We start from the raw sequence: 65,418 nt of genomic DNA, 5'->3' as shown, positions 1-65,418 counted from the left end.
ATGAGGGGTGTAACGGATATACCGGAAGTGTCATTTTTTTTAACTTTATTGTTATAGTGCTATTTAATTAAGATTTTACATCAGCTTTCATTGATATCAGAGTAGAGATGCAAAATGCTTTCTCATACATATATTTATATTATAGTTAGAAAATCCTCAAAGCCATTGACAACAGATAAACGCTTAAAAACTATGCGCTAGATATAGGAGCATACAACATTTACCCATCATACCTATATTTACCCAGCATACCTATATTTACCCAGCATACCTATATTTACCCAGCATACCTATATTTACCCAGCATACCTATATTCACCAACATTTACCCAGCATACCTATATTTACCCAGCATACCTATATTTACCCAGCATACCTATATTTACCCAGCATACCTATATTTACCCAGCATACCTATATTTACCCAGCATACCTATATTTACCCAGCATACCTATATTTACCCAGCATACCTATATTCACCAACATTTACCCAGCATACCTATATTTACCCAGCATACCTATATTTACCCAGCATACCTATATTTACCCAGCATACCTATATTTACCCAGCATACCTATATTTACCCAGCATACCTATATTTACCCAGCATACCTATATTTACCCAGCATACAACATTTACCCAGCATACCTATATTTACCCAGCATACCTATATTCACCAACAGATCAAACAGCTATTATTCACTATTTATGTTTTAATAAGTAGATTGTAGTTTAGTTGTTTATTCACATCTTAATAAGTTTCTTATGTTTAGTGTATTATAAAGCACAATATCCAGTGAGTTACCTCTGACGTTGCGTTAAATTTCTAATTTCCTGTTTAATGTTGAAAACCCATCATGATCCTCTGATATTCGTGATACTATTTTATGTTGGTAATAAAAACACGACTGGCATTACTATCTTGTTTGCTCAGTGTAATTGCCTTTAAAATGCAATTTCTGGAAATATTGGCAAAATGTTGCATTATAAGGTTGTTACCATCTTCGATACGATCAACACATTATGTAAACCAATCATAGTGTTTATGCGTTATCAGTCATTTGCAACACGATTGTCTGATTATATGATGTGCAGATCGTGATATAAAACCTCAAATACTGATACAAAACAATTATCATTATCTTTCTTAGTTGTATTGCGGAAAAATGTAGAACACTCTGTTATTATTTGGCGTTATGCTCAAAAGAAAAATGATTGGGCCTTAAAAATCATAATTACATAGGAGCATTCCTTTAGTAGTTAGTAGTAATTAGTAAAATCCTATCAAAAATTCATAACAATCGATCAACCATAACTATTAAGTTATTGCACGGAAACCAAGTGAATATGGACGACGACGACACGGACGACACCAATATACGACTGCATTTTTTTGCGGTGACACTATTATATTAAATATTTACATATATATATATATATATATATATATATATATATATATATATATATAGATATATATATATAGATATATATATATAGGCAAGTTTGGGGTTTGGGCATGCTTCATTTGCAATTCCCTAAAAAGCCTGTCAATTATCCTTCCTTAGGACGAAATTAGTAGTGTTTGGTTTGCTAAGAATTTACATCTAAGTGGTATTAGTTTTAATATTAGTCCTAATTAAACAGTTCTCTAGTAAAGAAAATAAAACTGCAGAATGGACATATTTCCGACTTACAGTCATGCACTAAACAGAAAACATTCGAAATTCTTATGAACCATAATTACAATACCAGTATATGAAGGACTTTAAGGCTAATCCATCGATACTGGCTCACAGTTAAAAATCAATATTTAAACTAAATCTTATATCAAACAATTTTATCAACTTCTAAATAATTATATATATTTGTAGCCTGAAAATGAAAAATATAATCTATATCGAAAATGAAAGAAATCGATTTAATCCTAGAGTAGAGAAGGCAATTTTCATATGTTTCAAAACATATTGAAACTTGTGTTTAGAACCAATATGAAAATATATGTTTTTTTCCATAAAATCACACGTGAACAACAGTTTTCCTTAATTATATGAAAACCATACACTTTTCATACACTAATTCCTGCGCAAGATATAGGATTTATATTTACCTGTTTTTCATTAATTTATTTATTGTTTCAGACATATGCTTTTCATTGTCCTAAACATGTGAAAAACAAAGAAACATATGTTCTTCAGCCGCTTTCAACACATGAAAAATATATGTTGCAATTTTTCCTGTGCAGTCAAAGACCTTGGCAACAATCATGATCATTTCAACAAGGCAACATCATCTTTAATTTTATGTTCAAAAAACCAAAACAAACCCTATATGCATGTGAATTAATACTCTTTGCATACTTCTAATGCATTGTAACACTTACTAGCCGAATTACCGCGCCTGTAAAATAAAAACGTAGTTTTAATAGTTCAACAGATTTTAACGCGGTAACATTCCACGTAACAGAAATTTATCGTTCCTTTATGCAGAGAAAAAATATTGTACCTATAAATTGGTAAAATTATGTTCAAACTAAATTCATGTGATGGAAAAAAATATATTAAAGAAATCATATTCAAAGATAGGTACATTTAAAGAGTACCTCAAACTCAAACGATTACAAAACCAAAAATAATAAAGATGACAATCAAAAAAAAAAATAAAATAAAATAAAAAAAAGCAAGCAAAGAAAACAAAACAAAACAACAAACAAAATAACAAAAACAAACAAAAACAAATAAAACAAAACAAAAACAACGAAAAAACATTAAAAAAACCAAACAAACAAACAAACAAACAAAAACATCCAAACAATTATTTTACGATACTTTTACTAGATGAATTCGAAAGACATTTATATCCCTAGCATGTTTTGTTGAATTATTAACAACTGCGTGTGCACGATTAATGGAGTCATGGCATTGTTTTGAATGAATAATGACATCAATAACACTATGACTAATTCGATGTGGCGGTTTAAGGGAATGGTGAGGTGAATATTGAGTGTTAACACATTTTCTAGCATTTCTTAGACGTTGAATGTAGACCAATATATTCCACACCTATATATGTAAATACTAGGCAGCTAAGGTTTTTGGTCAATTTAAGATTATATAACCGAAAACAAATATTAAGTACTGTCAACCTGAAGAATCCGGCCACTGAGTACATCGGAATACTGTCAAAATGGGCCGATTTTTATAGTCCCGATATTTTCTCATATTTTCTGTAGATAAATACCCCTTATAGACCGGCCCTGCTCTTTCCGAATTCCTGTCATCAACTCCGCAATACACAAAATCCCGTTTATACCTACTTGAATGACAGATTTCCGCAGTTCTGGTGGCCTATGAAGTCCATGGCAGAGGACACCATTGTACGTTCGAACCGAATGGTGAAAAACAGGATCAGTTCTTTTAACTTGATACTATGAATTTAAATACATGTATATTTTATTTATTTGAATTTGTTTTTCATTACATATTTCCTTATTTTTTTGTTTTTAATCATTGATCATGCATAAAAAAACGATATCTAAATGTATATCTTGGCTATCATCTGTCATCCTTTTTCAAACTTTTTTGGGAACCCCAACTAAAACATAATCAAGTTAATAGAGGTAGTCAATAGAATGTAATCCAGGGACAAAGGACAGATATGGAAAACAGACATACACAACAAAGAAAATAAAGTAACTAAAATCATACATACAAAGTAACAAAAGGAAATGAACAACTCGGACTCCACTAAAAACCGGGAGCAAGGACCAGGTAGGGTAAGCGTCCTCTGCTTTTCTAGAAATACCCGCCGAGTTGCTCATAAAAAGTCAAGTCCAGGGTAGACAAACGAGGAAAGGAAAACCATGACTCGTTGAATAAATCAGTTTTCATGGTGCCGATGGACACACCATAACGATCCACGAGTTCATGATGACGACCATAAAACTTCTGTAGTGATGACTTCAATCTTGTCCTTGTTCCAGAAGCATATCCGCCAGAGTTCCAGCGCGACACAAAAAGTCTGCGCAGTTTCGGCAAGCTCTGGCATAACGTATGAGTTGTGATATGAACACCCCATACGCAGGAGCTGAAGGAATGCTGCCACAGATGAAAGGAAAGTTGACAATTCTGATTGAAAAGTCATCACGTTTGTCTTAATGTTTGGTCAATAGTTTACCTTTACCATCGATTTCTAAGTGGAATTCATCCTCAATATTTTAGTCATAGTAGGGCCAATGGATGTTAGCAGCAATAACACCCTCTTTTAATACAAATATTATAAGTGTTACTATGAATAAGTATCAAAGTTAGCACTTATAGATTTATAAATTAAAGAAAAAAAGATAAGTTATAGTGGAAAGAAAATACAATCAATGCTTTTAATAGGAAATCTATACTTGTAAACCCCATTTCATATCACACCAACATTTTTAGTGTTGTAGCACCAGACAGCTATCTTTGTCTTTCAAAGAATCTATTTATAGCTATTCGTATCATTTATCTAATATGACAAGTGTCTTTCTCAAAGTAGGACCATAATTTACTTATTCCTCCGAAATCAGTCAATTACTAAGTCTATACCACTGCTAACTGCTGTTCTGGACATTTCCATTATAGCGATAATATGGCTTTCATTTCTCATTAGACGTCATCGGACTTAAACGATCAAGTTGGTGAGTATATTTCCGCTACATTTGACTCTGTCAATCTATGAGAACAAGAATATCCTTTATATAAGTGCACAATTTTGCAAAATAATGAGCTAAACTAGATATGATTTATCAAATAGAGCATTCATTGTGATATGACTGGAGTAAGATTAACGTTAACAGATATACTGTGACTGAAAATAATAGACATTCCAAACCTTTTAGAAGAATGCATCTCGTTACATTAAAGCTTTTAAGAAAAAGTACTGTATACTACATACTCCAAATAAGATAACATTAACATATAACAGACATATAATACAATGAAGATAATTCTCATCACTCTTCAAACTATAAATTCATTCAAAGTTCAGCAGCGCTCAGAAGTAAATTGTAGTTTTTCTTTAAGTTGTGCTATTTAATACGGTTCTATTTCTCAAGTTCAGATTTACATGAAAAATAAGGAATTTATTGGTAATACAGAAAAAAAAATGTTTGAAAGAGTAATCAAGGTAACCAAGGTTATAGCGGTAATCAAAAGAATGCAATCCAGGGACAAAGACCAGACATGGAAAACAGACATACACAACAAAGAACATAAGTAACTGAAATCATACATACAAAGTAACAAAAGCAAATGAGCACCTCGGACTCCACTAAAAACTGGGAGCATGGACCAGGTGCACTGGTAGGGTAAGCGTCCTCTGCTTTTCTAGAAATACCCGCCGAGTTGCTCATAAAAAGTCAATTCCGGGGTAGACAAACTACCAGTATTCCGAAGAACACAATATAATTTAGTTACAAATATACATTAGCATCAGGACCTTAAAAATATCATGCTTTTAGTGGCATTTTGCACAACACAGACATTAAATGCAAAAACAAAATAAAAATCTCTGTGATCTCCTGATAATACTTAAACTAAATACTCTACAAGACGTCTGTGTTATATTTTTTCCCCAATGGAAACACATTATACTACCTCCTAATGACCCGTGTCTTTATGTTTTAAACACTAACTGTAGCACAGATATTTGGAGACAAACATTAAGTTAGGTATAGATAACACGTTGACATCTTCAGCGCATCTTTCCAATTAAATTTATTATTAGGACATTACACAAGAATATAGTCCAAGGGTAAACAATTGATAGGAGAAGTAGACACACACAACAAAAACTTAAAATAACGTCATCGATTTTTTTCTATTGCTTGTCATGAATTTTCTTTTACCATTGATGTTTAAGTGTAGGTCCATATATGGGGCTGACTTCATAGTGTCTTTTATCTCAAGTTCTTTGGGGTAGATGCGATATATAAAATACCTTCAACTATGACAATACGTAATTTATATAGCGGAAATTGAAATGAGGTGTAACCTGTAATAGGACAAAGTTGATATTTTTAAAGATAAAAACGCCTGTTACAGTTTTTCATCAATTGTATTTACTTTTTTTTCAAAACTAAAGAAATCTTTAAGACGCAAGCTATAATAATTTATCGTTTATTAAAGAAACAAAACTTATAAAGATCCTTGCTTTGTATTATCCTTGGTTAACTTCCTGTAAGACTAAAATCAGGTTCTCGGTGCTTCTAAGGCCGATGGTTAAATTCGCATTGATTATCTTTATGAGGAAGAGTAATCAAGGGAACCAAGCCCACAGCGGCAACCAGAAGAATGTAATCCAGGGACAAAGACCAGACATGGAAAACAGACAAACACAACAAAGAATATAAAATAACTAAAATAATACATACAAAGTAAGAAAAGTAAATTAGCAACTCGGACTCCACTAAAATCTGAGGGCATGGACCAAGTGTAACGGTAGGGTAAGTTTCAACTGCCTTTTACAAACACCGAAAACTCATAAAAAGTCATGTCCGGGGTAGACAAAAGAGGAAAGGAAAACTATGACTCGTTGAACAAATCAGTTTTCATGTTGAAGATGGATAGACCGTAACGATCCACTTTTGTTGTGATGACTTCAATCTTGGATCAACATAACCCTGTTCCATGGGGCCTAATTGTAGGAAATCTAGCGCGGCACAAAAAGTGTGTGTAGTTCTGGGAAGCTCTGGCATAATGTATGAGTTATGTTATCATTCGCATGGGCTGAAGGGATGCTACCACTGGTGAAAGGGAAGTTGAAAGTTACAATAACAACGTAATTGTCATGTATAGTAGATAAAGTTTTGGCTACTTTGAAAACTAATGTAGCATTGACACTTGTTCACCTACTTAAAACTCACATGCATTTCAATATTAAAGACCTCGCAGCTTTAATCCATTCTGACAACGAATTAAGGTCTTCTTGTTTTCGCTTCAACCATTGTCTGGCAAATGTTCTCAGCAACATCCATGATTAGAGTAATTCGGTGGATCTTTCTAGAAGAGGGAATGGCTATTGTATGACCAATTCACCTGGTCAGAAAAGCTGTTTGTTGTGACTTGTCTCGGGAATTATTGCTTTGCTACTTTACATCCGCATAATATGTTACCGTTCAGTCCTTGATTTTACTTCAGAAAATTAGAATCACTCTTTGTCCAATTTGTATACGCATTTCGAATGTAGCCAGTTATTTATTATATATATCATTATTAATCTGGATTTAGTTTTGTGTCTGTGTACATTGAATGTTTGGTGTATGAAAAATGCAGAAATTAAGATTTGCCATTAGACATTTCATAAATAAGTCCTGGTATTCTTCATTATCAACATTCTACTTATTGTCCTTTTTCAGTAAGACCACAATAATGGTGCAATATGGTAGAGAATTAATCTTCACTCAATTTAAATGAAAAGCTAAATCTATGGGTTTTCTACCACATCAAATCTCGTTATTTGGTTTCAAATTTTGGTCCTTGTTTTCAGATTTTGTTTTGTATCATCTAGGTGTTTTCGAAAGGTTGCTGGCTCAAACTTTGTATTCGTGTTGTATTCTTATATTTCCAGTCCGATTTTCCTTTCATGACTGCTAAAACTTCACATACATTATACTGTTACATTGATCCCAAGGACCATTGTCGACATTACCGGAGTTACGTCAGTTGATCCGTTTGATTAGTCTGACAGTTTAAAATACTCCTCATATATTAACCTAGCTCATTTAAACTAGTAAGTATATAAGTGATATTACTTCTTCTTCTAAGTACCCAGAGTATGGTAAATTGAAATGTAGACTGGGTGCAACATAGCTTTTTACTTGTTCACTTTAACTAGCCATTCATGTGGATACGTGCAGTTTTTGTAAGCTTTTTACATTCACTAGATGTCAATAGTTGAATATTTATAACTGTTTGCATTTACCTATTTATTCTGTTTGAATTATTGAATACGCTCTTTAGGAAATCCAATCAGTCTAAATCTGATAACTGGGTTGAAAGAATAATCAAGGGAACCAAGGTTATAGCGCTAATCAACAGAATGTAATCCAAAGACAAAGACCAGACATGAAAAACAGACACACACAACAAAGAACATAAAATAACCTAAAATAACCAAAATAATACATACAAAGTAACAAAAGTAAATGAGCAACTCGGACTTCACTAAAACTGGGAGCATGAACCAGGTGCATCGGTAGGGTAAGTGTCCTCTGCTTTTCTAGAAACAGTCCAGTTGCTCATAAAAAGTCAAGAGTAGGGTAGGCGAAAGAGGAATGGAAAACGATAACGCGTTAAATAGATCTGTTTTCATAGTGCAGATGAATACACCATAACGATCCACGTTGAACCATTGTTACCCAAGATTTAGGACAAACTATAATATTCAGATGGATTGAAAAAGGACGGACTAATATTCTTTAGAAGGTCACTTATCATAAGCTGGATGAGATCCCAGATCCTAGCAGAATTTGGACAACTCATCTAAAGACAGAGTAGTCTCATATTTTAAACTTTCATATTTATAACACGTGCTTGGTACAATAGATTTCCTCCAGACTGATAAAAAGAACCTGAGTATTTCTTGGGGTCACTGACATTAGGACTTGTTCAAAACAGGATATGTTATATTGATCAACATAAATTTTGTTTTCAACGTAAATGTTTTCAAAGAAACAGGTACAATAAGTACGCTTTTCATATTAGCCTTAAATACCATTAAGATACCATATTTTAGTTGTAAAATATTTTTCCATTTCCATTCTATTTCAATGCATATTGATTATAAATATAACCAGCTGCTAATATTTGTATTTAAATCCGTATGATGTCTAATGGGTAATTCGAAAAAAAAAAACGTATAGGCGCAATGTAAGTCATTTACGAGAAAAAGGTAAGGATTGTATAGAAAAATCTTCACTCCAGTCTTTCAATTTGAGATCTAAAGCCTGAACAATTAAGTACCATTTCATATAAATTCAAAGTTGAATGGCACGTTGTAGGAATCGATTTCCTGTTATTGTTTGTTTTTGTATTTAATTTTAGCATTCTTTTCAGAAATATTCAGATATCTGATTTTGGTACTTTTCTTTACTGAAATATATTTTACGTAACTGCACAATGGGTAGAAGAAATAAGTCATATTAGGATAAAAATATATGCATATTTTTGAATTCTTTTTGTTTTAGAGAGAAAGACTTTGACAAACACACCATCATTATTGTGGAATTTTCTTGAGTTTGTCTTGTTACACTAAATGCTGTTCTCTTAAGACTTTATCTATCTGCTCTTTAAGTTCAAAGAAAGCAGAAGAGAACAATTTTTTCAAAGGGAGATAATTCATACATATTTACACTACAATTTTAAAGGGTTACAGAAGATTACCTAGTGGTATATTTCATCGATGTTCGGTATAATTAAATCCTTAATATGAACAACGATTTGAAAGCCATAATGAGCTATCCACCCCTACATACTTGTTTTCATTTTTATATGGAACCGTCCTAATTTCTAAAGTCAAACAGGTATGCCATGTAAAGACATATATATAATAAATATTGCCCACAAGAACATGCATTGTACGTTTACGGTAGAAGGAATCAATGTAAAAATAGAATGATTATCATATGGTTAAAATGTATTAGTTTCACTCGACTTATTCATATTCTGACAAGTTAAAAAATACCACTCATATCCATATAACAAATTGCGTTACACGTGTGTGAAGAAATAACCTTACATTAGAGGTATTATAACAAAATATTTACTTACAGTGAAAACTGGAAAGTAAAAAGTTATAATGCCGAGTTTTGTTTTTCCGATGTTGAACATAGTCATCACATTATATATAGATTATGAACAACATTTACCCTTCAACAGATATGTATTATACAAATTTAATCTGATAAGAAATGAAATATTGTTATATCAACATTAGACCCGCGCATCATAAGTCATTACTGTATATATTAATATAGACATGTTGCAGATAATATTGTCAAACTACCATAAATTGATTTTTTATACTTCGTTTTCGGGATATTTATCTAAATATATACTGTGTACAACTTGATATATGATGTTTCTAAGCAAATGGACGATCCATCAGTTCAAGACTATTATCAGAATATAATAGCATTATAACTTATGATTTTTTCGACAAACAGTCGGCATTCCAATAGAAACAGATCGTGCTCCTCTACATGGTGGCCTATTCCTTCACTCTTATGAGGCTGACTTTATAGCTGATCTGACCCGGAAGAATAAATATCGTTTAGCTTGATCCTTTAATCTCAGTTTATAGATGACGTATTATCTTTAAACAATCCTACTTTCGGGGATTTGATACATTGAATCTACCCCAAAGAACTTGAGATAAAGGATACTACAGACACTGTGAAGTCAGACTCATATCTTGACCTACACATATAAATCGATTGTAAATAAAAACTATTGACTAAACTTTAAGACAAACGTAATGACTTTTCATTCAGATTTGCAACTTTCCTTTCGTCTGTGGCAGCATCCCTTCAGCACCTGCGTATGAAGTGTTTATATCGCAACATACATTATGCCAGAACTTGCCGTAACTATGCAGAATTTTTGTATCGTGCTTGGCTTTACCGGTCCATGCTCCCAGTGTTTTGTGGAGTCCGAGTTGATCATTTGCTTTTGTTTCATTGTCTGTATTATTTTAGTTACTTTATGTTCTTTGTTGTGTATGTCTGGTCTTTGTCCCTTGATTACATTCTTTTGATTACTGCTAGAATCTTGGTTCCCTTGATTACTCTGGAAGTTCAAATCTATGAAGTCAAGGATCACAGAGGAGAATGAAGTAATTCAAAAATAAAGTAGTCCTAGATAAAGTAGAATTTTTTCTCTATCCCTGTCTTAGGCAAAGTGTCTCAGTTGAAAGTTAAACCCAATGGGAACACGGAAAAGACAAGAGGATGCAATAAACTATACACAACTTAATAAAACCAATTATCATGCACAAAAACCTTCGAAACGAATGACAGAGGACCCCGAGATAAACGTAAGTGTTACGGACATTTAAGCATTTTTTCCTCTAGCAAAACACCCGTCATGCCGGCTTTTCGAGGTCAGGTCTTGGGAAAGTGAATCAACAGATATGACGGAAAAACTGAAAATGTATCATACTTCAATTTTTATGATATCTTAAACTATTTGTTTGTTTGTTTGTTTCTTTCTTTGTTGTTTGGGTTTTTTGTTTGTTTGGTTTTATTTTCATTTCACTTCGTTTATTCTTATTATCTTGAACTAAAATGGGTAATACATAATCGAAGCAATGAAGCACATACAATACGTGAAAAACATTCTGATTAAAGAATTTTCAAATATGCAAACCTAGAATTTATCCAACTTTAAATGTTTTTCAAAACAAATTTTATTTTGAACAAATTTCATCATTCTTGTACCGTGAATTTGCTGTCAGGGCCTTTCAGATTATAAAGACTCAATGAATAACTGGGGGCATCGACCAGGTGCACCGGTAGAGTTATTGTCCTCTTTGTTTCTAGTAATATGAACTTTGCGACCGGACAATGTATGTTTTCATATTGCATGTTTGTTTTTTTTACGTTTCTTACTAGTTATGTCTGTTCAACGCAAACCTCTCATCAGCAGCATAAGAATTAAATGCATATGAATATCTGACTTCAAATATCAACTATACAAAAAGTACTCAACTCAAAACTATCGAAATAAGAAACCAACTCCATCACCGAGAGGTTCAAAGGTTCTACCATGTGTAGTACAAGGAATGAGGCATAAGTGTTTTAGGTATTTTGAAATTTGAAATACTCCAAATATTAATAAAAATAATAAATAAAAACTGATATTATTCGGGGTCAAACAAGACTGACTACTGGTTTGATAAATAATTTGGGGGACCTTTGGTCCATAATCCGTGACATTGGACCAGTGGTTATTAAACACAAAAATACCAAACATATATATTTTGAAATATTTCGATATGCTGTATGCGTGATTCAAGGAGTAAACAATGATACAGGAAGATCTAAATCCAAAATAAAAAAAAATGTGAACATTGGACACACTTCCTGAGTTATTATTCATCAAATTTTGGAGATTTGACTTAAATAACATATGCTTTCTGTAGAATATACTAATTAGTTTTTAATGATATTATTTAGTGCAGTTTATTCAATACATAAAAATGAGGGCACAACTCGCGTTGGTTTTTCATCATGGAGATGAACTAAATCTTGCAATCGTATTTCAGTCAGTCATATAATTTGTAGCTGTTTTATGTTAAAATGTAGCTGATTGCCATATATTCACTTAACAAAAACAAATTTAAAGTTACATTCAATGTGCTGTTATAGTACCGGGATGGAATGAAAAAAGAGACTCCTCCTTCGTCAGATTCACCTAAAAAAAGCTTCACAACAAGTTCTTGCAAGAAGAAGGAACTGCTTACTGTCCTGGAGCATTTTGATTTACATAGATTTTAATATTGTTTGAGCTGTTTGTTTATTTTGCTGCTGTTCTTGTGTTTTGTTCATGGACTTTCCTGGTTATCTGTATTTCCATTTTTTCTCATTTATAAAAGGGAAAAGGTATAATAAGCAGGACATTTGAAGTATCACACTAAAAGAAATATGTGATGAAAGGGAAAAGAAAAATAACAGACGAGAAACATAAGAGGTCGTTACTTATTTACACAGTGAATTAGTTATTGAAAGTCCGTGTTGTTGTAGCATAATTTCGTGTACTACCTTTCGCTTGTACTTTGTCATACGTTTTTCATATTTCCTTTATTTCTATAATTTTTTAGCATTTGATAAAAATGTCATACAATATTCTCAATCTCTTACACGTTGTAACTAAAACACCTATTAAAAAATCAAAATTTTAAAGTGCAGTCAAAGAAGTTTGTAATTAACCGAGAGTAAATGTTAAAGTTTGACTATTCTATACGCGTCTACACTCAAGATGATAGTTCCATCAATAATTAAAGACACAGACTAGAAACATACGAGAAAAAAGCCGATATATAATTCTCTTAATCCCTTAGCTCAGGTTGTACTCTATACATTTGCTGAATAGTCTTCTAGAAAAAATTGAACGTTATTTAAATTTACTTTAATCGTTAAAATTTATATACATTGTAACCTTGACACGGATATTACTGCATAGTGAAATAGATAAATGTCATGTTAAATTTAACTGTAAATAAAACCCTTGTCATTCTGTTGTTTCTTATTCAGAATTAAATGGAAAATGTGTTAAATGTATCGCCAAGAGAAAAGAAACAAAAAAAAAAAAAAAAAAAAAAAAAAAAAAAAAAAAAAAAAAAAAAAAAAACAAACAAAAATACTTTATGGAAAATTCAAATAAACAAAATAAAATATATACCTCTTTAATATAATGATAGGAGAGCGTTATCTCAATTTGACGTTTACTTTTGTTGACATCGAAAGAATATTTGTCGGTTATGAAAATATAATTTGCAATTGACACATTTTAGGGGGCATTGTTTCATTAAGGTACGTTTCACTGCTTTTTGACAGTTTCCAAATTGTCAAATCTTTAAAGATGCCTTTTCCAGAATGAGAATAAAAATTACCACACAGCTGACTAACTTATTTCTCAAGTCTCGAAAGTTAAATATCTTGGAATATCTTTGAAATTTAGAAGTTTAACTTTGTCGATTGTAAAATCAACGATTAATTCTATCGAAAGTAGTTTCGTTGCAACACATCGCCATCTTAACATGACTTCTTAAGCATGCATGCAAACTCACTGACCGAATTGATCAGAGTCATAATATGGAATAGTCATTGCCTATAAGCGAGCAAACAATATCTTTCCGATCAGTATCAGTTTTCACTGTAAATGGTAAATAGTTGTAGGCACATGCATGAGCGGTACTTCGTCAGCAGAGAACGTTGTCTTCATATTTTTTACTAAACAGTATATAGTATTTTTTCGGATCCCTCTATAAGTTTACATTATCTTCCCTGTATCAATTTGATCCGATAGAAAAGTGTAGCGAATAGAGTCGTCACATTCTGGGACGTTTTTATAATATTGATTTGTAGTTACGTGCATCATTAATTTGATCCTCTATCCTACATTATAACACCCAGATGAACTGTCAAGTACTAAGTTACAGTCCTAGATTAATCCTACGAGGGGGAATGACACGGCCAGCAAAATCTATATTTTATATAGCCTAGCTGGCCGAGTGGTCTACGGCACTTAAGTTTGTGCAGGCAGTCGCAGAGGAACGACCAAAAAAATTTTGCATCGCACATTTGACAGTTATAACATCGTTGGGAATTTTTCATATATATATATATCTGTGTGTGTAAGATATGAACCGCCAGAGCAGTTGTTCGCCTTCTTAAAAATTCTTGCATTTTAATATTGTTTGTCTTCGCAACTGAGTTTGGGACGAAAGTAAAAGGGACGATATTGATCATAATGTGGCGTTCTTGTACTTACTTCCATTGACAATCCTCTTCTGACATACAATTAGAGTTTTAGACGATCAAGAAATCGTTTTAGTTTTTAAAATAATTATTTAGAACACTTTTGGTTATTTTACATTCTCTTCGCGAAATATCACTTCCGGACGATGAGTTTTGTTCTCAGAGACACCATTCTACTTCCTGCTAACTTGCATTTGCATGTGGCGGCAGAGCTCTCCAATCTCGCTATAAGTATGGTACATATAAAGACTTTAACAATCTTAAGAATATATAATCATGCTTACCGATAATTCATTATTTTTACATAGTCTTTTTCAGGTGCTTGTTTTTTGTTTAAAGTATATGACATTTGCGTCTAAGTTTATTTAATAATCGGACTAACAAAGACGCATTTTTCTGAACAACACTTGATCTTTCAGAAAACAAATAAAATTTGATATAAGGTGTGGGGAGAAATAAAAAAAACAGATATAAGTTTATGTCCTCAATTTTGTTAACTATAAATTAACGTGTCGACTGTTCCTTCCACATTCCAAACCATCTTCATTACTTTTATACGGTTCCCAGATCACTAATATCATATGGCAAATACAATTACACTTTTAAACAAGCTCACAAAAATATGGATCTAACACCCTCTGCATGATTCTTTGGTGGAACTGTACGTAACAAACTCTTACTCACTTTAGCACAAAAACATATTATTGAATCACCCTTAATCATTCGCACAGATGTTCTTTTGTACCATTTTATGCAACAATACTCTTTAATACATATGCAAAATACTGCATCCCTTGAGAAAATCACTTTAAATACATATATCAAAATTAATTTATTCGCAAAGGTTATTTTATTGGACAGAGCCATGTCAGAGTACAATTTTATGATTTGAATGGATCATTTTAATATAAGTTTTCACGAGTAATGCTAAAAAAAACTGATTGAATGTTTCTACTTTCTGAATCTTTCAGTATCTAAATATATATCAAAAGAATATAAGCTGTCTGCTTATAGGTCAGGGCTAATCCAATAAGAGGTAAATTCACTGCTCCGATCATTAATTTCTGTTCTTTTATACCATAAAGGTAAAGCATATTTTGAAAAAAAAACAACATTTTTTTTACATTAACAATACTATAATGAGAAAAAAAAGCAACACTAAACTCTCACGAACTATATTTAATGATATAACCATTTTTAGAATAATGACATTCTCATTAGATTTAACAATGAAACGATGATTTCAAGCAGAAAATTAAAATGGGGTTAGAATTTAAATGTTGAATACACAAGAAAAAGGATAGTTGGTATAAAAACTAGACATGGACAGCCTTCAAATACCTGAAATACCAGTCATTGTAAGAAAAATTCAATCATAACAAGCCAAAATTCAAACGAGCATAAATCAATTTTGACATCTTGTCTATTCCGCATTGTTTTTTCCGCAGGTCTCCTTTAGATATGACATCTCTGAAATATGCTCTAACAGCATGTGTATAACTCGTAGAAGAAGCAATATATAAATAAACTTTATATTTAGCGATTTACAGTCATGGAAACAATTGCATGTAATATACTTCTGCAACTTTTTCCCCCTCCCGCAGGCTTAAGGTCCAGTAGATTTGTCAAGTTTATACAAAGTATGACTACTTGAAACATTTTTTAAACCTTAATTAAAAGTAAAACGAAAAACAAATATGCAGTAATATTGATAACGGAACAAAAATAATTGTTATTATTCGATAACATTATATGATTAAGGAATAATAAAAATTGAAAAATAGTATTGTTTTGGGGGTAAATTGCAGTAGCTTTATACCATTTTCAAATCATTGAATGTAAGCGAATACCAATATAGTATGATTTGTATATTTTTATATTTCACTTTTTTGTATTTGTTATAATATATATTACATGTTGCAATATTTCTAATTTTGTAAAAAAAAAAGTAAAATAAAATAAACAAAACAAAACAAAACAACCTTAAAATAAAGTTGTACTTCACTACGGTCAGAACTTAATAACACAGAGAAAATTTGGATTACAAGTACCCGTTGAACACCCTTTTTACTTCATCTTAAATACTGTTGATACAGTTCAGTAGGTGTTAAGTTGAGGGAATATACCGCTTGTATATGAAAGGGAATCATATGATTTTATCCATGGTATTAGTAGGTTGTACGGTATCACCTCTGTAATAAAATAACAACTGCAATGTACATTCTGACGAATTTCGAATCCATCACACTTTCCGTTATTGAAATCGTCGTTAGCTTGATAAAGATTCCTTACATATTTTCTTGTTAACAAAAACCTCGAACCCTACATATGATTTTTAGTATTTATATGTGATAGAAAACCAGATGTTTTGTTTGATTGGATATTAATTAGCTTTTAAGAGAATGGTATAAAAATAATAAGTGATATTACAGGAATAAGAATTGTGTAAGTTATTGACACGATGATGAAGAAAGCCAGGTGTATGCAAGATATCCAATATATTGACCCATAATTTTTCAGTACTTTTTACTACTATTTCTCACAGACAGTTGAAATCCCGCCTCAAAAACATTATACATAGTTGTTACTAAAAATAAGGTACACCTAGATACCAATACGTAGTACTTTATAAAAAAAATCGAAATAAGCTTCTCCAAATATACCGAAAAAGATGTTTTCAAAATGCTGAAATTCAAGTTTCCTTTCATTTAGGGCAACATCCCTTAAGCACTAATAGAGTTCATATATCACAACTCATATATGAGTTCTGCCAGAGCTTTCCTTAACTAAGCGAGTTTTTTTATATCGTGCTAGACTTCTTACAATTAGGCCTCTGGAACAGGGTTATGTCGCTACGAATTTGAAGTCACCACAACAAACGTTTTATGGTCATCAACATGAACTCGTTGATCGTTCTGGTGTATAATGAGAATCGATTTGTTCACTGTGTCATTTCTTTCATCTATGTACACCGAACTTGACGTTTTAGAGATTCTGGAAAATCAGAGGACACCTGCCTAACCGGTGCACAAGGTCACTGAGTTGTTTATTCAATCTTGTTTCTTTGTACTTGGTATTTATGTTCTTTGTTGTGTATGTCTTTTGTGTGTGTCCCACCATTGGTTCCTTTGATTTCTTTTTACAGTTAGCATGTTTCTTCATTTCTGGACGGACATATTTGAGTTGGTATTTAATATTCACTCAAGCATCTTGTTATTCCAATGCTGTTTGTGGATAAAAAGCTACGGTCAAATTTATTACTTGATCAATAGTTGTAGCATATTCTTTACCAGTTGACTACCGGAGACGTCCAATTCTGAAGACAGGCAGTGTACTACGATTACTGTTATAATGCATTAAGCATGCTGATAGTCATACATTTTCCTTACAAAGGAATTTTACCATTTCCCACAAATTTTTTCATGACTATAAGAATCATTAATGTTAATTTAAAAAGTGAAATATGACATAATTCAAACTGAATAGGTAATATGGAACATCACTGAAGCTTAGATAAAATGATATATTAACAAAAAACTTGTTGTGTCATCCATTTGTCTACACAAAGCATTTAATCAAAGATTCATAAGAAATAACATGAACGAATACTTCACTTTTGTGATGGAATTGATTATTGACGATGATCTGCATCGAATGAACACCGAAATATGATGTAATTGGAGGCATAAAAGATTTTAACTCTTAGAAAGCAATGAGCTGTTAAATTTTATAAATAATCATGAAATTTATCGAACTCATTTAAGGAAACGATAAGTTTCCATTGAAATAGTTACCACGGATGACGAATTTTAAATAAGTGTTGTTTTAACCATCATACTTAAATTTGTTCACAGCCTTTGTATTCATTTTATGAATAATTTTAAAGTGTTAATTTTAAATATCTTTGCTCATATGAATTCACCCCTCATGTTGAATGTTAAAAAACAAAATATAATACAATTTTGACTTTGCATGTAGGCACTATAGAAAATGAATATTTACATTAGTCATTAGTTAAACAAGGGGGATCTTTGTAAAGCAGTGGTTATAATATTTTCACTGTCATTAAAACTATGAAAGTTGGAGGCATGCAATCGACAACATTACAACATACATCGCTAGAAAAAGATAAACAAAAATACAACTTGGGATTACTTAAAAAACGTTCATGATTGTTTGACTACGCAGACTAAAAAGACTTAGAATTCTAACTAATAGGCTTCTGGAGCAGGGTTATGTTGCTACAAGATTGAAGTAATCAAAAAAGTTTTATGGCCGTCATCATGAACTCGTGGATCGTTATGGTGTATCCATCTGCGTCATGAAAACTGATTTGTTCAGCGTGTCATAGTTTTCCTTTCCTCTTTCGTCTACCTCGGACTTGAATTTTCATGAGCAACTCGTTGGGTGTTTCTAGAAAAGCAGAGGACGCTTACCCTACCGGTGCACCTGGTCCATGCTCCCAGTTTTTAGTGGAGTCCGAGTTGTTCATTTACTTTTGTTACTTTGTATGTACGATTTTAGTCACTTTATGTTCTTTGTTGTGTGTGTCTGTTTTGCATGTCTGGTCTTTTTCCCTGGATTACATTCTTTTGATTACCGCTATAACCTTGGTTCCCTAGATTACTCTATGACCATACGACGAGTGAAATTAGAATATGAGGAATCTGTGAACTAGATCTTCAAAGATCTTATAATACAGGAGACATGGACAAGATACACCAATAGTGATAACGATTTCTCTCTTAAAAAGTATAGTGAAACATGTTTATGAGTGGTTGGATCGAAACATGAAAATAAAAAAACAACAAACAAATAAACCAAAAAATAAAAACAAACAAAAAGGAAAACAGAAAACAATAAATAAAGAAAGAAAGAACGCTTAGGAATTTTTCAATTTTTTTTTCACCATTTATATATATATACATAATTATAGGTACTAAAACGTTGTATCAACAAGAACATAAAAAAGGTGTTGTAGTCTGATAAGATAAGCACTAGATTAGACTTTTAATTCTGTAAGTGTAAAAGCCAATGTACAAGTGATGATTGTATATTTATGACAAGCAGTTGATTATTGCATTTTTTTATCCGATCAAAACGTTACCTGGGGACTTCCTATACAATCGATTTACACTTTTCATGGTTTTGGGTAATACATTTTAACTGAATTTTGGATATAGCTTAATTCGTCTTTAAAATATCTTATTTAATCGACGAAATTCTTAGCCTACCGGAATGTCAATGTATACTTATTATTTTGATATTTCTTTTTACTAATTCTTAATGTGTTCAAATTTTGTATCAAGATTAAGCATTTGTCCTTCATTACTGAATTGACATAGAAATAAACGATTCACACATTCAGTCTGTGCTTAATGTCATTGCTTCTTAGCCAAAGCCATGAAATACTGACAGTCAAATACACCTACTTTATTACAATGTAGCCAATCAGCAGAACATACTATAATATCTAGCTTCACAAATAGAATGCAACATGCTGAAACAAATTTCTAAAATGAAGTCCATTGATTTTGACAGTATAGATGTTAAATATTTTAGAGTTTACAGATGTATAAAACTGACTGTTGTTTTGAATTGATGTGATACAGGATATATATAATGGTTAAGTTTATTCGAGGAATTTGTCTTCTTTTATCATCTCTAGGTAAGGACAAAATCGATGTTGTCTTCAAAATCATTTTTGAACCCTAATCGATTTAGAATGATACAAATATAATAGGATGATTATGGAAATTAATCTCGTGTAATAAATTTTCGATGAGTTATTAGTTTAAGTTAAATATTTTACATAAACATCAATGAATCTTAGTTTGAACCTAGGTATAATTAGTCTAAAGACTCGTAAAAATTAAAACTAAGAGTAAAATGCTTTTTCTGTTGCGAGATAATTCCCACTTTTACATGAAGTGAATACAGACAGAATTTAGAGTTTTGTATGAAAATGTTGAATTTGAGATTTTCCATAAGCCTTGTAAAACTTTATTCAAATATTTTAACTTTAATATCTAATAATTTTGTTCCCAATCAACGTTAAAGAATTAAATCGAAAATACCGAAATGCACTGAGGGTAGGGCATATCGAAGAAGATAAATCCATGGGCCAACATAAACGTTCGAGAACATATAAATTGACAATGACAGACAAAAAGATAGACCAAACAAAAAAAGACAAATAAACAGAAAACACAAGCATAATTCATAACATTGTTTCTATTATAACAACTTTAAAATGAATACTTACCGACAAAATTAATTAATTTGGAAAAGTAGTTGAATTCAGTTATTTACATATAGAAACCACCATTTAAAAAGGTCCTTATTTACTTAAATATATGATCGTAATATTTGTGTTCACTTTCATTACAAGCCGAAGGATCTGCCAACAAAATATTGCATTAGAAAGTACTAACTGCATGGTTATGTCAATTTCCTTTTTTTTTTTTTTTTTTTTTTTTGGGGGGGGGGGGGTAATCACTTTTGTTTCCTTTACTTCCATACAAAAGAGGCATTTATGTACTTAAAGTAATTAAAAGTTATTCTTTAATGACTCGCCATGATAAGTATTTGGACACTGCAACTATAAATTGGCAAAGAGTCCTACCAACAATCATGATATGCTATTGGATACTCCTAGTAATTATATTTAAAGACAATATCATCGAATCAGACAACCTTATCTCTGAAAGTTAGACGAATCTTTATATCTGCACTGCAAAACTGTGTGATTTAGAATTAAAACCTATATATTTTCAAGGTGTACAAAGTTTTGTCGTGGCGTATAGATATATGTAGTTTCAAGTTGAGTTCGGTCGGTGTATACAAATTTTACGATTCCTGTATGTACAAAAAAGTTTTTGGATGAAAATAAAGATTTAAAGGTAAGCCATTCCATGACAGCAATTTTATCAGTATGCTTCACAGGAATGAGTAAATGACACACTCTAGGTTTTCCTGTGTTTGAAAACCAATTGCTGAAGCCTAATGATCAACGTTTTTCTTTAAATATTCTAACAAGTCAATTTCTAAAATAACCTTATGTTTAATCCTTTAATAATGTATGTTTTCTGTACTATTTAAACTTGGTGTATCGTTCCCTGACGGTAACCCATTATATAGAAGGCATATCTTTATATGTCAGCAGCAGGTTATAATGTTCAATTCAGGAATTGAGGAATCACTGGCCTTAATAGCTTCACATAATTTGAGCATACATAAAATGAAAACCATTGTATATTATGTCACACATTAAATGAAAACTTTCCCCCTCTAAGGTTTAATGACAGGCACTGATAGAAATTGAATAGAAAGAATAGAAACACATATTCAGGTTCAGTGACAGTTCTACTAATCATCATAATTTAGTGTTCAAAAATATTTGAAAATGTTCCCAAACAAATATTCGGCATTCAAATAGGAATTATGGCGCCCATTTTAAATGGGACCATTCTTTATTTTGAAACAAGTATTTGGCCAAATACTGAAATCTATGCTTTATAGATGATATAATGCGCTTCCACATTAAACAATTTGGTTGTTTTCCACTTTATTCATTGCAACACTTTCCACAAATGCACTTAAATCGGCCAAAGAGGAAAAACATGACTTACATTTTACACAAACGCATTGATTTTTTATTTTGTATCGAAAATTTTCCATGTTCCATCCTCTAGAATAACGACATATAAACTTTTAAATAAGGTTACTGAAAAGACTTACTGTCGATATTAATATCTATACAGTACTTGAATAAATGTTATTTGGAAAACTAAAATCACACATACAAAGTAACAAAAGCAAACGAGCAACTCGGACTCCGATAAAAACTGGTAGCATGGACCAGGTACACCGGTAGGGTAAGCGTCCTCTGTTTTTCTAGAAACACCCGCCGAGTTGCGCATAAAAAGTCAAGTCCGGGGTAGACAAACGAGGGAAGGGAAACTATGAATAAATCAGTTTTCATGGTGCTGTTGGATACACCATAACGATCCACGAGTTCATGATGACGACCATAAAACTTCTGTAGTGATGACTTCAATCTTGTAGCAAGCCTATTTGTTAGAGTTCTAGCGCGGTGCAAAAAGTCTGTGTAGTTTCGGCAAGCTCTGGCATAACGTATAATGGTGATATGAACACTCCACACATAGGTGCTGAAGAGATGTTGCCACAAATGAAAGGAAAGTTGAATGAAAAATCATCACGTTTGTCGTAAAGTTTGGTCAATAGTTAAAACATTTAGCATGTACGTTGGAGTATTTTGTCGACTATAGTTAATTTAGTTCAAGATTTTATGTGATGCGTTAACTAATTTCAGGATAAACTTAAAATGATAACATCATTTTCTTGAAATACTGACTCCTATATAATGACGAATTTCAAGTTGAAATATTTCAACCTTAGATAAGTATTGGCGGACAATAATTGTAAAAGACTACATTGTAGCAATGAATAAATGACCTTGCCTTAATTTTGTATTATAATTTGTGGTTATGGGAACAGTAAATTGATAAACTCTTGAAATTTTCTCAAAACAACATTTATTTTATGACAAAACAAGTGTGGATTAAGACTTGCATTGCCAAAAGCATACATACGTTTTTTCTTGAAAGAGTAACCAATAGAACCAAGATTTTAGCGGAAATCAAAGGAATGTAATCCAGGGACAAAGACCTTACATAGAAAAGCAGATAAACACAATAATGAACATAAGTGACTAAAAAAATACATACAAAGTAAGAAAAGTAAATGAGAAACTCGGACTCCAATTAAAACTGGGAGCATGGCCCAGGTGCACCGGTAGGGTGAGCGAGTTTGCATCGTCCGGAAAACTCCTCTAGTTAGTGAAATCAATAATTATAATTGAATTATGCACATGTTTATAGATGTATATTAACATGTGTTACTAAATATCTACTGATATCAATAAATGTGTTGAACTTGCTATGTCATGTTGATAAGGATTGTGCATTTTATTTATGTAGGTTAGCTTGGCAAAATTCTGGGCTCTCAGTTTTTTTAGATTAATAACCGAAATCGACAGTTTGGTATCTGTCAGTTACATGCATAGCCCTAATTTAAAATGGTAGGGGCCATAAACTAAAAAATTAAAAAGGAGCAATCATTAATTAGTAGTAAGTAAAAATTTCACAACGATTGATCAACCATAACCATAAAGTCATCGCACGAAAATCAAGTGAATATGGACGACGATCAACGACACGGACACCGCCGATGATAACGTCGCTGTCAGCACCATTTTTCGGTGACACTATTATATTAAATATATATACATTGTATATAGGCAAATTCGGGATTTGGACATGCTCCATTTTCAATTCCCTATAACGCCTGTCAATTACTGTTCCTTAGGACCAACTTGTGTATGATTTGCTAAGAATTTACATCTATAATCTCTTTGTTTTTTTTATATTAGTCATAGTTAAACAGTTGTCTAGCAAAAGAGAATAAAACTGCATAATGGAAAACATTCCCACCTACAGTCATGTACTCAACGAAAAACATTCGAAATTCTTATGAAACAAAAATACAATACCGGTATATAAGACTTTAAGGCTAAATCCATCGGTACTGACTCATAATTAACACTTCAAAATCAATATTTAAACTAAATATTTTATCACACAATTTTATTTAATTCCAAATAGTCACATACACTGCCAGTATCATTTGGTTTCAGAACTAGCATAACGTGTATGTACATTCAGCACTTCACAACAATGTCATTAACTTTTCCTTAGAATCTTTATTTGTATATATTTTGACAATTGATGTAAGATGTAGGAATTTCGTTCTTTCATACCTCAAGCCAAGTCAGAAAAAAGTTGCCAGACAATATCTAGTAACACTGGAGTAATAAATAGATCATCCGATTAGGTCTAAAAAATGTTTCCGGTCACCCTACTGACCATCCTTCAGACCCCCTACTCATACGTTTTTATTTGAAATTTTGAAGAAAAAAAAATAACTTAAAAATTCTGCCGACTGTCTTCTAGAAAAAAGAAGAAAATTGAAAACACACATGCCGTGGGTGTGCTCTTGGTCTTGGATAATCCCTTTTTGGAATTCGCCACTTGAGATATCTTTTGTTTTTATCACCTCCATCAAAAAAAAAAAAATACTCAAAAGGGATTAGGCTGGGGAATAAGTCTATTACATGTTTAGTCTTTGCATATTTGGTTTTCATTGTATGTTGTATATTTAAGACTTATTTCATTTCAACGGGTAATCAAGGGAACCAAGGTTATAGCGATAATCAAAAGAATGTAATCCATGGACAAAGACCAGACATGGAAAACAGACATACACAACAAAGAATATAAAGTAACTGAAATCATACATACAAAGTAACACAAGCAAATGAGCAACTCGGACTAAAAATTGGAAGCATGGACCAGGTGTACCGGTGGGGTAAGCGTCCTCTGCTTTTCTAGAAACACCCGCCAAATTGCTCATAAAAATTCAAGTTGACAATTGTGAATGAAAAGTCATCACGTTTGTCGTAAAGTTTGGTCAATAGTTTTCATTTACCATCGATTTCTTAGTGTAGGTCAAGATATGAGGCTGACTATATATCAATGAGAAATTTCCAAGGCCAAAAAAGTAATGTTATGTTTCCGAGTACTTTTCTAAAATTTTGTAGGGTCGGTAGGCAGGGATTATATTTTGATTTGATATTTTTGAAATGAAATAAGTCATAAAGATACAATGAAAACCAAATATGTAAATACTAAACATGTAATAGACTTAGTCCACATCCTACTCATGTAATAGACTTAGTCCACACCCTACTCATGTAATAGACTTAGTCCACATCCTACTCATGTAATAGACTTAGTCCACACCCTACTCATGTAATAGACTTAGTCCACATCCTACTCATGTAATAGACTTAGTCCACACCCTACTCATGTAATAGACTTAGTCCACACCCTACTCATGTAATAGACTTAGTCCACACCCTACTCATGTAATAGACTTAGTCCACACCCTACTCATGTAATAGACTTAGTCCACACCCTACTCATGTAATAGACTTAGTCCACACCCTACTCATGTAATAGACTTAGTCCATATCCTACTCATGTAATAGACTTAGTCCACACCCTACTCATGTAATAGACTTAGTCCACACCCTACTCATGTAATAGACTTAGTCCACATCCTACTCATGTAATAGACTTAGTCCACATCCTCATCCTACTCATGTAATAGACTTAGTCCACACCCTACTCATGTAATAGACTTAGTCCACACCCTACTCATGTAATAGACTTAGCCCACACCCTACTCATCCACCAATATCTGTGTTCCACTGAAAAGTGTTGATTTTATCCCAAAAAGTATTTTGCTTGGTCAAAGATTCAGCAAACGCTGCTGTAGGCTATACAACGCTGTATATAGCGAAGGACGTTAAGAAACATATCGTGTAAATGATTGGCTAACACTGTGTTACGAAAGATTTTTTGGGATTTTAGTGGTTTATATTCACAAAGACAGTCGAATTATCTCCTAGAAGCAACGATATTCTAGCTTTATAATGCACGAAATGAAGGATGTAATAGATATACCGAAAGTGCTATCATTTTCAACTTTATTGTTATAGTGTTATTTAATTAAAACTGTTAACTATTAGTAATGGTGTATCCTTCTTCATGTAAACGTTGAAGTTCAGTGTTTCAAAAATATCCGTGTAAATCTTAATCATATTTTTATTAGTAACGACAAATATATTGCTGCTTTGTAGTACAGTTAACATGAAACTTTTCATTGTTTAGTAATCTGCTTTTTTGTGCTGTGAATACAGTCAGTTCCTATTAGTTCCATTTTAAAGTATATCAAAACATCTTTGAAAAATGGCTGCCATAAGCAATTTCATAAATGAATCAACTTTCCAGTAATAACGGCTGACGTATGTCAATAAAAATTTTATTCATTTTTCTTTGACATTGAAAAGAACAAATTTAACATGCTTTTATCTTCGAACAGATATTATCTTTTTAAACATCACATGCTTCCTTCTTAAGTGGAATGAAACTTAAGTTGAATAATAAATAACTATAAGGTTGCGACTTATATTTAAATTAATAGGTGATCAGGGAAAAATAAATCTTATGCAATAGAACAAATGTAAAGACTAATACGGTTTTATTAGAAATTGTAGAACTTTTCACTTCGTTTCACACATTACAGATCATTCATTCTGGAACTCATCGTAAGAGCATCATGAATGGGTCATAATCAATAGAATTTCGACATTCTAAAAGACACACTTAACATTGAGAAGAATGTTATTGATATCTCTCAGGGAAAAGCAATTTGAATGATGAAAGTTACGGAATTAATAAAATATTCTTCAAATTTGCTTGTATTTATCACTGTTTTTCTTCAACTCACATATGGCGTGTGTACTGTAACTCCGTTTTAGCGTTATATTAGCGTGTTTTACGATGCAAGTCCTACAATTTATCACATGAATCCAAGTTTAGTCTTATTTTGCATTCTAAATGATGAGATATTGGTATTTTGTAACATTACAATGTTATCAAAACTGAATCTGGTATTTACTGGGCTAAATGACTCGGAACGATACATAGAAAACAGAAGTAGTTAGGTCTAATAAATGGCTAATGGGTAGGGAAAACCATAATCGAGCAGCTCCAAAAACCAATTACATACAGTGTAGGATAAGTAATTGGCTAATATCAAGGAAATAAATAGATTATAAGAAAGTTCCTTCACAATAGATACGGGTCAGATCAGATTAAACTTGATGAACAATATCGATTCGGAACGATATGGCAATTTAAGACAAATACCTATGCTCTACCTGATGAACTATTGCAGTGTTGAAAAATAAAAATGTTTAAAATGTCTTTTAAACCACATTGATATTCGATAAGAGTAACACATGTAATGAAATTAAGTTATGAGTAAAAGGATGATTGGTTAAGCGTGTGAATTTAAGATAGATATTTATCAATATCCAAATTATAGCATAACAGTACATATATTCAATCCAATAAAAGATTATATAAAACGCTATCTTACATTCTTTGTAGGTTTTGTAACGTCATCGGGAAGCAATATTTCCTTTGCATCTGTAGAGAAAAGATTGATAAAACAACTGCTGGATAGATATGCCGAGTTCGGTAGAATAGGACGACCAGTGTTAAAGACGAATGAGAGAATAGCAGTGGAGTTTGGCATTTCACTTGTACAAATACTAAATGTTGACGAGAAGAATCAAGTTCTAGAAACTAACGTTTGGTTGACTTATGTAAGTATTAAATCTCCAACTCAACGACTGGAATAGAAATATACCAGTAAATATTACAGAGTAATCAAGGGAACCAAGATTCGAGGTGCACCGGTAAAGTAAGCGTCCTCTGCTTTTCTAGAAACACCCGCCGAGTTGCTCATAAAAAGTCAGATTTGGGGTAGAGGAAAGAGGAAATGAAAACCATGACACGTTGAACAAATCAGTTTTCGTAGTGCTGATGGATACAAAGTAACTCGTAACGATCCACGAGTTCATGATGACGACCATAAAACTTTTAAAGAATATTAAAAGTAATATAACTAGTGGAAATGATTCTTCCTTTAACGTGACACTGAATTAACAACTCAGCTTATATTCTAATTTAATATAAAACAAAATTGACTTAAAAAGAACTGTCTTCGCTGAATTTTAAGGTAACTCTTTGTTATATAAGAAACAAACAAATATGTACACAGATTGGGAAAAAATATGTACACTTCATTTAGCCCCGGTCTGAAGTATTAGTTGGCGACAGTAGAAGGCTGGTCTATGGTTGATGTAACAGAGGAGTAACTCCGATTTTAATGTGCTCTCAGATTGTATACTTTTTTCTGACGTTTCTGTTGTGTACTTTATTACCTTACGTGTCATTTTATTTTCGAGCACGAGCTTTAATTTAATTAACACTATGATAACGGAACTATGACTTAATTAAGTCACGCGTCGGCTATTGTTTTGATTCTTAATGTTTACTTCAAACCAACTGCTGTATCTTAAATTCTACAAACATGTATCAATTATATATTGTAATTAACACTCCAGTGGTCAGAAGGGAATAAAGATACTATAAATTTAATAAAGTACTACGATTAAATGCCATACAAACGCTTTGAAGCTTGTTTAAGTAAATATTGTATAATGGTTACTCGTTTAAATAAAACTTTGCTAGGCCATAATCTAGAATTTGAAATACCTTTCGTTTTACATTCACTTATCTTTTGAAAATACCAAAGCATCAAATCAGAAAGACTTTCTCGAGACGACAAAATTCCAAAAAAGGACCGAAATGTAAAAACAGCAAACAGAGACAACCCACATACACACTATCAACAACAGAATAAGAATAATTACATATGAAAACTGAAGATAAGTGCACCTGGTCCATGATCCTAGTTTTTAGTGGAGTCCGAGTTGCTCATTTACTTTTGTTGCTTTGTATGGTTTTGGTTACTTTATGTTCTTTGTTGTGTATGTCTGTTTTCCATGTCTGGTCTTTGTCTCTGGATAACATTCTTTTGATTACCGCTATAACCTTGGTTCCCTTGATTACTCTTTAAAGAACAAGACAGCACACAAAATACAAAAAGCCTTGCCATATGAACCATCTTGATAAAACCTGGTAAGGTGAGTGTGTCCAGATTCGAGTCTTCATTACAGTGAGTCAAATCCGGTTAGTTCGGTAAGACGTGGAATCAGAAAGAAGATATCATGCCTCATTTTTGAGATAGAAACTTTATATTGGTCAATCAAATTGTTACGAGTGCCATAACTTATGTGTTGTGAATAAAGTAACAAATGCTTTAAGGATACAAATGTGACAATATAATAACCTCTCATTTTTCTTTTTAAGAGATGGGTTGACGCACTTTTAGTATGGAATGCTTCAGAGCATGATAATATTGGGACGGTCCGAGTTCCAACAGATAAAGTGTGGATTCCGGATATTGTTCTATATAACTTGTAAGTTCTTTACAGCAAGCAGCTGCCTTGTAAAGAAATGAGAAGGTGAAGGTAACAAAAAGATTTAGAACACATTTCACTTGATCTTTCACTGAGTCCTCACACCGTGTTTAGTACAATTTAGAAAGATATCAGTAAATTTAAGTCATATAAATACTTGTTTTGCCTATAAATGTTATAGCTCATAGAATAAACGATTTTATTTGTACATTATGAACCAAAAAGAATAATTGAACACAATTATATAACAGGGTTTAATAAAAAGTTAATTGAAAAACATCAGTATAAATTCAATTATTTTGAACTGTCTGTTGATGCTAAGATATTGTATATGCTAATTTTAACTAGCTTAGTACATAATGGCATCTAAGAGAATGGTGTTTTCATATTCTCTTTTTTCCTTTTTTGACTTTTCATTCAGAATTGTCAATTTTCCTTTCATCTGTGGGAACATCCCTTCGGCACCTGCGTATGGAGTGTTCATATCATAACACATATGTTATGCCAGAGCTTGCCGAAACTACGCAGACTTTTTGTATCGCGCTAGAACTCTAACAAATAGGCTTCTGGAACAGGGTTATGTTGCTACAAGATTGAAGTCATCACTACAGAAGTTTTATGGTCTCATCATTAATTCGTGGATCGTAATGGTGTATCCGTCACCACCATGAAAACTGATTTATTCAACGGCTCATAGTTTTCCTTTCCTCGTTGGTCTACCTCGGACTTGACTTTTTATGAACAAATCGGCGGGTGTTTCTAGAAAAACAGAGGACGCTTACCCTACCGGTGCACCTGGTCCATGCTCCCAGTTTTAATTGGAGTCCGAGTTGCTAATTTGCCTTTGTTACTTTGTATGTATGATTTTAGTTACTTTATGTTCTTTGTTGTGTGTATGTCTGTTTTCCATATCTGGTCTTTGTCCCTGGATTACATTCTTTTGATTACCGCTATAACCTTGGTTCCCTTGATTTCTCTTTTAATTTTGAAAAAGTAAAAAAAAGAATTATTCTTAACCATTGAACCCATCATTGAAGACCGTGTAGTACCCAGTATAAGTTAAATTGTTCGTTGCTTAGCTTTTGGTGGATGACTGTCTCATTGGCATTCCTACCATATCCATTATTTTTAAAAGTGTTCACTTTCAATTATGGTATCATTTTCAGTGCTGACGATAGGCTTGTAGAGAAGCGAGATGCTTATGTTGTCGTCTCTAATGGACACATTTTTTGGATGCCACAAGCTATACTTAGAAGTTCGTGCAGTTTCGATACAACGTATTTTCCATTTGACGAGCAGATATGCCACCTAAAATTTGGATCTTGGACCTATGACGGAACCAAATTAGACCTATATTTTTACGACAACATTACGCAATTCTCTATGTCGGACTATATAGCTGCTACGGAATGGGATATCACAGAAAACTTTGCTTTGAAATCTCAGAAATTTTATGATTGCTGCCCAGACACACCATACCCTGACCTAAAATTTTATATCCGGATCAAGAGAAAGGTGGCATTTTACAGCTTTATACTAATCTTACCGTGTTTACTGCTGTCGCTGCTGACTTTGGTTATATTCTGGGTGCCACCTGAATCACCAGCAAAACTTGTACTTGGTAAGTTAGTCTTTTCGGTCATATCGTTCAATACGCTTGTGTTATATAACGAACTCTCAACTAGTTTTATTACAGTACAAGCAAGGGTTCCAATGACAAACAAAGGCAACAAGAAAAGTCCTAAGGAACCGTTTATCGTTCTTGAAGACCTGTCTTAATCAACGATTTTTAAAACAGCAGTTTTTTATATTATCAGACATGAGGTAATTCATTCATATCAAACCAAATAACCAGCCTTAGTTTGTATTTCTGTTGTTGCTCTTTTGAGATAAAAAATAAGTTTGTTTACTTATACAAGAAATACGCATTCTGCCACTGTTATCGTTCTTAATTTGGTTGAATTCGGAGGAATTATTAATGAAAGCAGAAAGGATTATAGAAAATACAGCATATGTTGATAAAAATAAATATCGTTTGTTTGTGGGTTTATCTACACCTTGAATCAAAACAACCCCTTTCAGTGGTAAAGTTTGACTATACTTGTAGACTAAGTGAAGTTCTTTAGGTAGCAAACAAGCTGTTTCATTATTAATATAATGAGTATCCAATAAATATCTTCTATCATCAAAAAACAAATAGTTTGGGATTATTCAATAATTTAATTAATCTTGCTTCAACGTTGTACACTCCCTTGTTTTATACTTCATGTTTCGCGTTCTGGTTGCATTCATAAATTAATATTGATGACACATATAAATTCCTAGAGAGTCTACGAAGATAACATCTGTCTAGAATTTTTATCGAACTTTTGTTGAGCAACAGTAATCAAGGGAACCAAGGTTATAGCGGTAATCAAAAGAATGTAATCCAGGGACAAAGACCAGACAAGGAAAACATACACAACAATGAACATACATAAAGTAACACAAATCATACATACAAAGTAACAAAAGCAAATGAGCAACTCTGACTCCACTAAAAACTGGAAGCACGGACCAGGTGCACCGGTAGGGTAGGCGTCCTCTGCTTTTCTAGAAACACCCGCCGAGTTGCTTATAAACAGTCAAGTCCGGGGTAGACAAACGAGGAAACCAAGGAAAACTATGACCCGTTGAATAAATCAGTTTTCATGGTGCAGATGGATACACCATAACGATCCACGAATTCATGATGACGACCACAAAACTTCTATAGTGTTCAAAATTTAGTTTGGTCTGCTTGAAATGTAATGTTTGAGTTTCTGAAAACTAAACATTATGTCAATTGAAAATGCAAGCAATGGCTTACGTTATCATTGCAGAATTTGTCAACATTGCAACATCTAAATTGATAAAAAAAAAACTAAAACCTCAATTAAAAGCTTTTATACAAGTAAAAATTTGTTTTTATATTTGTGATTTTCTGCTGTTGAATTTCAGACATTTATATACCTTACAGGTATGAATATATTTGTTGCCTTTTTCGTGCTGTTGTTGTTATTGGCAGAGTCAACACCCAAAGCAGCTAATTCTGTTCCGCTTATTGGTATGTATTGTAAAAATAGCAACTGAACAAAAAAGAACATTTTAATTCGATCAGCTTTACATTCATAATACTTTATAAGAAAGAGTAATTAAGGGAACACAGGCTATAGCGGTAATCAAAAGAATGAAATGCATGGACAAAGACCAGACATGGAAAACAGACATTCACAACAAAGAACATAATGTAATTAAAATAATACATACAAAGAAACAAAAGCAAATGAGCAACTCGGACACTAAAAACCGGGAGCATGGACCAGGTGCACCGGTAGGGTAAGCGTCCTCTTCTTTCCTAGAAACACCCGCCGAGTTGCTCATAAAAAGTCAAAGTCCAAGGTAGACGAAGGAGGAAAGGAAAACTATGACACGTTGAACAAATCAGTTTTCATGGCGCAGATGGATACACCGTAGCGATCCACGAGTTCATGATGACGACCATAAAACCTCTGTAGTGATGACTTTAATCTTGTAGCAACATTACCCTTTCCAGAAGCCTACTCGTCAGAAGTCTAGATAATTGTTTTTCATAAAATAAATTATATGTCTAAGAAAATAAAGACACACGTTATTTTCATGGTGAATAAGTTTGATTTGATGTATTTTGTTTACAAAATCGTGATTACAAAAATATCATTATTAAAGCTGAAATGATCTCAAAACATTGAAATTCAATTTGAGATCTTCAAATACTTGGCCTTCAAGGCTGAAAGGTTCTGACTTAGATACACTTGTTAGCGTTACTAATAGAGTCAACCACCTTTGAAAAAAAGGTTAATGATTAATCTTAAAAATATATATATAGCAGTAATAAGAATATTATCTGTAAAAAACAAATAACATAAATCAATTCGAATATACACGGCTAGGTCGTACGAGAATTTTGACAAAGATTTATAAAAAAATGGATAATGAATAATAATAAATTTACTGGAATCTAAAATTGTTAAGCAGATTTCAATCGAGTTTGGATTAATATATGAAGAAGAAGTTTGAATAATATAAAGTAACAAACTGACAGATTTGTAGAAAGGATATTGACTTGTTCAATCATACAACACAATGCATTATTAAGCCCATCTCTTCTGATCCCTAGACGACTTATCTTTGTTTTGATTAAGATACCATTTAGACGTCAAATCTAGTTGGATATGAATCAATTGTTCTGCCAGAAAGTTTAATCTCATTCAATCTAAGTAAAGAAATATTTGTCCTTGCAGGGTACGCTAGGGAGATCTTTGGTTGATTATGATTACGGAAGATATTATTTATCTTCAGAGAAAAAAAACGAGAACTGTATCTAGTTGAAGGATCGTTGTCGTTTTTACGAATACTCTTAATTGTTTTTGAAACTAAAACAAAAAATATACAAACTTTGTTTCAACTTAAGATGCGGATAAGCTATTTAAAAACGTTAACAGACATACACAACAAAGAACACAAAGTGACTATTGTAATTGATTTTTTGAATTCCATATAATGTATTTAAACATTGTTTTTATTAAATAGGGTAAAAAAGAAGAAAGATTCTATAAGAATAATTAGATTTTGATTAGTGGAAAAAAATTGGAACAAATAGTCCATGGACAACAAGAACAATGTGTCATCCCTTTTATCATTCTTTTTACATTGTTCCTGTTTCAAAAAAAAAGTAAAATAATAAGCTAAAGTTTTACAACAACTATATAATAGAATGAAAGAGTGGGTACCCTTCTTGTAAGTCTCATTAGATTCGTAAGACCAAATCTAAAATGAAATAACAACCCACATGTTGAAGTTATTGATTGAAAACACCAAAGTGGTCAATAACTTCATAATTGTAAACAAACTGATATATGTGTCTTTCTTTACTCTTAAAAACAGATGTCTTAAACAATTAAGACGACAGAATTCTTTTGTGACAACAGTTGCTTAAAGGGTTGTGATCACTCCAAAGTACTTTAACACCGCCGCTTTTTTTGTGCCTGTCCCAAGTCAGGAATTTTCGGCCTCTGTATGTCTTGTTTCGTTTTCACCTGTAGTTTATATTGCTTGAGTAAATAGGGGCAACTATTTCGTTGTACCTGTGAATAATGATGTTTTGGGGGCACCTACAGCCCGTCCTGTGGTATGATGGTTTCCTTGTCATTCTTTGAAGACCAATGGGTGGCATTGGGCTAACATTTTCATACTGACGAGGTTGTTGTCTTGTTGACATATACACCATATCTAATCACTTTATATTTATATTTTTAACATTTTACTTACTAGTATTTGAATTCATATTTTGCTAAATTCATAATAATAAGATAAGTGACATGGTTAATTACTTCGTAAATCAGAGCTGTTGTATAGTTATAACATTTACATTCATATTATTTTGCACAATATATTCTCGCAACAACAAAAAAAAAACCAAAAAACAAAAACAAAAACAAAAGAGAAATGTATTTAAAAATACAAGCCATTTTTTATGCTTCTGTTTGTCGATTTTTTTTTTTGGCAAAAACGAACGGAATGTGAGATTTCATATTTAATATTAAATTTCAAAAGCTGCGACAAGATATGGAAATTATTTAGATCATACTGCATGCGTCTGAATGTAATTAACAATGTCTTATGATTTGTCAATAATTTAATTTTAACACACAAAAGAGATTCAAGAGAACACAATTCATTCATTCATACAACAATGTAAATATTGTGTAATAGATTTTCTGTACTACTGTCAATGACAATGAAAAGAAAAAAACTATTTGATAACATTTGTGTAAAGAATAAATATTTATAATCACAGGTACCTATTTCTGTTTGAGTATGATCCTGATTACAGTGTCATCTGCTTTATCAACTATTGTCGCCAATATGTTCTTCAGAGGGGTGAGAATTAATCGGGCTCCGAAATGGCTTCGGAAGGTACTACATAAACTTCATTTAATTCGACCAAATCAGTTGAAAACACTTAAATATGATATCAAACAGTTGTAACTCTGCAAAGGTGCTTCATAAATCCAGTGATTTGCAGGTTTGCACGGGGTCTTTTTAGCTTGTAATATATCACGGCCTTTTATTTAACTTGTTAATGTATTTGTACTTCACCATTTGCCATCTATTTTGGGTAAACTCCTAATAAATACTATGACATTTTCTACAGACACTAATAAATGGAACCCAAACACAAAATCATCTTTCGACGACGCACCTACTTTTCTAGAAAAAAAGTAATAACGGTGATTTCTTTTTTAGCTGATGATTGATGTTGTTGCCAGAATGTTTTACATGAGAGATAAATTGGTAGAAAAGGATGAAAGGAAAGATGAGACGGTTCGTAATTTGTGGAATTTAGCAAAACCGTCAGAAAAGAACTCCAACGCCGCCGAGGACAAAGGGGCTCGGGTTAGACTTCTCAGTGAGAGAAAAGACGAAACGTTCCGGACAGACATGTACGAACATCTACAACAAAATGGAGATATTGACATGCCTTTCCCAATACGGTGTGGGTTAACCGAAGACATCCGTATCATTAGGGAAATTCTAGAAAAATATCAAGACAAGCAGAAGAAAAATGAGATAAAGGACAAACATATTAGAGAGTGGAGGGTCATTTCTTGCATAACTGACCGACTTTTCTTTTCCTTTTACTTGATTATTAATGTTGTAGGGGTGGTTTTCATATTTTTTATCAATTGAAATGGAATAACATCACTAATAACATTCATTGCTATGCATAGTGTAACAACGATGAGAACGAGAGTGAAATGAATGCTACCATGCCATTCATTGCCGTTTTAATCCAATTTTGCACCAAATGATATTACATACTACAATTACACTGACAACCTCTTGTGAAATCAACGACAAATATGGAAGAAACGTTTTGATAAAAGAATTGTTATTTTCAAAATTACGATGATGTAATCATTCAACAAAATATTGATTTACTATCATGTTCTCCATCATGAGAAAAATCAAATGTCTCATTATCAAAAACATTTTACATCTTGAATTCTCTTTGTGCTTAAAGAAGTTTGATATATCTATGAAGAATCCTGGTTTGATTCAAAGTTCATTGAAAATAATAATAAAACATTTTTGTTAGATAATTGCTGAATCGAATCATTGGGTTTCCAATAACTGTCGGTAATGTGGTCTTAGATTTGTTATTTGCGATTGTGTTACAAACAGGTTTTGGTAAGAAAGTCTAAATATATGCATTCGTCCATTACCATTCTTTTCTATCTCATTTTGATATTTTTATTTTACTCTTTAGGTATATTGATGCAATATAATCTTTATACCATAATAAAGGAAATGTCGACACAATTTGTCATTGAACTATCATTAAGGTAATAGTCAAATACTGTAGTTCCGGCTTTAATATAATTTTGAAATTTTATCCCCCGAGCGGTGGTGGTCGTCATATATAAACATCTGTTCATATTACCTTAATCAGTTCTTCTTAAACTGTGACACCATTTAAAGAGTAATCAAGGAAACCAAGGTTATAGCGGTAATCAAAGAAATGTAATCCATTAAACTTCTTCATGTTCAAAATCATTTTCTTTTTGTGAGTTAAGGTATGTTCTGCAGAAAATTAGATCTCAACTGTACATGATACGTGATAAGTCGATAAATGGTGTAAAACAATGTAGCTGTAGGATGTTCTATCCAATTTTACTTATTTAAGAAATGATAAAAAAAAAAACTGTGAAGACGGGTAGTATATTTTTGCTTTAATTGTTACAGTGAGGAGAAGAATAAAGAAAAGGTGAGATTACGGGGGGATAATCAGCTTCATTATATACAGCTTGCAACAAACCGTCGGCATTCCAAAGGGAGCACATTGTGCTCCTTTACTTGCTGACCTATTTCTTCATTTTTCTGAATCTGACTTTATAGCTGATTTGATCAGAAAGAAAGAATATCGTTTGGCTAGATCCTTCCATCTCAGTTTCCGCTATATAGATGACGTATTATCTTCGGGGATTTGATACATCGCATCTACCCAAAAGAACTTGAGATAAAGGATACTACAGACACTGTGAAGTCAGCCTCATATCTTGACATACACTTAGAAATCGATGGTAAAGGAAAACTATTGACCAAACTTTACGACAAACGTGATGACATTTTATTTAGAATTGTCAATTTTCCTTTCGTCTGTGGCAACATTCCTTCGGCTCCTGCGTATGGAGTGTTCATATCACAACTCATACGTTATGCCAGAGCTTGCCGAAACTACGCAGACTTTTTGTATCGCGCTAGAAGTCTAATGAATAGGCTTCTGGAACAGGGTTATGTTGTTACAAGATTGAAGTCATTACTACAGAAGTTTTATGGTCGTCATCATGAACTCGTGGATCGTTATGATGTATCCATCAGCACCATGAAAACTGATTTATTCAACGGCTCATAGTTTGCCTTTCCTCGTTTGTCTACCCCGGACTTGACTTTTTTATGAGCAACTCGGCGGGTGTTTCTAGAAAAGCCTACCGGTGCACCTGGTCCATGCTCCCAGTTTTTAGTGGAGTCCTAGTTGCTCATTTACTTTTGGTACTTTGTATGTATGATTTTAGTTACCTTATGTTCTTTGTTGTGTGTGTCTGTTTTGCATGTCTGGTCTTTGTCCCTGGATTACATTCTTTTGATTGCCGCTACAACCTTGGTTCCCTTGATTACTCTTGCATACTCTGTATTGGAATAACATTGATATATGCTACACATGTGTTGCACAAGTTTTAGCTGTTCGTTGAATTGTAAATATTAAAAGTTTTTAAGTTTCTTTTTCATTGAATTTTTTTATTTTTGTATTAATTTATGTGTGATTTCTTTTATCTGGTATAATATGTTAATACCTGGTCACTTGTGTCCTGAAATACAATAACGTTAAAATCGTCTTAAAAACACTCGGACATTATAAAACCTATGTTTCATATCCCATTGATACATTTGATACAAGTCCATCCTTGTTCTCTTAATGTTTAATTCGTTGTATTATTGTTATTCTTTTAACTAACACCATTTTTATAAAGATTTTCTTCAGGTTTGTTATTTAAAATCAAAATTTGGAATTGTTTGAATATTTAGTATTATTTTGGTCAAAATTTATCTAATATATTATTAATAACTCACGAATACAAAAATACCCCTGCAGAAAAAAAATCCAAAAGTATGAATGTATTTGTTATTTTTACTACAAAAATAATAGTTGAGCCAAATAAAAAGCATAAATTATCCAGTAAGACCCAGTATGGCCTATAGTTTTGGTTAGATAAAAACAATTCAAAACAATAACATAAAAATGAAACAATGTACCTTGATATTGCCATTGTTTATACAGACTTTCTTGTTTGACTTGTTATTACCTAGAGTCTATCAGTTTATTACCTAGGGTCTATCAGTTTATTACCTAGGGTCTATCAGTTTATTACCTAGAGTCTATCAGTTTATTACCTAGAGTCTATCAGTTTATTACCTAGAGTCTATCAGTTTGGTAACGTTGTTATTACCCTTTATTTTCTGTACATTGTTGCTTCAATAAAAAATGTTGTGCATATTTCTGTTAACACTGCATTGACATTTTAGAATCATAATTAGTTACCTTATATTCGTTTTATACCAGAACCATAAAGATATATCATGCAAAAATATAAGTTGTGATAATTTCATGTAGTATTCTTTGTTTTATGTAATAAATTAAGTTTTCTCAATGTTATATTTCATTATTTCGAGCAATTTATTAGCTTTACTTGGTTAATTGATTTTTTGAAAAGTTATGTCCATCCCCTTTCTATCCAATTTTATAACATCAAGTTTCAAATGACTTCTTTGTGTCTTCTTTGCCCTTTATGTATTTTATCAGTAATTGCGACCCTAGTCTTTGTTAACTTCTTTAACTTCACAATTAACTGGAATGTTATTTATTATGGACATTAGATGGAGCCAGAAAACACGATACGCTGACTTGAATAATTTTTATATCATTCGGCAAGAATAAGCAACTGAATGATGGAAAACAAAAAAAAAGAAAAAAATATACAAATGGTGAAAAATAGTGAAAAAGAAAACAAAAACAAGACAAAAAACAAATAAAAACAAAAAGAAATGTAGAGGATTATACCTAATTCCCTAAATAAGCAGTTGGTATTTCAATATTCTCCTCAGAATAATTATTCTTTCTCCCTGCCAAAAGAAGCACTAACATGAAAAATCGGATGCAAGAATAAATTCATAATACATTATACAGAATCAAAGGTAGACATTTTTATATCCCGCATGATTCCTGTTTTCGATACAATCAAGGCATCGAAGCACGATAACGCATTAAACCATCACTAAAACATTGCAAATACTAATAACACTAAGGATCTAAAACAATATATATCCTAGATGATATCAACAATAAATTGATTTAGTTCTACAACAATTGTATCATTATCTGATCTTTTCCTTTATAAAGTGAGCTCTTTCCGTTTATAGTAATATGGTATTGTCATCTGTCACATAAAACGTACTCTGCAGTTTTTGAGTCAAGAAAGCTAGTTAAAGCATAAAAAATGTTAAAAATATTGCATAAGAAAGTGATATTGGGGAGATCTTTGAATAAAAAACGAGACTAAGAATGTACACAAAATAGTTGAATTTGTAGAAAACTCTCATAAAGTTTAACTTCTACATGAGTTTCATGACGAAAATTTATAGTTACTATGTTTCACCCACCAATGATTTTAGTGCAAAGATAATACCATTGTGCTCTGTACATCCTTTATATGTATATAACTATTGCAAGAAAACTCAATATCTCCTTTTATTTTCAATCATTGTCGAGATATTTAGCTTCTTTATCAAGCCAACATAAAAGAATTCAATTCATTAGAATAATAATTGTAAAAATAATAATAATAAATCACTGATTATTATCAAAACTTGAATATTATTGATAGATGATTGCAATGACCAAAGAAAAAGAAGATTACAAGGACAAAAGTTCTTTAAAGTAATATCCGTGAAGATTATAGATCCATCGGATTTGTATTTCAACATTGAAACATATATTGATATGTATGAGAAGAGTACGTTGCTGTATTTCATTATAATTCCCTTTCTAAACTCACATTGGATTAACAAACTTATATAGGTTATTAGTATTTATTTTTTTTTTCTGTGTTGATATCCGGTTTCCCGAAACAGCATCGTTTAATAATGCAAGGGGAATTACCATAAAAAGCTAATTTTGATGTCAATGCATTGACTAATTGAAGCCACATATATAGTACCAAAATGATTTAGACGTGCACAAGAGCCAGATACCATTAAAAACATTCGAAAGCTCATATACAGCGAAAACTTACGTGAAGTTGAACAATCATGGGTGGCGTATGAGGTCGACACGGAACGGGTATACTTCTAATTGTACATCATGACTATTTACTCACATAATAATATTGCAGACAAATACTGGCATTGGCATACAGTGTTTAAAAAACGTAACAATTAACTGCTTAATTCATCGCAGAAATTATATGTACATTATGCTGATGGTATGTACTATCATTTACTGTATGAAGTCTTTTTGATCATCAGAGCCATTAAAAGTCTCTATTAATCAAATGATTATTGTGCACTTTGGGGAAAAAGTGACTATTTTTTTTACCAAAATGCTTTTAATGTCGTACCGTCACAGATCATTTTACACAATTCAAACTCTTTTCTCATCTCACTTTTGAACGACTCATATGTTTTGCATCAATGCATCCAACTGTAACTTTGGTTCCCTTGATTACTCATCTATATCTTAAAGTAAAAAACAGTAGCGTTACATCTTTTCGTCTCTTTAGAAAACCTGTAAGAAATGCAATTGTTATAAGTTTTAGTGCATAATTATCTAAAAAAAAACAGTACTTTTTCAACACGTGAAACACAAGTTGTCCACTTGGTAAAATGTTTGTAGAAATAATATGTTCAGTGAAACAAGACTAACATTAGTGAGAGTTAAGTGATAACATTCGATATCATATAGTGAAAAAACATCATGATAACGGCCAAGCCATATCATAGCGAATTAAATGTAAAGTAATTATTGGTTATAAAAGGAACTCAAAATATTTGCAATCAGATTTTTTGCACAAAAAAAAAAAATATTTGTTCGCATCGCATCCTCGCATCCAATGCTGTGTCTATATTATATCTAACTTTGATTACGAATGATGAATATTTGCACAGTACAAAATCACCAAGAGGCAGATATAAATGTCGAAATTAACAAGAAATACAGTATTTGGATCAGCAGTGTCATTTAAAGCTGAGTTTAAGCATTACATCTAACTTTTTGTACGACAAAGAAAGTCTATAGTAGTAGCCCTGTAGTATATGTATAGTACTCGTGAACCTAGTTATTCAAATTATATTTATATTAGTTGGCTTGATTTCTTTTCGCATTAGGTTCAAAATTCGGTATATATTTTTTCCCAAATTCGCCTTGTTAAGATTTTAAGTGAACTTAGGTCGAATGGAAAATTGTGTAAAGTGCTACTTTGTTTTTATACCAATTAAACCTTATCTTAAGAGAGAAACTGATATAATTGAAAACACTTTACAATCTAAGTTACAAAATGTGTATGAATCTCTTAAAACTAAGGATTCAGACAGTGTTAGATTAGAAATACAAAAGCTGCAGATAGAACTTTTGTCTCTTTTTGAGGAGAAAAATTATTAGAATTTCATCAGCAAGGTTTTGCCCAAACTGGTCATTGAAAATGATCAGTTTTTAGGACTTGAACAAATTTTGGATTAACAAAAACATTTCTCCAAACAACTGTTCAGCAGACTAAACTGAATTAAACAATACACACAAGCAACGTATTAGAAGTGACAACTTCTTTGTCTCAAAAACAACCCTTGAAGAACTGAATCTTTCGAATGGGGAGCTTTCTCTGCAAGAATGGCTGACTTCGTCAAATACATGAAACGTCACCCGGTATTGATGGCTTAACAGTAGAATTCCACGTTTTCTGGATGGATATTAATTCTTAATTAAGATCAACTCTGAAGGAGCCTGAAAATAAGAAAAGTAATAGGTAAGCTTTCAATAAGTAAAAGACGAGGTATTATTACCTGACTCCCAAAGGAAGGTAAAGCATAACATCTCATGAAAAACTGGCGACCTACTACTTTACTATGTGGTAAATAGTTCCCACATGAATGACAAGTAGAATGAAGCCAGTATTACAAAAATATTATCAGTCAAACACAAAAAAGAATTTTTAAAGGTAGGTATATTGATGAATGTGTCCGACAAGACTTTGATCTCATTGAGAAGCCAGAGGAAGATGACACACCATGTTTGTTACTGCTAATAGATGTTAGGAAAACTGTTGATATGGTTGAATAGTCTTTCATAACAAGTACTCTCAAGTTCTATGGTTTTAGCCAGTCATTACAAAATAGAGTCAAAGCCTTTTATACTGTCAAGTGCTGTAACAAACAATGGTCAAATGTCTGAATTATTTTTATTTAGAAAGAGTTCTTCGGCAGGGGGACTCTTTTCTAACCCTACTTATTCATTCCTGTGTCCGAGGTCCAGGGGCATCACTAAATAATGATCCCGATGTCAATGATGTCAAGATACCGAGTTTTTAATCAGTCAATATGTCGACGACCTAACGCTAATTATCGGTGACAAAGATAATTCTTTGGCGCATACTATGTTCATTTTGTATCACTTTCTTTGCTTGTACTGGACTGAGAGTCAATTTAAACAAGACTGGGGCAATATGGGTTTGTTCAAGAAAGGTAAGTAGTAAACGATTATAACCTGAGAAGAAACTTCATGGAAAATTTTGACATCTTTGCTGTTGAGAAAACGGCAAGTAATTATACGGATAAGCTGAAGAAATAGGCGAGACAGCGGTTATAAAAAAATAGCTCTCTCTAACCTAGTACAGACACTTACTGTTTTATCCAACCCAACTTTAAATACTCTGATAGAGGTTGAGAAAACCTTTTATAAGTTTCTCTGGGAAGGGAAGCAAAAAAAAATAAAAAAACAAAAAAACAAAAAACAAAAACAAAACAAAACAAAAAACAAAACAAAACAAAAACAAAAACAAAAAAACATTGTTATCAATACACTAGAGGAGAGTGGATTTAAATTTCCGCATAATTTCTCATTTTCGCAAATCATTCAAGATGTCATAAAAAAACACTCAAATAACTCATAGAGCCCTGAATGTTTCTTCATGGAAAGTACTTCTTCTTCTCAACTCAATTGTACTCAAACAAATATGAATGGTAACAAATTACTAAGAACTCTATGCTATCATACATGTCATACTAGTGAAATGAAAAGAAAAACTGTTTTAGAAAATAAATGTAGGTTAGATATAATTCATAATATATATGTTCATAAATTGAAAAGCCAGCAGAAGCCATGCAAATATTTTTACCATTTGTACGTAGACCATAAAATGAAAGTCCATTTAGAATTCAAGAAAAATTGAAGGTAGTTTTAGACGCAGATGATTTGGATTGGAACTTAATACACAGGAACACTTTTAATATTGCCAAAAACCCTTGATTTCTAAATCCATCAAATGTTGGCTACTAACGATTCGCTTTTAAATATGTCCTGATGGAAACCGAGCGCAGGGATTTTGTAATGATACAAAAGAAAGTTTATTCGTATTTTACAGCAGGAATATCTGGATTGCCTCAGCATCTTTTTAAGTCATGTGGTCATGAAATAGCTCATAAATCTTTAAGAGATGTTGTTCTGAGTTTTGCAGACAAAGATTTTAATATAGACGTGAAACATATTTCGATGATAGCTAAATGTTTTGTCTATAAATGTAGATCTACTGGACCAAAAACATTTTTCCGTGATTTTTTTAATTTTTGAAATATTACATTAAACTTGAGAAATTGTCTCTAATATGTGTTTCCGTAAGCAAAAATTTTTTTTTACAAAACAAATGGCAACGTCCTTGGTGAAGATACTTAATACAAGTATCAGTAAAATATCGTCATGAGTTAGTATCAGAACAATAGAATATTGTATGCATTTTAAAAATAAAATAAGCAAGGCAAAATTCAATAATACATGATATGACTAACCAACAATATCATAAGCAGATTGATACCAACTTGATTCAAAGAGGCACATTCCAATATTTACTCGAATGAGAGACAATAAAGAGCAAAATAAAAAATGTTCATTAACATACACCAAGGAAAAGCATGATTCCAACGACAATGAAAGACAGCATAACTACACATTTTAGGCTTCAGTGATATTCTTTGCAACAAAGCACCTTCAAAGTAAAGCTGTTTCAAATGACGAAAATTCCACAGTCTGGGAAAAAAGCAAAAAAACAAAAACAAAAACAAAACAAAACAAAAAACAACAACAAAACAACAAAAACAACAACAACAACAACAACAACAACAACAAAAAACAGGCAAAAAGTTTTAAAATAATCTAAAATAAGACAAGTTATTTTCCAATTGGTGGTTAAAGGGTAGGATATTGTGTTTTCTGCTCAATCTTATAACGATTGAATGTTTATGACTTTCATTTCTCTTGACAGCCTTGAGCTCTATAAATTAATCATTTTACAATTAATTCAAGGTACATGTGTAATGTACAGTGTACGGTAAAATTTTCCAATTAAAAGAAATGATGCATATTTTCCCAATAGAAAGAAAGGGGTAGTTAAGTTTGGTTGTGTTACAAAATTACTAATTAAATGATTAAACTTGGAAATTTTTTTTTATTTTGTTCATAAAATGTTATTATTTTTTTTTACTGTAAATGAACTTCTATACATATATAAACAGAATCAAAACAAATTTTTTAAATTATTCAAATATTTTAAATTTGTGTTTTAAAAGGTAACAACATCGATTTTATATAATTGTTTTGCCTAAATCATACAAATAACATTTCGTTAGTTTACGGTATTGTTTTTTCAATAGAAAAAAACAAAAAAATCCCATTTTTTACTCTAAAAAGAGTAATTCACATCTAAGGCGATTAAGGACACAATTCGTAGCTCAGATATGTCAAACTTAACAAAATCAATGACTTCTCGGTAATAAAATGATGCTGAGTAACAGTCGTTATAGATATCTCCCATGAGCTGTCATATATTATTAGTTTCTTAATCATGATAATGTGTTTTGACATTCGTGTCTTATAATCAAGGTAGTTTAGGTTTAAAGGTCACTTTTATATACTTGATTTTCCCTACTGTGCTCTGAATAATGGGATTGATTTCACACCTATACGTTTATATGTTCTATTGTAAAATATTAAATACATATGTAAAGGACATCAAATGACACAAATAAAAAGCATATTAGTTCGTTGAAATATGCCAAAGGTTGTTTAAAAAGAAATTTATTTCAACCAATATAAGACAATTAATTCGAAATCACCAAAATATGATTACGAATACCGAAGAACGCCTACGTGTGCAGAACTTGTTCCACGCACGAGTTAAATCTTAATGCGTTCTATGCACGAGTGATAATATTTTGATTATTCACGATTTATTATCCTATTTATTATATATTTCCTCAATTCTTCGTTGCTATTTTCAACATAAATTCAAAATTTTGTGAACGTCGGAGTGATATTAGTATTGTGACATTTTGGCTTGAGAAAGTGCGAGAGTGAAATTACTGAATTTATTTCACAGTGTGAATTACAGTGAGGCATTTTACAGTGGGGAATTTGGTAAATAACTGCTATCTTTATAATAAACCACTTTTTTACCTAATATAAAACAATCAAGGGAACCAAGTTTATAGTGGTAATCAAAAGAATGTAGGGACAAAGACCAGACATGGGAAAGAGACATACACAACAAAGAACATGAAGTAACTAAATTCATACATACAAAGTAACAAAAGCAAATGAGCAACTCGGACACTAAAAATTGGGAGCATGGACCAGGTACGCCGGTAGGGGAAGCGTCCTAAACCTTTTTCTCCGATTTTTTTATTTATTGATTTTTGGGGGTTTTTTTTATTGGTACTTTTAACAGTTATGAAACTTCATATTTTTTACCCAAATTTTTACTCAAATTGATACATATAGTAACAGTTTTCCTGAAAACCCTAATTCTAACTGTTTCAAATTTCCTTTCGTTTACAGCCCCTCTGGTCATGTCATCATGGTTGATATATACATCATACCTATTCTAGTTGAAAATGTTTCTATATCTTTTCGATAAAAGAAAGGTAATTCATATTCTGAACAATAAAGATGTCGGGCATTGAGTTGCTTGACAATAATTATCCTTATTAAAGGATATTGTAGAAAGTCTTCGTTGCATAAATGTTTTAATTATGTGTCTTATCCTTGTTTAATAAAGAAGAGAAGATGTAATGTTTTTCATGCATCAAAAGGTTTTTTTAAATTACAAAAATGGGATTCCCGTTTTAACACATTTACATGTATGTAAAACATTTCCTTGATTAGAGTTTATCATTAGATTTCGAAAACAAGGAAAGTGTACATTGGATAGCCAAAGTTAAAAAAAGAACAGATATCTAAAGGGTTAAAGACTGGTCAAATTAAATAATATGTTCTTAAGAACTGTACACAATAGGCAAGTCATCTTTTGTTGAAAATTATAAAAAAAAAATAAGTTTCATACAGAGGTAAACGGGTGATTAAATGAAATAATTACAAACGAACATTTTCTCTTTTTTCAGGAACTGGCAAATCTTTGTTTGCTGGTAGAAAAAAAAAATAGAATATCATATCTATATTCAACAATGGTTTCATTAAGAGTTATATAACAGCCATGGTTGTATTATGCATAAGCATGCAAATGCAATATGTCAATGTAAACGATGCCAAGTAGAAGATTGTATGATTATAAATAATTGATATGTACTATATGTATAATTAACCGATATAATATAATTTATCGTTGAGAATGCTATCTGTCAAAACTATACAGGAAAAAAACAACAACAACACAACAAACAACAAAACAAATATACTAATTCGTCGATAGTAACACAAAAACATTGGTTTGATATATGAATACTGTTTCAGGAACATTTTATAGAACCCGATGTAGCACAAACATTGTCTACTATACATGCCAAATATGTTATCGTACCAGCAGAAAAAGCCCAAAACAACACTGTTTTTGTCTGCAAAACGTTTATATATCCAATGTTTATTATCAGAGGTAGACGTAGAAAATAATAGCAGTGATAAGACCTATACTGCTACCACTCTGTCCAAAGAAGAGATTTTGGAAAACTATAAATCTGTGCTATCCTCTTTTGGTCTCTCTACCAAGGACGATGATTGTGATTTACCGTCTATATACTGGATTCCTAAACTTCACAAGAATCCATACAAACATCGTTTCATAGCTGGATCTGCAAAATGTACCACCAAACCTCTTTCAAAACTTTTAACTTCTATACTCACAACTGTCAAAGAGGGTCTGCAGTTCTACCACAACACTTGTTACTCCCGTAGTGGTATTAATTCAATTTGGATCCTGAAAAATTCGAAAGATCTTTTGGAGACAATCAGTTCAAGACTATTACCTGAATATAATAGCATTAAAACCTATGATTTTTCAACACTGTATACTTCTATTCCCCATACTCAGTTAAAATCCCGACTTAAAAACATTATAAATCGCTGTTTTTCCAAAAAAGATGGTAGACATAGATACAAATATATAGTTCTTGGTAGAGATTTCTCATACTTTGTAAGAAATAATTCCAAATTATCTTCCAAATATCCATAGGAAGATGTTTACAAAATGCTGGAATTTTTAATCAACATTTGTCCAGTGTGGTGAACGTGTTTTTCAATAAACAGTCGGCATTCCAATGGGAACAAATTGTGCTCCTTTACTTGCTGGCCTATTCCTTCACTCTTATTAGGCTGACTTTATAGCTGATCTGATCAGAAAGGAGGAATATCGTTTGGCTAGATCCTTCCATCTCAGTTTCCGCTATATAGATGACGTATCATCTTTAAACAATCCTAATTTCGGGCATTTGATACACCGCATCTACCCAAAAGAACTTGAGATAAAGGATACTACAGACACTATGAAGTCAGCCTCATATCTTGACCTACACTTAGAAATCGGTGGTAAAGGAAAACTATTGATAAAACTTTACGACAAACGTGATGACTTTTCATTCAGAATTGTCAACTTTCCTTTCATCTGTGGCAACATCCCTTCGGCTCCTGTGTATGGAGTGTTCATATCACAACTCATACGTTATGCCAGAGCTTGCCGAAACTACGCAGACTTTTTGTGTCGAGCCAGAGCTCTAACAAATAGGCTTCTGGAACAGGGTAATGTTGCTACAAGATTGAAGAAGTTTTATGGTCGTCATCATGAACTCGTGGACCGTTATGGTGTATCCATCTGCACCATGAAAACTGATTTATTCAACGGGTCATAGTTTTCCTTTCCTCGTTTGTCTACCCCGGACTTGACTTTTTATGAGCAACTCGGCGGATGTTTCTAGAAAAGCAGAGGACGCTTACCCTACCGGTGCACCTGGTCCATGCTCCCAGTTTTTAGTGGAGTCCGAGTTGCTCATTTACTTTTGTTACTTTGCAGGTATGATTTTAGTTACTTTATTTTCTTTGTTGTGTATGTATGTTCTCCATGTCTAGTCTTTGTCCTTGGATTACATTCTTTGATTACCGCTATAACCTTGGTTCCCTCGATTATTCTTTATCACATGATAGATGGAAAGTAAAAATAAAATTATAATATTTATACGGTTTTTTTTTGGTCAACAATTGTTCGGCAGACTGAACATAAGCCGGTGTCTTATTAACAGTTAAAAAGATGCCGTGTTTTTACTTTATACAAACATTTGTTTCTAGAAGTGAAAGTTGATAGAAAAGAAAAATTTGTGACCTGGAAAAATTAAACGGAATGCTAGAGATTGAAAAGTGGATAAATCTACGCTTGATAACAATTGAAGCCTGAAAAAGCTGCTAATTCTGAAATTTTTCTTCTTTATCTAAATTATTTATAATTGTTGCTCATCTACGATGCATTTAATAAATGACTGTTATTATTCTTTTTTCGGTCTATGAGGAAATAACTTAAATATAAAGTAGTACACACTAAATAACCTGCATAGCAGGTTATTTTCAAGTGTGCACAACGGGCATCGAAGTTATTTCAGATAGACCAAACAAATATAGCAGTCATTCCTTAAAACTTAATTTTGATATCAAAATGTATGGAATAAAGCACCAAAAAGACGTCACACTCATATCACAAGATTTTTTCTTTGAATGTTTAGATGTTTTTATCCAATCAGAAAGCGTGTTACATCTGAAATTAAATTATATAATTATGTATATGAAACTTGTCATTTGCAATACAAATTAATCATTTTATGAAGCATTTGAAAAATATTAAGAAATGAGGTTAATTGTACAGAAGTCAACGGAACTAGCAGATCCACTCCTAAAATTCTAAGCTATTGAATGATCGCTTTATTAAGATTATATAAAAGTAGTGGATGATAATTTGTATTTTGCAAAAAAGATACGAATGTTAAGTGTCAACTTGAATGATGTCATGTAAAGAACATTAAGTAAATAATAGCAATAATATAATTCCAATCATTACCCGTCTAGAATATCATGGTTCAGTGATATAAAAGAAGATAAACCAACAAACAAAACGTAAGTCATTCTTCTTTGAATACTTGACTAATATGTCCTGGATGTTGCCAGCAAAATCAAAGTAAATTGCTGCCTTATTTTATCAATTTTAAATCAATTAACACAGGGGAACTCCAACACTGACGTCATGTCACGAATACACAAAAGAAAGAAGCCATTAATCAACTAGTTTTCCCGGATATCTACTTTTTGTGTTTTATTTTGTTTTCGCGATTATTCTGTCTAATATCATTTCCGTAAAGAAATAATTCTAATAATCCGTTGTATATGATTCAGTAGTGATTAAATTCATAGAAATGCACACCATATATTCTCTTTAAGTTAAATACCTAACATTCATTAAGGGGCATAAAACAAAAGTTTAAATCATGAAGACGTCGTGATTGACTTATATTAAAGGAAAACTTTGTTTGTCAAGAATAGCGACGAAGCTGTACTCGTATGTTCTCAGTATCCTTAATTTGTTCGAAACGCTGAAATTTGTGTTTTATATGCTTTCATTAATTCAAGTATTTTTATCTGTTTAAAAATACAATTTCAATACCGATAAAGATTCCCGATGCAGTATTGCATTATCTTAATTCTTGTTCGGTAAAATATACCAAAAATTTTTGCTCTATTTATAAGTAACTCGGGTGTAAAGTGTATGATAATTTAAGAATGTACTTATGATTTCATTTGTAATATTGACTTGCCCACATTGAATTCAAAAGCAGATGATCGTAATCATGTAAGAATGTAAATAGAAACATGTGTAATCATTGACGTTCTTCGGTCTGAAACCTAGATGTTTTACATACTGTATACTCTCTCCTTTGCTGATAGGAATTATAGCAAATGATGATTTTTTAGTAATAGAGGTTTCATATTATAGCAGTGGTTAATAATTATTTTGATGAACAAAGGCATGCAGTAATGTATGTTTGACAGTGTTGTGATATAGAGAGTATATAGTTAATAGCTACTTCAATTTAAAGGAGATAATGTAATTTACTTCCTGGTAAATGCAATGTTTCAGAACTGTTATAGAAAATGCAAACATGAAAAGATACGAATACTCCATTATCAAAAGGATAATCAAAATAGAATTACTTGATTAAAATTTCGTTTACAAAATATTAAGCATTACTTACTTGAGCAGCAAATAGGGGCACATATACGCGTTTGTTGTTTGATTTCAATACAAACATGGACAATCATTGGACAAGATACGTTGTACCACAAAACAAAACAAAACAAAACAAACACGCACTAATCCCATTCTCCCGGGGATAACTCAAGTATTAAGGAAAAGTATACAGCCAAATTGTTCACATATCATAATTAAATGTTTAGCAATACATTTAACAGTCATATTGTAATCATGTAATAATCATTTGATAAATATAAGTTACATAAATAAAACGTCATATGGTTGTATCATATAAATGATAAACAAAATTAAGTGAAGCTTGAATGAAAATCATACGTTAGGGAAAAACATGATAATAATATTTATAGGATGATTAATAGGAAAGAGTGAATAACCAAAATTTAATAACGAGTGCCGAAAAATGCCTACATTTAACGAATTAAATATTAACGCGTTCTATAGTGATTTTATTTTGGTTATTCATTATTTATAGCTTTCCTTCATCATTCGTTGCTATTTTCAACAACAAAAAATTAATTTGGTGATCGGCGGATTGATATTCGTGTTGTGCCGTTTTTGCCATAGAAAGTCCGAGTGTGAAATTACCGAATCTATTTCACATTGTGAATTTTCTATTTGTTTTACACAGCAAATATTCTGTAAATCACTGCTATCTATATAATAAACACATATGTTAATCATGTGAAAACAGAAACGAAATAATCATTTTGCACTCTATTCATGTATAAATCTAAGGGAGCACCACTGCCACTCTAACGAATTACAAATTTAGTTTATATTTGTTAGGAAAGTCAGCACATTCAGATAAAAATACTCGTTTTAGACGAAGGTTGTAATGAGCCACAATACTGAAAATACATGGAATGTCATCCCTGCAGTTTCAAATATTTTTTTAGGAGTTGTATACTATATAATTACATGTTACATTTTCAAATTACTTACACAAACGATTACCCGTGGAGGAAAAAAAGTAATCATGAAATTAAAAATTGACACCCTCATTCTTTAAACCTGAATTATCTCTCTTTAGTCGATAAGAATGACAGAAAATTAAAATGATATTGATTTAAGGTCTACCATAAACATTCATGTCAGCTTTGTCTTATACCAAAACACGCAGTAAAGTAGAAGTGAGCCAGGTTAGAATATTTGGTGTTTATTAGTTTAACTGATCACTCTGAATAATCAAGCCGATAAAACCTTTATTTAAAAAAACGTTAGAACCAAACAAAAACACAAACAAAGCGAAAAAATGATCATTAAATAAAAAATAAATAAATACATGAATAGATAAACAGAGGAATATACATGGATAATAATAAATGAAAATATTGTTAGTGATATTTTGTTTTGTCACGTGAAAAGATGCAATCACAGAGCATAATCTACATAATATTATCTGAGAGGAGACAGAAATACTATGAATGCAGACTTGCTCAGTGAGAGGTTAGGTAAGAATAATACTTGATGCAATAAACACAAAGCCTTCAATTATGCATTCGATGGTGCATTTGTTTGTTTACGAAAGTCCTGTTTTAGTTATGACAATTTGATAGTTAATATGTAACAGTCTTTGTGCTTACTCGTTCCGATCGAGAAATAAGTTATAAAAGTGTGTTTTCATAGGATATATCTCTTATTTATATTAAGGTACTTATTTTTTTCTACATACATTAATAATATGATATAAGGCTTTTTATAAGAGTGGCGGAGGTTTTTCTACCCAAATAATATTTATAAATTTGTTGTTTTGTCGCTAATGTATCACCTTACGGGAACATGCGTGACTTCCTGTAACCAATGATCTCCTGGTACGAAAGCACCAAATCACCATTAATTCATCATGATTTTTCGTCGTATACAAATAAATCTAGTGTGTTTTTTTCCTGATTTTCTTTTCTTTTCTGTCATAAATTTTATTGCTTAATATTTGATGCAGAAATGCAGGACAAGGATCTAATTATATGGGATTTTCTTTCATTCTACAATTTTATGTGCAAGTCGTGATTTGAACTTATGAAAGAATGTCAAGATTTAGGACATTTGGTAGTTGTCACTTGTCATTTCTACGAGGTCTCTGAAGCATAGGTGTCAAAAATTAATTGAAAAAAATGAAGGTGTATGTTTTTGAAACTCTCACAGGAATTTTGTTTATGTATGTTTCAATATAATGGATGTTTTATTGAGTTTCTTTTCTTTTTTTTTGTTTGTTTTGCTTTTGCTAAAAGGATTTCTATGAGATTTATGTTAAATGCTCATAATTGTCAATGGCTTCAGGGCAAAGTTGGACAAATGAGCTAACTGATGTCTCATTTTGAGTTTTTTGCACACATATTTTCATAATAACAGCAGATAAGCACCATGGATGGGGAACATACACACAATTTAATATTAAGAAGCTGATTTTATTCTGTGGCAAAGGTCATTTGGCAAAATTACAGTTTTGACCATTGTAACAATCTGTTGGTATGAAATTCCGAATTATGAGAGAAAATGTATGGAAAGCGTAAAAGAAATCACGATTTCCCATTCTTTGAATGTTAACTGAATAAATATGTCTCTTTAACGCCTACTGAGTTATGGAGCTGATCGTACACATAAGAGCCTGAAAAATTACCTGATATGAACAAGAAACATCTAGTTGAGTTCATAAATACCCCATAAGCATTCATTTCAGAATATCAGTTCACTATTTTAGGCTGTAGGGGCAAAATCATAATACCAATGGCATATTCACTAAAATCCGCATCTTGACAACACTGGTCTTGGCTTAGTTTTAATGACCCATTTGATATTTTACCCTACAAGACTGCCTCTGGCTACTTTTTAAGTACATTTAATGTGGCCTGGTTCATTCATTTTTTATACAACGTGAACAGGATTTACTTTATGAAACTTGTAACCATAAATGCATAATTGTTCATGTGTCACTATTATTATTTGAACTGACTGATGATTACACGGACTTGTATTTCATTTTGATGTCATTTCTTATTTCTTGAACTGATCTGTTCAATGTGTCATAGTTTTCCTTTCCTCTTTCGTCAACCCCGGATTTCATTTTTATTAGCAACTCGGCGGGTGTTTCTAGAAAGGCAGAGGACGATTACCCTACTGGTGCACCTGGTCCATGCTCCCAGTTTGTAGTGTAGTTCGAGTTGCTCATTTGCTTTTGTTACTTTGTATGTATGATTTTAGTTACTTTATGTTCTTTATTGTATATGTCTGTTTTCCATGTCTGGTCTATGTCTCTGGCTTGCATTCTTTTAATTACCACTATAATCTTGGTTCCCTTGATTACTCTTTCTTATTTATCAAAACAGTAAAATTAATTTCAGTGTATTGATAATTTTTTAGAGTGTCTGTTTAAATGCTTAATTAAGCAAATCCTGTTATTTAAAGGATACCGCAACTATCTTTGCATTAACTAGCTAGTATTTGAAATCACCTTGTAATTAGAATTAAATTGAGTTCCAACATCTAAAAAACAGACCGCTATACCATAGATAGCTGGTGCTGTAAATGTCAGGCATTATCTATCTAGCAGTATTGGATATATATATATATGGTTTAAAGTGTGTCTGTAAGGATGCTTTTGTTATCATATTGAATATTGTTTGCAAAACCGGAAGTGGAATTATCAAATTAGTTGTAATTGTTTGTTGTGAAGGAGAAACTCTCATAAGAATTTCTTTACGTAATTGTGTGAGCTTTAATTTTGCAGTATTACCGCTTCAAAAACCCCTTGTTAATAACGTCATTTAAAGTTTCTTGCTGACTTGTTAAGAAGAAATGTAGGATAATTTTAAATACCCATGGGAACAACGGTTAATGAAATATTTGGTTCCTACAAATTGAATTAAAGTAGAGTGCGTTCAAAAATACATTATTTGAGTCTGTTTCAATTGTTTCTGCTGACCTGAAAATCATTTTTAAATAGAACGCAATTGGATTTTTACAAGAATCTACATCAAAGGATCTGTATCTTACAAAATGAATGCTAGGCAAAAGTATATTTTGAAGTTTTATATTTGCACAATGTCAAGAATAACAGTCCATTCAAAGTCAGGACAGTCGTCGTCGTCATTCATTTGAGAACTAAATTATAGAGCAATTGTTAAGTTGGTGCATGAAAAACAGTCTCCAATTAGGATTTTCATTTCAGTCAGTTTTACAATATATCATTTCAGCCAAGTTAAATATTTCTGGTTGTTTCATCTAGAGTTTACATTTATATCAAAGTTTAAAAAATTATCAACCTATCTTAGATAGTCATTTTTATTATTTTAGAACCGAGCTGAAATTAAAAATAACAAATAAAATTTTGTTTCCGTTTTATTTTTATTTTAATTTTTTTTAAATTTTTAAATTTTTTTTTTTTTTTTTTTTTTTTTGAGTTTCAATCATTTAATCATAATGTAATCTGAATATTAACACTGATTGAATTGTAATAAGAAAACCTCACAAAAAGTGAAAATGCTGAATTGAAATAGAAAAATAATTAAATTTACTGTGCGATGGTACTATTTAGAACTGATATGTATAAGTATGTATCCCTTTTATAAAATGAAATATAAAAAGATAAGATTCAGTTGTTTTTATTTGTCACTTTTTCCTGATTTTGTTGCAAAAAGAGTTAACATTTAGCAGTCTAATGGACCAAATAGAGTTAACATTTAGCAGTCTGATGGACCAAATTGAGGTAAATTTAATAAGCTCTTTGTTAAAGTAACATACAAATGAAAAGTTTTCATCTCTCGTGTACTAAATTATACTGCTGTATTTTATATTTTGTCAATTTGAATATATAGAACAAATCATCTTTTTGACTGTTTTTTTATCAAACATACATTCAAAATGAACCAATATAGCCAAGACAATGCTGTTATTAGTAATATTGAATACCTTTCACTTGATTAAAACGTTCATAAATATTGTCAAAAGGATTCATGCCGTGAGATTTATTTTCCTCTGGGACAATACTCGACCAGACATAGTCCATGTTTTATTTAAACATTGCATGTGAATGTTTGTTCTGTCGTGAAATATATTTTAAGCTATTGCTCATAGACAGCCTTCTGGGAGCATGTAAAAATTATGAATAATTAAGAATATTCATTGGCCCATTACAAAATAGCATGATACCAATCATAGCCAATCTAGTGAGATGTGAAGTCTAGCATCACGAAATAAATATTTATACTCATAAATTCATGTATACTATATGGTCATGTAATGATCGAAGATCGATTTTTTGACAATGTAAGAAATAAAGTACAACTGCATTCGACCCCCCCCAAAAAAAAACAAAACAAAACAAAACAAAACAAAACAAAAAACAAAACAAAACAAAAACAAAACAAAACAAAACAAAAAAAACAAAAAAACAAAAAATATAACAAAAAACAAAACAAAAAAAAAACAGAAAAAAAAAGACAAATTACCAGTATCCTGAACTTTTTTTTAAAAAACATATTCATGTTTTAGTGTCTCTTATATCCCTTGCTGTGATTAATTTGATGACAACGTAGTAAGCTTTCAAACGGTATTCACTTTAGTTTTTGTTGTACATAAACTGTATTTTATTTCGTATTTTCTTCACAAAAATACAAAAACAAATCAAAATAAGTAAAAATAAACAAACAAACCAAAACGGACAAAGACAAAAATATTTTGATGTACCTTTTCTGTCTAAACATGATGTCATCATTCCTTAACACAATACTTTTTTGCCCCTCTTCCATGTTTACCATACCGAGCAGAGTCATTTTCATTCAATAGAATATTAAACTAGCTATTTTTTTCTATCAGACATCAACAAGAAATACCGAAGTCAATTATTACTCAGATACATAAAAATGAAAGTACATTTGAACGTGAAAATATGAAATAAAGACGATGTATATACACTATGCAGCGAAAAGAATAAAACAAAATGTATATAAAACTGAAGATAGGGAAAATACGACGAATTCAAACAAAAAATAAAGTACTAACAACATGAAATCCAACAACATAGCTGGGAGATGCGCAAGGTGCTTTGAAAGGGTAAGCACTCGTCACATTGCAAGAGATGTATAATCCGGTTACGAGTTGCAAATGAGTCCAAAAATAGAATCATTTTTGTGATGTTTTTGATAAACTTTCTTTCGTTATGATCCAAATGGCGATATTTACAAAGAACATAATGAATATCAAATGAATCACCAAATCTTTTGTAATGTAGTAAATAGTATGAGACATTACATCAACGTAGGCAGATTTTTTCTTCAAAAATATTTCTACACGCAAATTACTTGAATTCTTTCCACTTCAAACATTGGACCACTCGGTTGAGTTTTCGGAATCAATTTAGTGCAAACACAAGAAACAAAGTAACAGGAATTGAATATTTCAACAGCTTTTAGTTTGTTTTATTGAATAATTAGAGTTACGATACAGTTGTGATTGTAGAATACATTTAATTGATAAATGATTAGTATTGATAATTTCAATAAACAGTAGATTGACAAACATAACAGAGATTATGTCAATTTACAAAGAATAACATACATTTAAAATCGAATATGTCAACAATCCAAGGCCTTTCAAACAGTCTTGCAATAAAAAAAAAACAAACAGATGGTGACTCAAAATAAAACAGAAACACATCAAGGACAGGTTCCTGGAAAAAAATACTTCAATAATAAGATGTCCGAATAAAGAAATTATCCAAATTACTATGCAAAAGTTTATTCTCATAATACAAGATTCTGTTTCATCATACCTTCATTGATTCAATCGATGGATTTGAATTCTTTTTGCAATATTCGGGGTTTCTCCTATCTTTTAGATAATATTATAGCGTAATTGTATCGTTTTAAATTACACATTCTTTTTTTTCATACGTGTTTATTTGTTCTCAGTTTTAAGTTGGATTACATTCTTTTGATTACCGCTATAACCTTGGTTCCCTTGATTGTTCTTTAATGTAACTTTCAACGTGCTTTTTTTTGCTTTTGTTTTTGTTTTTTGTTTTTGCTTTTGCATGTGTTATAGATTGCATATTATATAACTTGTTGTATTGCATAGTAACAGTTAATCAATGTGTTCTCAGTGTTCATGTTCTATATTTATCATAAATGTAAGGTTATTGCATGAGATTTTGAAAAATTTATTTATTATCATGGATAGTATTTCATGAGGGGTAAAAAATACCAAACGGATAAAAACTAAACAGAAGTTAAAAGGAAAAGTCAAATGGCAAGTCGGCGTAACAAATGGCAATTTCAGGGTAGATACCGGAAAATTGGAAATGGTCCTGGTTTGGTATAGACATTTCAAGATGAAATGTTGGTTTAAACCAGATTTTACAGTGCACTTAATCTCCCACTTTCATAATGGTTCATTATTTCCGGTATATTTCCACACAAATGGGCAGCATAAAAATGCCATCAGTCAAAAGCGGTAAAATCAGTAGTTCAAACAAGATATGAACAATACATAAGTGAAAATTAAAATAGAATTAAATACAAAAAAATATATAAATCCCAAACACGAGTTTTCAAAAAAAGTCTTTGTGGGGGATGTGCATCAAATACATGATGTAATAACTCATCATCTATAACATATTTGTGGGAAACAGGAAAATTTTCATGAAGATATGGATATCAGAAATATTTTTTTTTGATGAGCTAAAACCTGTCTCTAAGGCAATGGTGGCAACTAAAAACGTCAAAATAGTCGCTCTCCTTATCAAATTAGAAATATAAACATGATATGCAGAGGATGCAAAATCAAAATCGTCTCGTATGTCTTACCGAGTACATATTCATGAGATAACTACTGTCTGAATTTGAGAGGAAGGTTTCAAGATGACGCAGAGGAGGCTTAGACACTAGTCTCTTATTATTTCGTATTAGACAAGCTTTCGAATGCAATACGTGATTTTTTGGAGGACGGTATTCTCTAGCTATTCTTCATTTTTTTTTAAATGTAAAAGAATGTTTGAATTATGTTTTGTATTTATTTTGGTTTAAAATACCATTTTCATTACATGCATGATCCTTGCCGCTATGAACTAGAGGTTTATTTAGAGATTGTGTAATATTTGAACTTATTGCACCCTTATGTTAACTTACTTTCTTTGGTATATACAAGGATGACTTTTTGCTATTTAATCATTTACTCAGTAACAAAACAAAAACGGTTGTAATTTTATGGTCTAGATTTTAGTTCTTCATGATAATTTGATACTTTCAATACATGTTTGAATTATGTTTTGTATTTATTTTGGTTTAAAGTACCATTTTCATTACATGCATGATCCTTGGCGCTATGAACTAGAGGTTTATTTAGAGATTGTGTAATATTTGAACTTATTGCACCCTTATGTTAACTTACTTTCTTTGGTATATACAAGGATGACTTTTTGCTATTTAATCATTTACTCAGTAACAAAACAAAAACGGTTGTAATTTTATGGTCTAGATTTTAGTTCTTCATGATAATTTGATACTTTCAATACAAGCATATGTATTTTTTTAATATAGGTAACCCCACTCGGATAAAAATGTCAGCCCAAGGCCATCCATCCATTGGTTTTCAATGAACGATGAGGAAACCCGAGGCATTTGTAGAAAGAGGAATATCTTGATTTTCCCTACTCGTGTCAAGTAACTCCTAGTTAGTCTTAGGGGGCGGATTTAGATAGGGGAACTAATAGTCGTTATTTCATCACTTTTTTAAGCCTCATTGTACATGCGTTTATTGTTTTGTCTAATGTATTGGAAACTTTCTTGGAGAGATAAATAAGGATACATTTGTAAAAGACATATTTTTTTATACAAAAACAAAAGTCCAAACACAATACACAATGAATGATTAATAAATACACGAAATTGTAATTAGAACTTCCTAATCATAGAATCAAAGTACCTTAAGAAAGATGTTTCCTACAACATATTTTCCTACTGCAGTTCACGTTTGTTGAAAGAGTAATCAAGAGAACAAGGTTAAAGCGGTAATAAAAAGAATGTAATCCAGGGACAAAGACAAGACATAGAAAACAAACATACACAACAAAGAACATAAAGTAACTAAAATAATATATACAAAGTAACAAACTCAAAAGAGCAACTCGGACTCCACTAAAAACTGGAAGCATGGACCAGGTGTACCGGAAGGGTAAGCGTCCTCTGCTTTTCTAGAAATACCCGCCGAGTTGTCCATAAAAAGTCAAGCCCGGGGTTGGCAAATGAGGAAAGGAAAACTATGACCCGTTGAATAAATCAGTTTTCATGGTGCAGATGGATACGCTATAACGATCCAAGAGTTCATGATGACGACCATAAAACTTCTGTAGTGATGACTTCAATCTTGTAGCAACATTACCCTGTTCCAGAAGCCTATTTGTTAGAGTTGTAGCGCAATACAAAAAGTCTTCGTAGTTTCGGCAAGCTCTGGCATAACGTATGAGTTGTGATATGAACACTCCATACGCAGGTGCTGAAGGGATGTTGCCACAGATGAAAGGAAACTTGACAATTCTGAATGAAATCATCACGTTTGTCGTAAAGTTTGTCAATAGTTTTCCTTTGCCATCGATTTCTGAGTTTAGGTCAAGATATGAGGCTGACTTCACAGTGTCTGTAGTATCCTTTATCCAAGTTCTTGGGGTATGTGCGATGTATCAAATCCCCGAAATTGGGATTGTTTCAAGATAATACGTCATCTATATAGGGAACTGATATTAAAGGATCTAGCCAAACGATATTATTTCTTCCGGATCAGATCAGCTATAAAGTCAGCTTTATAAGAGAATAAGCCAGCAAGTAAAGGAGCACAATTTGTTCGCATCGGAATGCCGATCGTATGTTGAAAAACACGTCCAACACACTGGACAAATATGTTGTCGATTAAAAATTCCATCATTTTGTAGATATCTTCCTCTGTATATTTGGAAGATGATTTGGAATTATTTCTTACAAAGTATGAAGAATCTCTACCAAGAACTATATATTTGTATCTAGGTGTACCATCTTTTTTTGGAAAAACAACGATGTATAATGTTTTTAAGTCGGAATTTTAACTGCATATGGGGAATAAAAGTATACAGTGTTGAAAAATCATAGCTTTTAATGCTATTATATTCAGATATTAGCCTTGAACAGATTGTCTTCAAAAGATCTTTCGAATTTTTCAGGATTCACATTGAATTAATACCACTAATGGAGTAACAAGTGGTAGGACTGAAGACCCTCTTTGACAGTTGTGAGTATAGAAGTGAAAAGTTTTGAAAGAGGTTTGGTGGTATATTTTGCAGATCAAGCTAAGAAATGTTGTTGGTATGGATTCTTGTGGAGTTTAGGAATTCAGTACATAGACGGTAAATTACAATCATCTTCCTTGGTAGAGAGACCAAAAGAGGATAGCACAGATTTATGGTTTTCCACAATCTCTTCTTTGAAAAGTGTAGTAGCAGTATAGGTCTTATCACTGCTATTATTTTCTACGTCTACCTCTGATAATAAACATTGGATGTAAAACTTTTTGCAGACAGTTTTGAACATTGAAATTGAATTCTTTTTTGCTCATTTTTGAAAACCAGCCCTTATTGGTTTTTATGGTATAACGTTTGTATATGTGTAACATTGTAGAATAACATAATACTATCTTCACGGCGGAGAGTATAATTGAAGTTATCATGCAAAACTTTATCGGAAAAGTTGTTGTCTTACTTTTCTTCATGACGATAACTTGGATTTAATTACATTCTCTAAATAAAGAGAAAAGCATGATATTTTAAACAGTGTTTATATACAGAAGGTATTTCCTTACGAAGTACCATAATTGTTTTACGTTTTTTTGTCATGCTCCCAGTTTTAAGTGGAGTCCGAGTTGCTCATTTGCTTTTGTTACTTTGTATGTATGATTTTAGTTACTTTATGTGTGTTTTCCATGTATGGCCTTTGTCCCTGGATTACATTCTTTTGATTACCGTTATAACCTTGGTTCCCTTGATTACTCTATCATTGAGTTAATTTTTACGTATTTTATCATTTTAACCAACATAGAAGGTAATAGTAATTAAACAAAATAGAGTAAATACTACAGGTCGACGACCCTATTAAAGACAATTTACTCACTGGGTGTTGATATTGCGGTTGTTCATCTTTCTATACATGTTATGTGCTTGCGTTCAATGTTATATGTCTATTTTCCTTTTGCTTTGATAATTATTTTCGGTTGTCTTGTATTTCTAATTCAATCATTATCATTAATAATTTACATTGCCATGACATTTATGGCACCAAAACACATACTTCATGATCAAAACAGTCACGGTGAAAATGTTAACCACTATAGTTTATTAAAACATTGCTTTACTTATCCAATAGCCATATAAAATTGATTATAGTCTGGAAGTCAAAACCAAATGTTAATAAAATAGTTCCCAATCCGTTTTATCATATAAGTTTTATATATCATTTTGGAATTCGTCCAATAATTCAGAACAAATAATATGACTCGACAATGCCGTGTTAGGAATTCTGAATTAAATCTGAATAGTTAACTATAGTGTTCAATGTACAATATTGACCGATGTTGTATTGAAACTATCAATGATGAAATTACTGTACTAAATTTGAAGACTTAAAGATGTCGGGAAGGATTTGAAGGGCCTAAATCACTGAGACCAGCAAGTTGAAATGAGAGGCGATAAATTTACAAATACTTTACAGTTATCTCAATTCAAGTACATCTGAATAATATATCTTTGGAAATAAATTTAAAAACAAAATACCTAAAAGTAATTTCTCAATTTTGTATATCAATTTGAGAAAGCCAGTGGTGGAATTAATATCCTTAAACCTACGACTTATCAAAGAAAATTCAGCACTACAATGTAGGTTTCATTAGACAAATATTTAAAGAAATAAGTCTGTAAGCCATTTGTTTCTCCAATAAACTATCTAATTTTTGAACACTGACTTTTTTAAATTTCAATTACCTCTCAATCAACCACGGCGATTTTTTACCCAGTATATCAAACAAAGACTCTCCCTTATAGGAAACTCTAATTGCTTAACATATTAGTCTTAGATGTACCTTAAGCCAAAGCAGACTTTATTACTTTTATAGTTTATTGCCTATCACGAACTGACGCTAACAACAATTATCTTTCCTTATTTCAGGTTTGAAATCAAAGCTGATCTAATTAGTATTGAAGTCTTTGAGTATATATCATATAGAGTCTTAAATTCAAAGGACTTTGAAGCAGAAACCACACATAACGAATAGATCCAAAATAATTTTAATCAAACTTTTTTAGGAACGGAGCATCAGCATTCTATATATGTAGGTACTCTAAAACATAAATGATTCATAATTATTCTTTTGGAAGTAACGTATTTCGTAAGTGACGTATGTTAGTAAGGATGTGGTTGTTAGAATTTTATTGTATACCACAATCACAGTACGTGTCATACGGAATCTCGCATTTATCCGTTTGTCGAGACATTACACAAAACAATGATTTAACCCTTCATACATATTCCTATCGATAGATAAAAAACCCAGATGATTATTAACTTGATTGACAAATTGAAGGAACCAAATTTCATTTCCGTAAGTTCAATAAAAATCTTCGGTTTCACAGCATCAATTCGTTAACTTTGTCTCGATATGTCTTTTTTCGTAAACATTGATACGTGAAAGACTTCTTTTCTATAAATGCTACTGATATCAGACATTGTTACATGACAACATAATTTAAGCAAGGATACATGGAATTGATAAAGATATACCATAACATTTGACTTTTTCTCGAATTGAAAACATGATTTAAAATTCTAAAAATTATAAACAAATGTTAGATATATTAACAATTTTTAAAATTGCAAAAAATCAAGGAACTAAAATTGTTATGGTTACGTGATTGGAATTAGCGGTATAAAGTAAAATATTTACTTTATTTGAAAAGAAAACAGTTGAAGCGAGGCTCTCCTAAATCTGGATCACCCTTTAAGTGTTTATATACAAGGCTGGTTGCATTTTTGATAGTGAGGCCAAGCCATGTGTTCCATGTTTCTACATTAACACCTTCCAAATATACAGTTGCTCTTCTTACATTGACAAGGTATAAAACACTGCCCGACACAATTAATTTGATATCTTGCTCAGACTAATAATACGTAATTTGCATTTGTACCATACCTATTTTTCCAAATTTATTGCCGCCATGTTCGTTCGTTTGAGTTGTTACCCCTTTTTAACATGCAAAATTTGAATGAAGTTCTCCGTTATTGTAATTGCAAAGATTCCACAAAGAATCTCCTTTCTGTTTCAATAATACAATGCGTTCATGATATAACACAAACACATCAAATCCAAAACAGGCAGGATAGACAATCAATGTTGCTTTTTTTCTAAAGGAAAACCCCTAGAAGATACCTTGAATAATTTGAAATTTAGTGAAATGAGTTTTTTAGTTCTCATAATAATCATTATACTAGTGTCTGTTTTTTTCTAAAGAAAGTTAGTATATGAGAAAGATTATTAAATGAATTATTCACAACTCACGATAGTGGTTCTGCACCAGAGAGATTCTAAAGTGAAAAATATTTAAATTGTATGAAAAGTGTGTCGTGAAAAAAAAAGTAAATATATATTTATATTTTTTATACCGTGTAATGTAGTTAACTTCAGAGAATAGAAAAGTTCTTCCCTCGATTACATGACAATCACCTGACGAAATTTAACTAGTAGATTAAGTAACATTCGTTGTAAAATCAGGAGAAATCATACATGTCAAATACCCACCCAATTTATTTTTATTTCTTATTCTTTTTGCCTGCTTGCATTTCAATAACACCATTTATACACGATACAATCTGATGGAAAAGTTTTTCTACTCAAATGAGTTGGCCTTAATAGACATATTTCACTCATCATGAATGTTGATC

At 31.8% G+C, this 65,418-nt stretch overlaps 1 protein-coding gene across 1 annotated transcript; it reads left to right on the top strand.

Annotated features, from left to right (window-relative positions):
- The first annotated feature begins 20,056 nt into the window (after nt 1–20,056).
- Nucleotides 20,057–39,553, top strand: LOC148618711 (neuronal acetylcholine receptor subunit alpha-2-like). The gene is made up of 7 exons (XM_088577882.1): nt 20,057–20,183; nt 27,616–27,833; nt 29,446–29,555; nt 30,722–31,176; nt 32,554–32,640; nt 35,413–35,531; nt 35,862–39,553. The coding sequence occupies exons 1-7, from the start codon at nt 20,138–20,140 to the stop codon at nt 36,303–36,305; spliced, it is 1,479 nt and encodes a 492-aa protein (XP_088434008.1). The 5' UTR covers nt 20,057–20,137; the 3' UTR covers nt 36,306–39,553.
- Nucleotides 39,554–65,418: the final 25,865 nt, after the last annotated feature.

The sequence above is a fragment of the Perna viridis genome, chromosome 4, assembly GCF_037379345.1.
Source record: "Perna viridis isolate PV_CMFRI_1.1 ecotype Kerala chromosome 4, ASM3737934v1, whole genome shotgun sequence".
NCBI lineage: Eukaryota > Metazoa > Mollusca > Bivalvia > Mytilida > Mytilidae > Perna > Perna viridis.
Note: the sequence above shows the minus strand (reverse complement) of the source record. Positions and strands in the feature narration are given on the sequence as shown.

Excerpts from the sequence above, each read along its gene's own strand:
- LOC148618711 (XM_088577882.1), top strand. The coding sequence starts at position 20,138 with ATGGTTAAGTTTATTCGAGGAATTTGTCTTCTTTTATCATCTCTAG. Across the intron at positions 29,556-30,721 it reads GATATTGTTCTATATAACTT|TGCTGACGATAGGCTTGTAG; the intron begins GTAAGTTCTTTA and ends TATCATTTTCAG. Across the intron at positions 35,532-35,861 it reads CTCCGAAATGGCTTCGGAAG|CTGATGATTGATGTTGTTGC; the intron begins GTACTACATAAA and ends TTTCTTTTTTAG.